Genomic DNA, 71,411 nt, shown 5'->3' on the forward strand with positions numbered 1-71,411 from the left:
TTAGACAGAATCACTCACAGAAAAAGCTAGAGTGGGTTTATTTTTTTTTTTATTTCAGTTACAGGCACCAGTCCTGTATATATATATATATATATATATATATATATATATATATACCGCACATATAGCTTAAAACTTAATTTGGTGTGTAATTGGGCCTAGCTCTTTGGAGCCCTGGGTTATGTGTTTTAGAGCAGCTGAGAAGCAGGGGCATGGCAGGGCAGGACGTGGTATGTTAATTGGTGGCCTCTGGGACCTGTGAGAGAATTGGATTTAAGTCCCTGGTTCGAATGAGCTTGGCAGTTTTATTGGAAGTCTCTCCCGGCACAGACTGGGGAGACCACCGGTTTGTGCCAGCTGGAGCCAGGAGTTGCTCTTGGGTCTGATGCCCATCGGAGCATCGCTGGCCGCACCACGGACAAAGGTGATGGAGGAGCCAGAGAGACAGTGTGGGGGCCCCCACCCACTCAGCCGGCCACCCCCTGCATACTGTTTGGTAGGAGTTGCAGGTTGCCTCGGCCTGTGGTCCCAAGGAGGGTTTTGCATTTTATTACCAAAGTCTCGATAAAAGGGACCTGGGTCAGAACAAACACTGGAGGAGGAAAAACAAAGGAAATTAAATGCAAAATCACTGCTGGCGGGGCAAACCACATGGAGGCCTTGGCTTTACCACCGCCAGAGCCGATGGGGGACGTGGCCCCCAGGAGTCGGAACCGAAGGCTGCTGGCCTGGTATTCCTGAAGCCTGGCTCCTCTGCTGTTTGAAAAGAAATTGCCGTTTAATTTGTTTCTGAGTTTTATTTCTCAAGTGAACCAGCATGGGGCCATGTAATGAGGTTGTGTTTCTGGGAGGTGTTGAAAGACGGGGGAAGGAGTGAAACCACAGTTGGCGGGGGGCTCCCCTTCTAGGGGCAGCCGGGGGCTCCCCGGGGTCCTTGCTGGGCAGGGGGGCAGGCTGGGGCCCCCGAGAGCTGCCTTTTCTGTGTGACGTCCGTGGGACAGCAGGTGCCCTTGGGTAGTGTTGTGGCAGTCCAGCTGAGGGAGAGAGGGATGTGTCCGAATTCCAGGTTTAAGATACCCAGCTGATGGAGAGAACTGGGACAACTGAAGGGCGCCAAGGTGGTGGGGGCGTGAGGGTGGGCAGGGATGGTTCCTTAGAATGAGAAGGGGTCTGAGCCATGGAGAAAAAGAAGGATATTTGGCAAGGAGAGTGGGTTTCCCACCCAGTGAAGGCAGTCAGCTCAGACCAAAATGGGATAGTGAATGAAAGTGTCTTAGGATGTCACTCATTTGAGGTTGGACAAGAGGTTTCTGGACCTGTCTGCCATCAGAAGAACCCCTCGAGACTGTCACCCAGTGGGGCTGTGACTTCCCCTGGAGCTGAGATGGCCCTCTGCCTGGGATGTGGGAGCCGATGCATGCCAGGGTCCTGCCCAGTGGCCTCCAACCCAACAGGAGTAAAGCTTGAAAAGCACAGGGCCTCCAGCTGCCTTGCCTGCCCCAGCCTGCGGGACAGAGAGGGGTGAGTAGGGCCCTCAGTGACCTTCCCACTCTGGGGAAAAAACGCCCCCACCTGTCACAAGGGCGATCTCTCCATCTCTGTAGAAAGCTGCCTGTGGGGTCCGTGTATGTGTCCCTGGGGTGCTATGAATGATGTGAAGGGAATAGTCTGTTCACTGAGCTCCTCTGTGTTCCCAGCACACACACACACACACACACACGCACCCGCACACACGCACACACACGCGCGTGCACGCACGCACGCACGCACGCACTGGCATCATCATTTCATTTGGTCAGGGTAAGGGGAGTGGTGGTGGCATAGTCTCTACTGTACAGAAAAGAAACTCAACTTTGGAAGAGTTCAGCAGCTTGTCAGAGGTGAGCAGTAATACCCACAGCTGCATTTGTTCAGCACACGTGCTGTGCCCGGCCCTGGGTGAGGGCTTTGAGCTCCTGGAGATGCGGCCACAGCTCGCCCATCCCAGCCGCCTCCCTCCTCCTGCCCGGGCAGCGCTCCTGAAGCTGGAAACAAGGGTCCCCAGCCGCCCCCTCGGGATGGGTTAGGGTTAGGGTTAGGGTTGACGTAAGTCAAAGGATCAGCCTCCCGTGTGGGATTCCGGTCTGCGGTCCTCCTAGGTGAGCTCCAGTTTATCTCTCAGGCGCATCAGAGCAGCTGTATGAAATTAGCGACTTAAAGCGTCATCAGGAAGAGCATTTTTGACAAAGCAGGAAAGGAGTCTCGTTGCTGCTGCTGTTGTAAACTTTATTGCACTTGACGACCAGGGCCAGCCCACGAGGCCTTATGCACGTCTCCATCTGAGAGTCTGGGGTGGTGCCCGTGGCCCTGGCTCCAGAATGCCGGCTCCTTCTCCTCCACAGGAAATGTCCCATTGCTGTCTCTACTCTGCCCCAAGATGATCAAGGAATTGTGTCACTTGTCTCTTCCCAGGAAGGCCCCAGTTCTCCAGCTGTGTCCTGTCATCACCCTCGAGCTGATTCAATTCAGATGCCCAGGCCCAGAGAGTGTGACCCAGTAGGTCTTGGCTCAGGTCCAGGAATTAGCATGTTGACTCTCATATGCTCTTGATATCAGAAGCTCTTGATATTAGGGATCCCTGAGCCGTGCTTTGACAAATACTGAGTCTTTAGGTGATCACCTTGCAATTGTGTACAAGAGCACCCACATGAATTAACTGAGCATGTGTGTATGTGTGTGTGTGTATAGTTCTAAGAGAATGGTCATTAAAAATCCATAGTGTCCCTGGGTGTAATGAGATTTAAGAGGTTTGAGATCTATTTCTCTGTGCTTTCCTATATTAAAAAAAAAAATTTTTTTTATAATGGGCATATAATTTTGCTCAACAGATAAAGTCATCAAGTCTTTCCCATGGGCAGGGAAGAGCAAACTGTTATAGAGGAAATACTCACAGTGTGGGAAGTAGACTTGGGGGAAATGTGGACCTACGGCAAGAAGGCCACAAGTGTGAATGAGTCTGTTTTAATTCCCAGAGCCTGCATCCCTCTTTCTGTGGCGTCCAACTCCTGAGCCTGCCATGAGAAGGAAGGAATGTCACACCTCCTGTTTTCAAATGGCCTGTTCTTGGCAAAGCCGGGGCAAAGTCATGTCCGGGAATTTGGGACGGTGGGCTTGAGAGAGAAGGCTGAGCCGCCCCTCCCGACCCTGTCTCTGGAGCCCCACCCTGCCCCTCCGCCCTGCTCTGTGCACGGGCACCCTGGCCGGCCAGGCAGAACCGAGATGGCGATTTTACAGCGCTGTTACGACTCTGTTGTTGTCCAGTAAACCCACACCGGGCCCCACAAACACTCCTCGAGAAGGCCAGACCCTTCTTGAGAAATGGTTTCCTACACCTTTACAACGTGATAGGTGCCGTGGAAAAAAGGGGCCGTTGGATTTATGGAAACTATATAAATTTTATAGAGTCTTGGCAAGCCAGAGGAGAAAAAGCCTATGGGATGGGGGTGGGTACTTGGAAATGGAGAAGGCCCTGAAAGGGTGTCAGACCTCTGTGTCCAGACACCAGACGAAATACCTCGAGGGCATGCGCTGGGGGGAGGGTGGCGGCCCTTCTGGAACAGCTCTTGGGGGCGCCCTGCAGGCAGACCCCATTTGGTCTTCACGTCCAGTGAGGGAGGCACGGTTGCCCCCATCCTGCAGAGGGGAAGCTGAGACAGAGGTGCTCGGAAAGTTCTGACCTTGCCCAAGGTCACGCAGCGAATGGTCTGAGGGCGTGTGGCTCTCAGGTGGGCCTTCTGGGGCAGGCTCAATGCTCGCACTCCGTCTCCTGTGTACCGAGTGGTGTGTCCTAGTTTCAGGTACAGAAAATATGGTCTCCGTACCGTTTCGGGTTGGGACCGTTCGCTATTTGTGGCTGAGTTTCTTGGTCTCCTGCTGTCTTCAGTCATCCCCGTGCTGTCCTGTGACTCCACTTTGCCCTGAAATTTGATTTGTGCCCGCATCACCCACGGGCCTTGCTGGAACTGGAGTGAAGCCACCCAGAGGTTGGCTGTGGATCGGGGTGAGGCTGAAATGCTGTCTTTGCTTTTGGGGATCCCCTCTGTATCCCACTTCTATGGGGGATCCTCTTAGGGCCCCCAGAGGAGTCCCCCATGGAGTCTGAAATTACCTCCTCCAAACCCGTCAGCCCGTGAAATTTCTAATTCATTTTTCCTTGCTTATGTGCCTTGCGGCATCCGTGTTTTCTCTCCTCCTTGGCTGTAATTCTTGGAGTGCAGATTCCATGAATGCTTAGTTCTTCATCTGTGATTTTGCCAACAGGGTTGGGCATGGTTCCCAGCAAGTAGTAATCACTGAATAAGTATCAGCTGGGAGGCTGGCTGGCTGGATGAATAGATGGATGAGTAGATGGATGGCTGGCTGGCCTGGTGGGTGGGTGGGTGGGTGGATGGAGGGATGGATGGACAGACCAACTGATGGGTGGATGGGTGAATGGATGGACAGATAGCTGGGTGGGCGGGCAGAATGATGAGCTGTATATATAGACTAAAAGACACCCACTTCCTCATTTGCACCCTTCCGCACAGTTAAACTAACAGCCTACGCCTGGTTCTCTTAGGCTTTCACTGAATGCACTTCTGTTTCAGGAGACAGACTTTGCTCTCTCTGAAGCCATATGGAGAAACCAGCCTGAGTGTTTGAATGTGTGTGTAAATACTTTACAGTCCCCATAAACTTGTTTAAAGACAGGTGGGGGTGAAGGTATAAACTGGGGCAGCCTTTTGGGAGGGCCATTTGGAAGTAGCTATTAAATTTTTAAATGTGCCTACTACTAAGACCCAGCAGTTCCACTTGGAGTCATCAAGCATAAGGAATATATTCACACGTTTGTGCACAGAGACTCACATAGCAGGGTGCTTGTGCCCGGTGCTGGCTACAGCTCTGTTCCACACAGTGAAAAACCGGAAACCACCCATTTTCATCCACAGCGAGACAGACGCAAACCATGGGAGACCCACACTGTGGGAAAACCTGCAGTGGCAGAAAGCTCTCCCGTATTCTGGAAAGTTCTGAGACTCTGTAACTCATGGCCCTTCCTGCCTCATTGCCATCAGCTCCTTTTCCTTTCTCCCTCCTCTCTCTACCCACAAAACACAGTTTGCTGGAAGGAGATCTTTCAACCTGATGCATGCCTGCTAGCCAGTGACCTTCCCTTACAGAAAAGAAGAGAGAGAAGCAGTTATGTGTATAATTACTGTCTGCTGGCTCTTCAATTAAAAAGATTGAAAGGCACAATATTAAAATTTGATTTACGGGCACCACTATCTACCTAATAATGAGGCTTGGAGGAAAAAAAGAACCACAGTCGTTAGAGAAAACCGTAGCCTTTTTTTTTCTCCGCCAGGAGATAAATTGCCTCTCTTTTTCTTATTGCTAAAGAAATGTGAAATGGTTTTAAGCATATGTGATATGTTCTTCCAATATGTTGAAATCCAGAACTTAGTAATTTAGGAGTCATCTGGCTCCGACGTTTCCAGGAAGCTTCCCGAGAGACGTAGCAGCTTCAGCAGCGGGGGCTGCTGACACGGTCCATGGGGCTCCCAGACCCAGACTGAGGCACAGGTACCACTGCTGGTCACGGAAACTTCCTCCAGGTCTCGGGGCATCAAGCTGGCTGATGCCACAGAACCCGGGAGAGAATGGGAAAAGCACCGACTCTAGTTTCAAGTCCCAATTTTGTGGCCTATTCATTCTCTGATCCTTGGTTTCTTCATCTGTAAAATGGGAGCAATACCCTTACTAATGCCTGATGCTGGGCAAGTGCCCCGGTTTTCCCACCTTGAAGGTATAATAGACCCTCCCTGAGAGGGTTGTAGGAAGGATTAAGTCAGTGAATCTGTGTAAAGTGCACAGTTGGGTACCTGCCATGTAGCAAGTGCTCAGTAAGTATTTTTTACAGTCATCATCATCACCACTGCAGATGCCTTTGTTGTAGTTTTTGGAAGGGTTGGAATTCAAACCCAGGTCTTCCACTTCTAGGGTGCTGACTGATGAGGGGTGGATAGACAAATGCTTGGCACTGTCTCTCTCCAACTGATGCCCAAGGCAAGTCAGGGTATTTCTCTGAGCCCCATGGTGTTTATCTCTAAGATACTGGTTGCTACTTTGCAAGGTGATGTTGTCAGATTTAAAGATTATTGGAAACAAAGTGTTCAGGACACAATTAGTTCTGGGCAGACAGATGGTAATAATCCTTGAATAGGAAAGATCTTTCCTTGAAACCTATATGGTGGGGGGGTTGCTGTCCCCCGGGAGGAGAGATCTCTGTCTAGTCTGTGCCCTCCCACCTCACTGGGGCTGTGCAGAACTCCCCTGCCCCAGGAGTGGAGAGGGGAGGGTGCAAAGTATTCCCTGGCTCTAAAAATAATAGCTGCAAAGAAAAAAGGAACAGCCACTGTGCCAAGAACTGTGTCGAGCTTCACCTGCAGGGTCACAGGTCAGTCTCAGGGCAGCCTGATGGTGAACTGGCCTTATCTTCAGGGGAAAGATCAGATATGGGGACAGGCGACTGGCCCGAGGACACAAAGCTGGAGGTGACCAGGCTGAGAGTCCAAGCCAGGACTGTCAAATTCTTTCCGCTACACCTTCCCCTAGCCCTCTCCAAGTTGCTAGTCCCTGACCTCCCCTCCTCTCCTCCATCCCAGCTCTTCTGACCCATTTCTGCCGCCTGGAAGGTGTGTGGCACCATCAGCCGGTACTTTAAATTTGTATCTTCCCACCAGCGCTTGTGCTGGAGAGTCAAACGCCCCAACGCTCATGTTAGCTTGTGCCGACCATTTTGTTCTGTGTGTCTGAATTTGTGGGTGTTTAACCTGTTTAAGGTGCTCGAGGTTGGGCTGGAGAAAATGGATTCTACGTGCTGCCAACGCCTTGCCAACCCCGTTCCGGGAAGGTTTCCATACCTGTGGGACTTCCGGGCTCTCCATCCTGCAGAGATTCTGTAGACTCTCCCCCTTGGGAAGAGGAGGGCAGGGTTTTGCGCGTATTTCTTTTCACCCAGCTAATGGCATCTCTTTATTTTCAGTTGAGAGGGAGAATGTGCAGAAGCGGACTTTTACTCGATGGATAAATCTCCATCTGGAGAAGGTAAGCAAGGCGCTTGGGCTGTTAAGTGATCGATGCTTCCATAACTGGGTCCACAGTTCAGTAGAGCAGTGAGGAGGGGAGGGGATGCTCTGTGTTCTCATTGTGTTGGTGTTTTTCATTCATTCATTTAAACGTTTGTTGAGTGCGTTCTCATTGCTGAGAATCAGGTTCAGTGCTGGGAACAATCCCTTGGACAGAGGAGCCTGGCAGAGCCTGGCAGGCTACAGTCCATAGGGTCACAAAGAGTTGGACATGACTGAAGCAACTTAGCACTCACACACGCATGCACAGTTGGAACACAAAGACACGTAAGACATGAGGTTCTGGCCTTGTGAGGTTATCAGCCTAGCTGGGGAAGGAGAGAGTCCATCTTTAAATGGGAATCGATGCGCAGAAGTTAGGAAACATTCATTGTTGAATAACCCAAACATGGGATTGAAGGGGGATCTTGACTTCTAGTCTGGAGAGGTTGGGGAGGCTCTCATTAAGACCCATGTATAGGTATTTGGGTTGATTTAAGCAAGAACTCCTGACACTTTTTCACCAAGCCAGATTGCCTGGTTCATCACATAAGGTTGAGCACGATTAACAGTGTCATCTGCTCGTTTTGGTGCATCGGGCACTCAACTCCTCTAATCCTCAAGATAGCCTTCCTCACCTCCCACCCCCATGCTGTTCCAGAAGCCTGGAGACATTGAATTGTGTCCCTGTAACCTGCCTCTTGAGAAATCTGTATGCAGGTCAGGAAGCAACAGTTACAACTGGACATGGAACAACAGAGTGGTTCCACATAGGAAAAGGAGTATGTCAAGGCTGTATATTGTCACCCTGCTTATTTAACTTATATGCAGAGTACATCATGAGAAACGCTGGACTGGAAGAAACACAAGCTGGAATCAAGATTGCCGGGAGAAATCTCAATAACCTCAGATATGCAGATGACACCATCCTTATGGCAGAAAGTGAAGAGGAACTAAAAAGCCTCTTGATGAAAGTAAAAGAGGAGAGCGAAAAAGTTGGCGTAAAGCTCAACATTCAGAAAACGAAGATCATGGCATCCGGTCCCATCACTCCATGGGAAATAGATGGAGAAACAGTGGAAACAGTGTCAGACTTTATTTTTGGGGGCTCCAAAATCACTGCAGATGGTGATTGCAGCCATGAAATTAAAAGACGCTTACTCCTTGGAAGGAAAGTTATGACCAACCTAGACAGCGTATTGAAAAGCAGAGATATTACTTTGCCGACTAAGGTCCGTCTAGTCAAGGCTATGGTTTTTCCAGTGGTCTTGTATGGATGTGAGAGTTGGACTGTGAAGAAGGCTGAGTGCCGAAGAATTGATGCTTTTGAACTGTGGTGTTGGAGAAGACTCTTGAAAGTCCCTTGGACTGCAAGGAGATCCAACCAGTCCATTCTGAAGGAGATCAGCCCTGGGATTTCTTTGGAAGGAATGATGCTAAGGCTGAAACTCCAATACTTTAGCCACCTCATGCGAAGAGTTGACTCATTGGAAAAGACTTTGATGCTGGGAGGGATTAGGGGCAGGAGAAGAAGGGGACGACAGAGGATGAGATGGCTGGATGGCATCACGGACTCGATGGACGTGAGTCTGAGTGAACTCCGGGAGATGGTGGTGGACAGGGAGGCCTGGCGTGCTGCGATTCGTGGGGTTCCAAAGAGTCGGACACGACTGAGTGACTGAACTGAACTCAACTGAACTGAATCCCACAACTCTTCCTTTGGCTTCCCTTGCATATTCACTTTGGTGACCCCTCTTCTCCCTGCCCCACCCCCCGCCCCCCTTTTTTTTTTGCTAACATTCTCTGGCCAAGCAACGTCCAACCAACCGCATTTTGTCTGCCAGCCTCTCAGGTACACAAACCCTAAAACAAAAGCATCTGAACCAGACAGAAAGATGAGCAGCGGAGGAGGGGCAGGATGTGAAAAGGATAAATGAACCATTCAGAGGCATAGAAATCCAAACCCTCCTCACCACCAGCTTAGCCTCCGGAGGGAGAACATTCTAAATTGCCCCAGGGCTGAGGAAGGAGGGATTCTTTTTCTTTTACAAGAAAGCTGATTTATGAGGATTCATTTTACTCACTTTGCATCTTAAATTCCACGATCTGGTTCTCCCGATAGATCCAAGCAGTAGTCTCGAGTGTTTCAAAGCTGGTGGTGGTACTCAAGGATTCCTCTTCAGTGACATTTCTTCTTTTTTCTCCTCTTAAAAGGAACAGGAGTAATATTGATTGCTCTTAAGAGTTTGCCCCAAAGAAAGGTTCATAGCGGAAAATCACTAAAATGATTAGAAAGCAGAGAAAATAGATGTGGCGTTTTAGGAAGTGGTGCTCTTGACCGACATCTAATTCACATAGTGTGAGCTTTAGGCCTATAATATTTCCCCAGTAGCTGCCTGACCACCCACACTTCTGCTCCCCACCTGTAGAATGGGCTCCACTCAGCTCAGGAGGTTCCTCAAATCTCCAGCGTGAAAACTCGCTACATCATGGATGAAGCATTATAAATCATTTGCCCGTTGTTTTGACTATTGGTGCATTTTCGGCAGCGCTCATAAAGTGAAGTGTTATTTTTGGAAAAAAAGGAAAACCGTTCCCAAAACTTGAGTTCCCCGAACTCCTAAATTAATGCCTGATGTGTGTCAGGGTAACTGGAAATTCCTCCTGGTGGACGGAGCTTAGCCAGGGCGTATTTCTTTCTTTCTTCCCTTTTATAAATTAAAAAATAAATACAGAAAAGCACGGAGGGTAATAGAGCAAATGCTCATGCCCCAACTCAGCCCCCAAACGAATCTCTGTTAGCCTTGATCACATCCAGAATTTTCTCTCTGGCCACGCTTCTGCCCCTGTTTCAAGGCAGGTGGGTAGCACCCACTCTGAAGATAAATCAGACAGCACTTGAAACTGATGCCTGACACACAGGGCAAAATTCACAGCCGTGTTTCCAACCTTGAGACTTTCAAGAACAACCTTTCATGTAAAGGAAACCGAGGAACTCCTCGGGGAAGTGGGCTTAGCTGCAATTTGAAGGCTGTCAGAAATATTTACGGACTCTCTGGCTTCTGGAAAAAATCCTTAATTTACCGAAGGAGTTAGATCATGAAGAAACCCCTGGGGGTGCTGTTTACTTGGCCATACCAATCTCATGAAGCCCACGGAACGTCTGGAGCCCCGAGGAGTGTTTTCACTGGAGTGGGTTCAATTTCTCCTCCTGCCATCACGCAGATGGCTGCCGGCCAAGGCCCCGCTCGCCGCTGCCGGGCTGGGGGCTCTTACAGTCAGTCAGTGGGAATGGCCCTCCTGGTTCAGCTCCAAGGCATGGCTCGGCCACAGTTGGGGCTGGTAACTGGAAATGCTCTGAGTCCATCTATCAGGGGCTGTTTCTATTTGGGTCTTGTGCCGTTTCTGCCCCGCGTTAGCAGGAATAAGGTTCCCCTATGAGTCTTGGTAACCTGATGCCCTCGTGCTCCGTGTGGAATGTTCCTGAGGAGCAGTGGGGAGTTTGCAAAGAAAATAATTTGCCTCTGGGTTCAAAGTCGCTCTTGCCCTTGAAGCAGAACCCTCTTCTGTGCGCCTGTGGGTGGAATTGCCCTGTTTTGACTACCTAGGGGTGTGGGTGGGGGGCTTGCATAAGAGGCCAGGAAGTGCCTCCTTCCTGAATAGAAAAAGAAAACACAGGCCCTCCGAGGCTTTCACAGGGTGGGAGTTCCCCGAGGAAAGGGTGCCTGGGCCACAGCTCCAAGAGTTCCCTGCCACCCCCTGCCCCCACCCCATTAATCCCATCTCCAGTGGGAACCCCCCTTTCCTTGTACCCAAAAGCAGAGAGAGTGAGTACCCAGCTGAAATGTTGTAATGCTTCCAAAGATTCCAATACCAAAAAGTAAATAGAATCCACACTGGTTATTGTTGTTGTTTAGTTGCTAAGTTGTGTCCAACACTCCATGACCCCGTGGACTGTAGCCCGCCAGACTCCTCTGTCCGTGGGATTTCCCAGGCAAGAATACTGGAGTGGGTTGCCATTTCCTCCTCCAGGGATCTTCCCAACCCGGGGATTGAACCTGCGTCTCTTGCATTGCAGGTGGATTCTTTACCACTAAGCCACCAGGGGAGCTCCATTCATGCTAGTGGGGCAGGAGGGAGATGGTAATTAAAAATGCAGGTTCCTGGCCCCTGGCCCCCAAGATTCAGTGAGTCCTAACCATCCTGCATTAAAATGTTTATCAAGTTTGTTTAGTCACAGAAGCCTTTCTGCAAGCATTGAGTTCTTACCTGGAACTCTAAATAAAGGCCAATAATAGCTGATGGCAGAGAAATGCAGGGCGTTAGTCTCCTTTTGGAACCGCCTCCCCCAGTAGGGGTCCCTGAAGCTGCTGTGCTGAAGCCTAGGGTGCGGGGAGCATGGTTTGCAAAGCCCTGTGCTGGGACAGCTGGCCAAGAGGCTCCTGCTGGCTCCACGGACTCCAGGCCACACCTAGACAAGCTCTGGGTGCACAGGACGCGGTGTCCCTCAGACCTCCCCAGGTCAGAGGGGAAAAGCAGTGGGCTTCTGGCTTTTTCCACCCGGAGCCTCCTCGGGGGCTCCCCAGCACAACCCCTGCCTATGCAGCGCCATCTCCAGGGAGAGAGGGTTACTACCTCCTCGGATGCCCGTAGGCAGCGCTGGATGTTGCAGGTTTTTTCTTCAGATCACTGATCTGCCACTTTCTTTCCCCCTCTTCCGCAGTGCAACCCACCTCTAGAAGTTAAAGATTTATTCATCGATATACAAGATGGCAAAATCCTAATGGCTTTGTTAGAAGTCCTGTCTGGGCGGAATCTGGTACGTATGTTCCAGAAGGGTTGGGAAGAGGTAAAAATTAAACGAAAACACTGCCCGTAGTTCTTTATGCAGTTCTCTGTGTCTGTACATATATCTGGCCATCCATAAGTTCCTATGATGGGAACCTTAGGAGGGTGACATTCCTTTCTCAGCGACTAAGGCTGATATAATCATGTATAACTAAGCAAATATACCTGAGCAAGTAAGGAAATACCCCATGTTTTCTGTGAATACAAAGCTGAAGATTTTAACTGGATCAGGAGTGTTTAGCTGGCCAGCCATTCAGTTAATTAGAATGAGAGCTAAGAGTCAGGAATATGGACGAGAAAGACATCTTATCAACCAGATTCTATAAATTCACCCACCCCGTGGCTAAAGCTATATACACAGAATTCTAGAACCTTCTTGTGACTATGGCTGAAACTGAATTGAACCAGCTGGTCTTGAGGTTCATTCCAATTTGGATCTTTGCCAAAGCGCTCCACGTTGCCTTGTCTGATTTGTGCAAGTCAGTCCTCTCGCCCCGATTCACTGTGCAGTGTTTTAACAGCTTCCGCACTGTTGGCATTTCGTTCTGCTTCATTTTTAATTTATTTATTTAGTGGATTGCACTGAGTCCTCGTTGCTACACGCAGGCTTTCTCTAGTTGCGGTACTCAGGCTTCTGATTGCAGTGGCTTCTTTTACTGTGGAGCACAGGCTCTAGGGCATATCGGCTTCAGGAGTTGCAGCTCAGGGGTTCTAGAGCATGGGCTCAGCGGTTGTGGTGCGTGGACTACATTGCTCCGAGGCGTGTGGAATCCTCCCGGACCAGGGAATGAACCCGTGTCCCCTGCATTGGCTGACCTGGTCATTGCTGGATGTGTGACAGCATCCTTAGTTTCTATCCACTGGATACCAGTAGCACCGCAGGTGTGACAACCAAAAATGTCCCCAGGCACTGCCAGATATTCCTTGGGGGAGGGGGGTCCAAAAATCTGGTTAGAGTACCAGAGGTGTCAATTTTGAGAAATGGCCTCTAGAGTCCAGTGTTTGATTGGCCCATGTAACCCAGTGTGGCTGATATGAAAGTGTTTCTGTAGGGCCCAAACCACATTTCAGCCCATGCAGACCTCTCTGGGTTTGCTCTTAACTCTGGGTTTAAAGTCAAGAGCTCCAGCTCCAGTTCTCAGCTCTAAGGCAGCTGGAGTCTTATACAACCCCTCACCTGTTTCTTGCCTTTCTTTTTCCAGTAGCCACCCCCAAGGGGGCTGTACCAAGTGACATGAATGAATTCTCATGAAGGGCAGACCCACTGTGGTAGAAAGAGTACTTGGTTTCTTGACACTGTGGGCTGGCAGCATAGTCCTCAAAAGGCTTCCTGAAAAAGCATATTCTAGTCCCTGGTTCTGTGTTGCCAGCAGCCCAGGCTCCCACTTTGTTGCCTGCGCGCTGATTGGGAGCTGCTATAGCCTCAGTGGGAAGGGAGGCTCTGTTGGGAGTGTTTGATCCGGGAGTCCAGCTGAGAACAGCCAAGACCTCACCTGTGAGCTCACCTGGCAGTTCACACCGTGTGCAAGGGATACCCACTGGCTTGCCTGTTAGTGTGAAGCACTCACCCAGAGGGGCAGGGGTGGGCTTCCGTTTCAGGGTGAGTTTCCTCTGCCGGTGCTCCTAGTGTGTGCAACGAGTGTTGTCAGAGTTCTTGCTTCTGCAAGCCCCTTTCTCTCTTCCTCTTTGGGTTTCTCTGTGTCTCTCTGTGTCTGTCTCTTTCCTGGTGTCTCTGTCTCTCTGTGTTTCTGTCTCTGTCCCCATCTCTCTCTCCCTCTGTCTCTCTGATGTGGGACACATGTCCACCAAGCCCTTGGCCAGAAAATAGAAACATCTGTGGCCGCCGGGGAGGGTTTGCTGGATGATTTAGCAGCTGCGGGTGACGCTCCCGGCTGGCGCTCTCTGCCTTGACAAACAGCATCAGCGCAGAGAGGAGAGCATGTCACCGATGGTCTCTGGGGGAGGAAGGCGTCTCAAAACCCAGGAGCTGGCTCAGAGAGGGAAATCTGGCAAATCTGCTCCCTGTTTAACCCCCGGGTTCCCCTCCCTCACCAACTCGAGTGAGTTTGGTCCCAGAAACCATAAATACGGCGACCCTTGGGGACCCCTGAGATGGTTGTATGTCCCAGGGCCCCGTGCATGGGTTTGGATGTGGTCCATGCAGGCTCTGCTGTGAGCCCCATCCTTCTCTTGAGATTCATGTGAAAAAGGTAAAGAAAAAGGCAAGCACGTCCAATGTTACCGCCGGGACCCGAGTGCCTGTCTGGGCTTAACTGCTTGTGTTGCCCTGTTCTGTGTTACAGCTGCACGAGTACAAATCCTCATCCCATCGTATTTTTCGGTTAAACAACATAGCGAAAGCACTTAAGTTTTTGGAAGATAGCAACGTAAGTATCTGAAACACATCTTGTTCACAGAGCCTTCCCTGAGACCAAAAAAAAGACATGATTTGAAGTCTAGTGCTGGTCACAAGAGACACGGGCAAAGGGGCCCCTGCTAAGACAGTCAGATGGAACAAGTTGAAATGTTAACGGAGCTCCGTCAGTCGAGATACAGCTAATCCATCAGGCGAGATGCAGTCCCTGATTCCTTGCCCACCCGCCCCTCCAGCTCCATCAGGATGAAAAGTCCGGTGGATGCCTGGGCGTGGGAAGGGTGGAAATGCTGAGTGGCTCTCAGGCGTTCAGAATTTAGTTGAGGTTTTCCTTTTCACTTTGGGGGCTAAGAGTACAGTGAAGAGCCAGTGCTCTGTGGCTCCTAGGGGGGTGGGATGCGGTGGGAGGTGGGGGCATGGCTCAAGAGGGAGGGAGCATATGTGTACCTATGGCAGATTCAGGTTGATGTATGGCAGAAACCATCCCGATGTGGTAAAGCAATTACCCTCTAATTTTAAAAAGAGTACAGTGAGCATGTCAGGGTGTAAAACTTGTTCTTAACACTCAGAATATGGCAGAAGCAAGGAAGGGAAGGGGGCTAACTGAGCCAGAGGAAAATAACGTAATTCTGTCCTCTTTGATAGAACTTTCCAGACTTAAATTAGCCTTTTTTGTGTGTTTTGAACTCTGCTTCGTGTCCTTCAAAAATGGGAGGGAATGGCCCCAGAGATACAGTTTCCAAAGTTTCCTTTGCATTAAGTGTCGTCAGTTACTCTGGGTGAAAAGCTCTCAGCTCACCTGACGCGTCGGCATGTACAGTAGAACGCCGTCACAAAGTGCCATTTGTTTGGCCTTCCTGGGTCATAAGGGGATCTAATCTGGGCTGATTTAAGCAGCAAAGGAATGTATTGAAGGGATGCCAAGAAGTCACAGGGTGACTTCAAAGCCTGGGGAATCAGGGATGGAGCCCAAGACTGCTAAACCCCAGGACCACTGCAGAGCCCCGCCCCCTCTGAACGCAAGGACCCATGTGGGCATGGCTGCCACTACCCTGTCCCTCTGCCCCCACTCCCACAGCCCCTGGAAGGAACTCTCGGCGTCACTCATTCAAGTTCAAAGGCCTGGGCTGATAAGCCTCCATCCTCGCCCATGTCCTGGCTGCCAAGTGCGGAGAAAAGCGGTTTTGGCTTTTGAAGAGGGAGGCGGGCTCTGCCTCCCATACTGTGGGGAAAGACCTGACCTAGGAGGCGGTTCAGATGGTGGTGACCAAAGGGCATGGCCCAGTTCACAGCACCATCATTCATAGTAGCCCAAAGGTGGGAGCAACACAGGGGCAACGGACAAAGGGATGAATAAAGCATGGTCTGCCCGTGCAATGGAATATTATTCCACCATGAGAAAGAATGGAGTGTTAATACAAGCCTCAGTGTGGATGAAACTTGAAAACATTATGAAAGATGCTGGACCAAAAGGACCACTTCTTCTAAAACATTCCTGTGGTACGTCTGGCACAGGGAAATCTCTCGAGTCAGAAGACAGATGAGTGTATGCTCAAGGTTGAGAGGAATTGGGAGATTAGACAGGTGACAGTTAAAAGGTACAAGATTTCTTTTTGAGGTGATGAAAGTGCACTAAAATTACGGTAACGCTAAAAAAACCATGGAATTGTGTGCTTTAAATGGGTGAATTGGTCCAGTTCAGTTTAGTCGCGCAGTTGTGTCCAGCTCTTTGCGACCCCACGGACTGCAGCATGCCAGGCTTCCCTGTCCATCACCAACTCCAACTTCCCTGTCAGAGCTGGACGATAAAGAAAGCTGAGCGCCAAAGAATTGATGCTTTTGAACTGTGGTGTTGGAGAAGACTCTTGAGAGTCCCTTGGACTGCAAGGAGATCCAACCAGTCAATCTCAAAGGAAATCAGTCCTGAATCTTCATTGGACGGACTGATGCTGAAGCTGAAGCTTCAATACTTGGGCCACCTGATGTGAAGAACTGACTCATTGGAAAAGATCCTGATGCTGGGCAAGATTGAAGGCAGGAGGAGAAGGGGATGACAGAGGATGAGATGGTTGGGTGGCATCACCGACTCGATGGACATGAGTTTGAGCAAGCTCCGGGAGTTGGTGATGGACAGGGAAGTTTGGCGTTCTGCAGTCCACGGGGTCGCAAAGAGTCAGACACGACTGAGTGACTGGACTGAACTGTCTTAGCCATCATGGCCGTGATTGTTGATGTCAGTACTCTGTGTTTGTCCAAAGACATGTTAAATCTGGAAGTTTGGTGGTGTTAGTGTAGCATGCAAACACACCCTGGGCATGGACCATCTGTTCTTGGAAAAAGATGTCTCTCTTACTAGCTGTGTGTCCTGGGCACTTTCCATTGATCTCTCTGGAATTTCTTCACCTGAAATACAGAGATAATAGAAGAATCTGTGTTGTGGGGTTGTTGTGAAAATAAACAGAGCTAATACTCCGAGAATAGTGTCTGACAATGGGAGGTAGTATATACTGCTTATTAGACACACTTATGTACACTTTTGCATGTTGGGGTCCCCGAGAGGTGTCCTGTGGCATCACCAGACAGCACAGGTGAGAAAGAGGAACAGACCCACAAGGGCATCAGGAAATAATGTGTTGCAACCTAATTGGACCCCATCTTTAAGCTCATACATTGCTTCTCTCCAGGTAAAGCTGGTTAGCATTGATGCAGCAGAAATAGCAGATGGCAACCCCTCTTTGGTTCTTGGGCTGATTTGGAACATAATCCTCTTCTTCCAGGTAAAATCACTTCTTTCCCATAACATAACATCAGTCATCTCCACCACTACAGGAATGGGGCCCGGATCGCGGGAGACAGTGAAGATTTCGTTTCTGACAGATTTTGCCTTTTCTCTTTCCTAGAAAAGAACCAGAGGAGTCTTGGTTGCTAAAGATTTTGAGTCCCTGTGATTCTAAAAGTCATGTGAGCTCTGTTCTTCTCTTGGGACTTGAAGAGTTAAATATTTACTTGGAAAAGTAGTTTTCTTCTAAAGGGTCCCAAGAGCCAGGGAAATACTTCCAGCCAAAAATTGAACTAGGTAGAGTTACTCTCCTAACATGACAAGTGTTCATAAGAGACGGTTAGAAAGCCTCTACAAAGACAGCTCTAGGAAGAGGCGTATGTAATAGGGGAGACCTTGCAGCCTTCACACCCTCAGCATCTGTCTGAAAATGCAGATTTTATAGAAGAAGGACGGGGTCTGGGGCTGGAGTGTGAAGGGGTTACTTCAAGTTGTGCTCAAGTTCTTTTCTCTGAATAGGAGGGAGTAAGCTGACAGTTTATCTTCTAAAATCCCCCTCTTTTGAAAGAGAAAATTATGGCTCACTATTTAATAGCTCTCCCAAGAGTAAAAATGATGTACACCGTGGAGCCAGGTCAGGAGGCCCTCATCAGCAGCTTCTGCCCAGAGCTAGACAGACTCCAGGAAGAGATGATTCTCCCTGCTAAGCATCCTTGCACGCACCACAAGCCACACAAAACAGCCTGGCCATCATGAGTACTGACACACAACCCTCAGGAAGGAGTAATCAGTTCTGCGTGAGCTGATCCCTCCAGCCGGGGTCGAAGAGAACCCATGCTGGGTCTGCCTCCTGGGTCTGAAATGTCATTTTCCTTCCAGATTAAAGAGCTCACGGGCAACCTCAGCAGAAACTCTCCATCCTCCAGCCTGTCACCTGGCTCAGGGGGCACAGACTCAGACTCCTCCTTCCCACCCACACCCACCGCAGAGAGGAGCGTGGCAATCTCAGTGAAGGACCAGAGGAAAGCCATCAGGACGCTGTTGGCCTGGGTGCAGAGGAAAACGAGGAAGTAAGCCCCACACCTTGCTCCCCAGCACCCCGTGCTGCTACCAGGCAGAGGGAGGAGGGCAAAGGAAGGGGGCATCACCGTGTATTCAGTTCTGTGTCCATTACATGCTGGCGCTTCATGTAGACTCTCAGAATGGGGAATTCTGTCCTTTCTGTGTCTGCACACAAAACTGTACTTGCTCAGTGTTTGGTTTGCAGAAATCTGGTGAGAGAATTTGGATAGAAATCCAAGGAGCCTTCACCACTTTAAATCCCTAAGTGGGGTTGGCCCTTGGATTCTAGTAACATGGACATGTTTATTATTATGGGTTTCCCAGGTGGTGCTAGTGATAAAGAACCCACCTTTCAATGCAGAAGACTATAAGAGATGCTGGTTTGATCCCTGGGTCAGGAAGATCCCTTGGAGGAGGGCATGGCAGCCCACTCCACTATTCATGCATAGAGAATCCCAAGGACAGAGGAGCCTGGCGGGCTACAGTTCATGGGGTCACAAAGAGTCCGACACGACTGAAGCAACTTAGCATGCTTATTATTAAGCTTCTGGGTATCTTTCAGGGTCTGTACCTACTTAAAAGCAAGTAGCAATCAAGGCTGCAACCTATTTGAGTCAGATCTGGCCCTCCCAACACTGAGACTGGTGAACTGGAACCAAATCCTTGGACTAGTGTTTAACCCCTGCCAGATTGGGAAGACATGGTGCGTCAGTTTCCTCTCTACGCTGCACCTATAAGATGGTGACTTACTACTCACCCCCTTATGGGATAGTTAGGGTTAAATGAAATAAACTCTGTGAAGGCAGAGTACCAGCACTTCATAAGCACTTAGCATCAGATCCCATCTTCCCAGTATATGGAAATAAAAGGTGGCAGGAAAAATAACAGATGGGAGGGAGGTTAGATCTTGGGGGTTTTGATTAAGGGGTTGAACATGATAGAGTTGATTAATGTGAACAACCATTAAATGTTGTTTTAAAATAAATCAAAAGTGAGCTTGTTGCTGGGAATTAGGGTGACTGTAACGGAGAGGAAGGGTATTTCAGGGGAGACTGTGTATGACCACTGTAGAGGTCACAGGAATGGGTGCTTGAGACAAAGTGCCCTGGTGCTTCTGCCATACCTGTGACAGTGAAACCGATGAAATCCTAGTACGTGGCTATAGCCCTGGCTCATCTGTGGCTCGTAGCCCTGGACCCACGTCGGTGTCTGATTCTGATGTGATGCGTACCAAGGGCTCTTTGTACTGCTTTTGCAACTTCTTATGAATCTCCATAAATATCTAAATAAAAAGATATTTGTGTCTTTTTAAGAGCGTTCAGTGTCCCCAAGGAGGGAAATTGGCAGCAGGAAGAGGGGCTCTCGAGGGATGGAGTCTAAAGGAAATTAATACAGGATGACCTCTCCTTGTCATTTTTAAAGTTATAATTTTATTTCTACTAATCATGACATTAGCTAGGGGCAGGTTCAACCTAGTACTTCCCCGTGACAGCTCTGTTTTATAGGTTTGAGGCTAAGAAGGTACGTGATCTGCCCAAGGCCACAGTGCTGGAAGCACAGAGGGGCAGCCGGGGTGTGCACATGAACTTTCTGGCTCCATTTTATGACACGACACACCCGTGTTTGCTGCATTTCAAAGATCACTGATAAAAGGAATCATGTGTTAGATGAAGGCTTTATGTATCTATCTGGGAGGGGGAACTCAAGTTCCTGTTATGTCTCATTGTGCTACATAACCTTCCTGTTCGGTTTGTCCGGAAATGGAAACACGGATGGGTCAGTGCAGCTGTCCTGATACTCAGGGCCCGGGGCATCTAGTCCTTGCCAGGTCAGCAGCTCCCGGCCCTACTCAGAGGCCAGCGAGGCATCCCTGAGTCTATTTACCCACCTGCCCTGCGGCTGCTGCTTCCCTTCAGGTATGGCGTGGCGGTGCAGGACTTTGCAGGCAGCTGGCGGAGCGGGCTGGCTTTCCTGGCTGTGATCAAGGCCATCGACCCCAGCCTGGTGGACATGAAGCAGGCGCTGGAAGACTCCATGCGGGAGAATCTGGAGAAGGCTTTCAGCATCGCTCATGATGCCCTTCACATCCCCAGGCTCCTGGAGCCAGAAGGTAGCTGTGGTCCTCTCTCTTCTCTTTCTTCATAGTTTATTTTTAACCTGTAACACCTTCTGTCCACATGGAAATTCTGGAGAATACAGAAACATCTAATGAAGTCATTTTTATGTCTCCTATGTTCCTGCCGCTGACATCATTTCCCCAGTGTTTTTCCTTATCTCTCAATACAATTTTTTAACATAATTGGGATCATTCAGGGTATGTATGACTTTGTCTCTTCCTTTTTTGTTTTTTTTTTAAGGCTTTTAGAACTTTTTTTTATTGTGAAATATAACCCGCCTGTAGAAAAATGCATGAAGCAAACATGCATTTTGGTGATTCTGTGATAATCACACGTGAACATTTGTGTAGCTACCAACCAAGTTCACAGCCTGCAGGCCCCTTCCCATTACTACCCATTTTGCTATTTAATTGTCAAGATGTCTCATATCATTTTGATTTTTTTATGTTCCACCTCTACTGCTTTCTTTTGTATTAAACAAGCATTTCTACTTTTTTTTTAAATTTTTTTTTAAAAAAACCTTTATTTTGTACTGGTTAGCAAATAATTAACAAATAATATTGTGATAGTTTCAGCTGCACACAGCAAAGGGACTCAGCCATACATATACATGTATCCATTCTCTCCCAAACTCCCCTCCCATCCAGGGTACCACATAACGTGTATTTTCCTTTTTTTAACCTAAACATTATAATTGTGGCATAAATATTTTGCATGCTGCTGGGATGTCTCCATTATGTTTTTATTGGCTGCATAATGGTCCATCTAGTGGGCATACCAAAGTGTACTTAACTCTTTACCACTGGTAGATGTTGAGGTTGTTTTGGAATAGTCTTGTGTATAATGCTGCAGTGAACATCTTATAAGATAAAGTTCCGTGTGCATCTCAGATCATTTCCTCCAGGACCATGTCCCATCTGTGGAATGATGCAGTTAGAAAGTCCACACCTTTTTAAGGCACTTGGTTATCTCTATCAAAAGGGGCTTCCCTGATGGCTCAGAGGGTAAAGTGTCTGCCTGCAATGCAGGAGACCTGGGTTTGATCCCTGGGTCAGGAAGATCCCCTGGAGAAGGGAATGGCAACCCATTCCAGTACTCTTGCCTGGAAAATCCCATGGACAGAGAAGCCTGGTAGACTACAGTCCATGGGATCGCAAAGAGTCAGACTCGACTTCACTTTCACTTTCACTTTCTATCTCTATCAAATCATATTCCACGTAGGTCAGGCTTATTTAGGATTCTCTCCGGCCGTGTGCAATGCAGGAGACCTGGGTTTGATCCCTGGGTCAGGAAGATCCCCTGAGAAGGAAATGGCAACCCACTCCAGTGTTCTTGCCTGGAGAATCCCAGGGACAGGGGAGCCTGGTGGGCTGCAGCCTATGGGGTCACACAGAGTCAGACACGATTGAAGCGACTTAGCTTAGCCGGCCGTGTGTAAGGGTCTCAGCTCAACAGACTCACCGATGGGATGGGCAGTGAACTGGCCGCTCACAGGGAGGGACTCGGACAGCAGGGAATAACAGAATCTTGGGTGCAAGGAGTCTTGGATTCTCCATTCCAGCTCCTCTGCTCATCAGCCAAGTGTGAGGCTTCACTGCTCAAATCATCCCCCTTCACTTAAAGGACTTAAATTTCCTGACGTGTGAAATAAAGAGAAAAAACCTCCCTGGTCTGTGAGATCCTTCACCATCAAGCATCCCAAGATCCCATGTGAAAGCTCTGTTCTTGTTGTGGGAATGTGAACTGGTTCAGCTCTTATGGAAAACTGCATGGAGAGCCCTCAAAAAATTAAAAAAGACAATCGTGTGATCCAGCAAACTCTGTTGTTGTTCAGTCACTCAGTCATGTCCAACTCTTTGCAACCCCATTGACTGCAGCACGCCAGGCTTCCCTGTCCCTCGCTGTCTCCCAGAGTTTGCCCAAGTTCATATCCATTGAGTCATGGACATGACGATCCAACCATCTCTTCCTCTGTCACCCCCTTCTCCTCCTCCCCTCAATCTTCCCCAGCATCAGGGCCTTTTCCAGTGAGTAGGCTGTTTGCATCAGGTGGCCAAAGTATTGGCAAACCTTCTATATTCAAAGGAAATTAAATTTAAAGGAAACAAGCTTGTGAATTCCCTGCTGGTCCAATGGTTAAGACTTGATGCTTCCCCTGCTGTGGACCAGAGTTCAATCCCTGGTCAGGGGACTAAAATCCCATAAGCTGCACAGTGCAGCCAAAAAAACCCCAGACAACCCTCAAAACAAACAAACAAAATCAAAGGAAAGGAAATTGCAGTCTTGAAGAAATGTCAGCACACTAGTGTTCATTGCAGCATTATTCACAGTAGCTAAAGCACAGTAATAACCTAAGTGTCCATCAGTGGATGAATAGAGAAAGAAAATGCCATGTATATACAATGAATATCATTCAGCCATGAAAAGAAGAAAATTCTGCCATTTGTAACAACACGAATGAACCTGGAGGACATTATGCTGAAATAGACCAGACACAGAAAAATAAATACTACATGATCTCACTTATATGTAGAACCTAAAAGAGTCAAACTTATAGAACCAGCGAGTATGATGGTGGTTACCAGGAGCTGGGGGTTGATAGTGGAGTGGAAAAAGCAGGGAAACGTACAAACTTTCATAAGTTCTGGCAAGTCTAACATACAGGATAGTGGCTATAGTTAATAACACTGTATTGTCTACTAGAAATATGCTAAAAGAGTAGATCTTAAGTTTTCTCAGCATGTCAAAATAAGGTAACTATGTGAGATGATGGATGTGTGAATTATATCAATTGTGAGAATCATTTTGCACTATGTATGTCACACAATCATGTTGTACACCTTAAATATATACAATTTTTATTTGTCAATTATACCTTGATAAAGCTGGAAAAAAAATTTTAATGTAAAAATAAATAAAATAAAACCTGTGTTTTGCATGTCCTTCTAACTCCTGTGTTTCTCTTAACAGACATCATGGTTGACACACCAGATGAGCAGTCCATCGTGACTTACGTGGCTCAGTTTCTAGAACATTTCCCGGAGTTGGAAGCCGTATGTCTGTTTTCCTTACCTATAATTCAGAAACTGTACAATTCCATCAGCTGACCATGAGATGAAGATGGTGTTTGAGCTGTGTGGCAGCTGTAATAATTGAATCTCGATCTCGTGTGCCTTGCCACATTTTCATTTCAAAATCATAGCCAACGTGTGAGCCATTAAAAAGCAGAATGGGAAGTCAGGCACATCTCTCATAAACCTCTCCCCATCCCAAACTTTCAGGATTAGAAGAGATGCCCACTTGTTATATGAATCAGCTACTTGATTTTCTAGATGTCAGATGGGATATTTAGCAGTCTACCAGATTTTATCAGAGTGTGAAAATGTTTTAAAGACAATGACCAAGCACACGTTTTAAATTTTTAGAATCTGAGCATACTTGGTGACTGATTTTTTGGAGCAGAATCAGACCTTTTAGAAGTTGTCAAGACTCTGTTGAACCTCCAGCCAACTGATGCATAAGCCTGGGATTATAATAATAATGATCACAACAGTAACAATAGTCCTTTATTGATTTTATTGGAAAATTACTTTATTGGAACACCCATGGCTGGCTCAGGGAAGCTTAACAGTAAATGAGATGGATGAGGTCCCCAACCTTGTGTAGATTTGTTGAGAAAACAGGTGACAAGTCAACAAACACATTATTATTTCAGGTAGTTAGAAATACTAGACTACCCCCACACCAAAAAAAACAAGATCGTACAGAACTAATACTCACAGGAGGGACAGGCTGCTCTTTTAGTCGGAGGCTTGTCAGGGCAGCATCCTGTGCGTCTCTGGGCTGACTGCCACCCCTGCAATCCCACTTGACTCTATATCATTATTTTCATTTTGCAGAAGAGAAAATGGATGCTCAAAGAGGATTAAAGACCTCTGCAAGGTTGCCCAGCTGCCAAGCGCAGAGCTGGGGTTTAATCTCAGTTCTCTGTCGTTCCAAAGCTCAGGCATTTAGATTCCTTACAACATATGGCTAAAACTGAGACCCATTTTGCACAACTCAGAAGAGCCAGGCTGGATCCTCTCCAGGCTTCCTATTGTGTGTGTTTCCCATCTGTTTCTGGACCACAGATCACTTTCCAGGGTGCTTTAGAAGCAGGCATTCCATGGGCTGGAATGTCAGTTCTGCCACTTGAAGCTTTGTGACCTTGAGCTGTTTACTTAATCTCTCTGATACCTGTCTGTATGAGATGCCATCTGTAAAATGGAAATATGACCCACATTTTCAGGGTTATGTGAAGAGTAAATAGATATTGTAAAGTCCTGTTGGCACAACAGCTGATGCTCAGAAAATGGTGATATTAATGTCATTCTTTAATTTAATCTTTATTATGAAATTCGGAAATACTAGGGACCGGGGCTTTTATTAGCTCTGAGCTCTTCAGCCTAGGCAGAGTTTGAAATCAACTAAAATTTACGATGTGTGTGTGAGTCAAGGTCATAGCTTGGATTTAGCTAATCTGACACTTGAATCTCCCCAGTGCTGGGGTCAGAGACTGGGGCTGGGGAAGGAGGGGTCAAGCAAGATAGAACACATGGGGAAAGTGTATTTTTTGCCCATTTACATGGGGAAAGCCCCCTGACCCACACAGCACGGGCATCACCTCAGGACAGTCTGTTTGCGTCCCTAGGGGATAGAGATGAGGCATCCCAGCTGATCTAGACTCCTGTTGAACCATTGTTTTTTAAGTTTAATAATTCAGCTGACTGTAGTACACTTTAATAAATATTCATTAAGCCCTGGTCATGTGCCAGACCCTGTGCCTGGCTTTATGCCCTGACATATGGTTTATTAGGGTAAATGTATCATATTCATTTGAAAAAATGGGTCTTGTACAGTGAAAGCATCAGGAGTCCAATTAGGTGGAGTTGGTTAATATGCTGTTCTAATACTCTAGAGAGGTGCCCTTTTTTTTTTCTTTTCCTATCAATGAGTGTGACTTTATCGTTCTCAGTTCTGTCAGATTTTGCTTTGTGTGTGGGGAAGCTATGCCATGAATGCATATAGATTAAGGACTGTTGTTTCTTTTTGAGGTCATCATTTTATTTTTGTTTTATTTCATCATGGAGTAAATTTGATAGGAATATAGAAACTGTCATAAGTTGGTATTTGTATGTTTTGTCATTTTCTATTAATATCTTTCTCCTTTCAGTGTACGTGTGCTTATATTTAAAGCATGTTTCTTGTAAAAATACTATAGTGTTGGCTCTTGTTTTTTATCCATTTCGACAAGAATTATTAGTGTGTCACTTTATTAGTGTATTTTCTGCCCATTTACACAGATGTAACCATCTTATTGTTTTCCGTTGGTCCTATCTGTTCTGTGCTGCTTTGTTCTTCCTTTCTCATTTTTCTTGGATTGTTCAGTTATTTTTCGGTTTCCATTTTATCTCCTCTGTTGGCTTTTTAGCCACATCTTTCTAGTAGTTTGCCTAGGGATTATAATACTCTTCTTGAACATACCTCAGTCTACCTTGGATTACCATTAGGTAACTTTTGTTTGTTAATTTGGCTGCATCTGGACCTTCCCTGCCTCATGGGGGATCCTTTGTTGCGGTGCACGGACTCTAGTGGTGATGTGCACGCTTGGTAGTTGTGGCACACGGGCTCCCTAGTTGTGGCACACGGGCTCCAGAGCACACCGGCTCAGTAGTTCTGGCTTGCACGCTTAGTTGCCCCTCAGCCTGTGGGATCTTAGTTGCCTGACCAGGGATTGAACTCATATCCCCTGCATTGCAAGGCAGATTCTTAACCTCTGGATCCCCAGAGAAGTCCCTCATTGTACAATTTTAAATAGGTACGTATTTTATATATTTTTGTATATGCAGCTGTTTGATCCCACTCACTTTTCTTCTCCCTTCCTGTTGCTGTTATTGTCATTTGCTTTGCTTCTGTATACTTTAATTCCCCATGGTTTGTTATTATTTTTGCTTTAAGCAGGAGACTTTTTAAGAAAACTTTTAAGATCGTCTTTTATATCAGTCATACATGTACCATTTTAAGTACTTCTCATTCCCCCATTCCAGATCCAGGCTTTCATCTGTGATTGTTTCCTTTTAGCCTGAAGAATGACCTTTGTGTTTCTTGTAGTGTAGGTTAAACATTTGTTTTACAGTCTTTATGCTACTTCTAACCCTGGGTTATCTTTGGATCTGCTTCTAATGACTAATGTTTCTCTTGATTATAGAGCTCTTTGTTTGCTTCTTTGTATCTTAAAAATTTTAATTTTATGCCATATCTGATGTGTGATGAGGTACATGATATTTCCCCCACCCCCACCCCCAGAGAATGTAACCCTTTCCCAAACAGCATAGGTCATGGACCTATGACCAGGAGCTGACCATTCTGACCTTTTCAGAACTTGATAAGGGCTCTGTTGCAGTTTTATTTAATTTCAACCCTCTGGTTTCAGCTAGCTTTAGAATGAGGTCAATCCACTCTCCCCACAAGTACATTGGGAGCCAAGCACTGCAAAACCACCAAGCTTGCTCTCTACTTTCAGCCTTGTTCTCATCTGCATCTTTTTTTTTTTTAATTGAAATATAGCTGCTTTACAATGATGTGTTAGTTTCTGCTATACAGCAAAGTGATTCAGTTATATATGTATATGGATCTCTGTACATATATATTCTTTTTTATATTCTTTGCCATTATGGTTTATTACAAGATACTGGCAACCCACTCCAGTACTCTTGCCTAGAAAAATCCCATGGATGGAGGAGCCTGGTAGGCTGCAGTCCATGGGGTCGCTGAGGGTCGGACACAACTGAGCGACTTCACTTTCGCTTTTCACTTTCATGCATTGGAGAAGGAAATGGCAACCCACTCCAGTGTTCTTGCCTGGAGAATCCCAGGGATGGAGGAGCCTGGTGGGCTGCCGTCTATGGGGTCGCACAAAGTCGGACACAACTGAAGCAACTTAGCCGCAGCAGCAGCATAGGTCCCTATATTAAATGTTATAAAGTAGATCCTGTTGCTTGTCTATTTTATATATAGTAGTTTGTATCTGCTAATCCTAAATTCCTCATTTATCCCTCCCCCACTTTCCTCTTTGGAAACCATGAGTTTGTTTTCTGTGGCTGTGGGTCTGTTTCTGTTCTGTAAATAAGTCCATTTGTGTAACATTTGAGATTACACATATAAGTGATATCATATGGTATTTGTCCTTCTGTGCCTTTGCTTAGACAGCTCCTCCGTCTAGGTCCCTTCATGTGGCTGCAAATAGCATTATGTCATTCGTTTTTATCTTCTTTATCCATTCATCTGTCTATGGACACTTAGGTTGCTTCTGTGTCTTGGCTTCTGTAAATAGTTCAGCAGCACCGTGCTTAACAAGAGTCCCAGTGTGGGAAAACTAGTATATGAAGAGAAGTGGTTTTTCATGTTTGAGGCCCTTCCAGATTCAATCTCTCACACCAGCCCAACAATCAGTAAAGATTTAGCTGCTCTTTCCTTATCTTAGGTGGGTTCACTTCTCTGTACCCAGACCAGGCAGTGGCCCACAGGTATGAGGTCACCGACAACCTCCTCGCTTAGAAAGGGCCCATCCTTCTCCAGAGTTCAGTACATTGAGATGTCTTTGCAGCCATAGCTTCGAAAATGACCCTCTCTTAACCTTATCTGATGGTTTCACATTTCAGCAGGAACGATAGTCATTTGCCCATCTACAATGGTATCAGAACACTTCCATTTATTCTGAAGTGGTCTTGCTGGTTTGTTTTTGTGTTTTGAGAGGGGACTCTACGTGGCACTTAACCACTGCTAATTTCATGGTGCCCTGTGTTTCTTGGCCAGGAGGATTTTGTGGATTCCGACAAAGAAGCCCCTATCGAATCCACCTTCGTTCGCATCAAAGAAACCCCTTCGGAACAGGAGAGCGCCATCTTCCTTCTGACCGAGGACGGGGAGCGAGCCTACACCATCAACCACGAGGCCAGCCAGCCACCTCCCTCCAAAGTCTTTGTCTGTGACAAGCCTGAGGACGCGAAGGAGCCCTGCCTGGGTGGCGTTTCCAGCCAGGAGCTGGTGGACAGCTCCTCCGAGTTCATGAACCAGATCATTGAGCAGGTTCTCCAAGGGACCCCTGGGAAGCCCAACAGCACCAGTGAACCGGATCCAGAATCTCCCATCCTGTCATCCCGAAAGGACAGCCGGAGGTCCACCTCTCTGCCAATCAAGAAGACGGTGCACTTTGAGGCCGACACCTACAAGGATGCCTCCTGCAGTCAGGACCCTTTCTACAGTGCAGACCTGCGCTTCAAAGGGAGCCCCGGAGAGACCAAGGACTTGTCCAAGCAGGATGAACAGGTCTTGGCGGCTGACATTGCTGAAGAAACGCTGAAATGGGAGGCGCCAGAGATCTTGCAAGCAGCCTCTGACGAGGTCCCTCGCGACGTGTCCTCAGTGGATGGTGAGATCAGTCATCCTCCGACTTCCTGGACCTCTCCACCATGGAATGGGGCCTCAGAGAGGGCATCCAGCCCTGGAGATGAAGGCCATCTCCCCTCACCCCTGGGAGAGAACACCGTTATGGCTGATGCCTTGGAGATCAAGGTGAAGCTGCTGACGGTAGAAGCGATGGATAAAGAAGACTATTTTGAAGCCATACCATTAAAAGCCTCAAAGTTTAACAGCGACCTCATTGATTTTGCCTCCACCAGCCAGGCTTTCAACAAGGTTCCTTCGCCTCATGAGAAAAAACCTGCAGAGGAGGAGCTGTCAGAGGATCACCCTGAGAGGCTGGGCAAACGGAGAGGGAAATCCACCCACAAGAAGACAGATTCGGATGAGGCCCCAGTGAAGCTCGACCAACCTGACCCTCACAAGGACCCTGGAGACCAAGACCAAGGCTATTCTTTGGCTCCCGAGGAGGCCCCGGTGGATAAAAAGCCAGAGGTGTATGAGAAGGCCAAGCGCAAGTCCTTCCGACGCCGCCGTCCGGGAGAGGAGGAAGGGGAAGCCGAGTGCCTCCGGGGGCTCGGGGGAGAATTACCTTCCAACCCGCCGAGCAGCAGCGTCAGCTTGGAGACCCTTCGCAGCCCCAGCGAGGAGGGCCTGGACTTCAAGCCGTCTCCCCCGCTCTCCAAGATTTCCGTCATCCCCCATGACCTTTTCTACTACCCGCATTACGAGGTGCCCCTGGCAGCAGTTTTGGAGGCTTACGCGGAAGGCTCGGAGGATTTGAAAAACGAAGAGATGGACCTGGAAGAACCGGAGGGCTATCTGCTGGACCCGGGGGCCAGGGAGGACGAGGCCGATGAGGCCGAGGCCTCCCAAAGCAGCTTCAGCTTCTCTGGGCTGGGTGAGGACCTCCCCCAGGCCAGCATCGTGGAAGATGCCAGTCCCACCTCGGAACCCTCTCCCCCGCCCTCGCCTGAGGACCACCAGCAAAGGGAGGCCAAAGACAGCGTCCCCGTGCAGGGCCATCAGGTATGTGACTATGGAGTTGGGAACCCTGCATGGGGAATTCTGTGCTTCTTCCAAAATCCCCTTGTGCGTGCGTGCTAAGTCGCTTCAATCGGGTCCGACCCTGTGTGACCCCATGGACTGTAGCCCGCCAGGCTCCTCTGTCCATGGGATTCTCCAGGGAAGAATACTGGAGTGGGTTGCCATTTCCTTCTCCTAAACTTCCCTTCTTCCTCCATAAAACAGAGAAATACAGCTTCCCGCACAGGCATCCCAGGTCCAGAATTAAGGGAGAAATTCACTCCAGGCTCAGGCAAAGGGCCAGGTGAACGCCTGAGAGGGACACAGGTCCAGTTTGGCACCCTGGGCACCTTGCTGGCCTCCCCATAGTCCTGGCCCTGCCCACAGGCTGCCCGGGAGATCAGCCGAGGTCGTGCTTGGTGGCGGTGGGGGAGTTCCAGCGTAGTGATAGCAGAAATCATTTTCATTAGTGATCACAGCTCTGCCTCTCCTGCACCGAGTCAACTGCAGGCCCTCTTTCTCCAGCAGCCGGGAAAACCAAGCCAGACCTCACACTGGACCCCAGCCTTGATGTTTCAAGGCCTGTTATCTGTTTGGCACCATAGTTTGGCTCCTGCTGTTAGAAGTGAGTTGTATAAACAGGGCCGGGGGGGACACGCTGTCTGCCACCTCGAGTCTGCCTTCACCTGGCCCAGCAGCTCTAGAGGGGCCCCCAGAGTGAGCAGTGAGAGGGTGCAGGGGACCCTTCCCCTGCCTCTTCCCCGCCTCCCAGAGCTCCTTTGCCTCCAGGCTTTGCTGGAGTTGCTCCCCTATCTGGAGGCCTTTGCCTACCACCTGTGTGTGTGTGTGTGTGTGTGTGTGTTTGCATGCTCAGTTGCTCAGTCATGTCGGACTCTTTTCAAGTCTCATGGGTCATGATTTTCTCTCCCAGTAAAGAGGGGGCATTTGTGTATTCATCTCTGGGTTCCAGAGGCCAGCCCGACAGGGCCTGCAAAGCCACAGTCAATGTACACTGAATGGCAGTTTGGGGTGTCCTGTGAGGACAGGTAAATTAAACCCTGAGGTGATGGAGAGTCAAGACAGGATCCAGTGAGGGCCCAGAGGTGCTGGGAGGAACAAGAAAGCCTTGCCCTTCTAGGGAGGCTGCGGAAGGGGAATCTGAGTAACCTTAGAACGCGTTTAGGAGGTTTCCCTGTTGGCTCAGCAGTAAAGAACCTGCCTGCGATGCAGGAGACCTGGGTTTGATCCCTGGGTCAGGAAGATCTCCTGGAGAAGGACACACAACTCACGCCAGTATTCTTTCCTGGAGAATCCCATGGACAGAGAAGAGCCTGGTGGGCTACCGTCCATAGGGTCGCACAGAGTCGAACACCACTGAAGTGACTGCGCACGCGCGCGTGCAAAAGACATTTAGGGGACTCTCCTGGTGGTCCAGTGGCTGGAACTCCGAGCTCCCAGTGCAAGGGGCCCAGTTTCCATCCCTGGTCAGGGAACTAGATCCCACATGCCACAACTAAAAGGTCATACGGTGCAACTAAAGATCTCGTGTTCCACAACTAAGGCCCAGAGCAGCCAAATCGATGCATTAATTAATTTTTAAAAACCAGACATTTAGGGTTTAGATGGGCCAGAAGTGATAGCATCAACTGTGGCTTTGCCAACTCCAGACAGTGGAGAGCCCCTGCCTGAGCGCTGGGGGTGGAGCAGGGTTCTCTGGCCCTGACAGCGTAGAAGCCAAGCACGGCCCGACCGGTTCTTTGGGGCCGAGCACCCATTCTCTGGCTTTGGCTGGAGAAGAGAGCTGGGTGGCTCATAGGTGCCAGCGACCTGCCTGCCACTGTTCTGCCTTAGGGAGAGGAGCCCAGTCCTGCCTTCCTGCCCCTCCCCAGCCGCCTGCTGTCTGTCAGAGCAGGCTTGTCCTGTGGGAGACCCCAAAAGTCCTGCGGGGTAGGAAATGCCCCTCAGTAGGTCTCAGGGTCCCCAGGTTTGGGATGACAACAGCAACTGGGATGATTCTCTGAACTGTTAGAGGCTGAAAATTTCTTTTAGGGCAAAAGAAAGGGGACCAAGTGGGTGGTGAGGAGAGGGCCTGAGTTGCCTCTCTGCCCCTCTGTGTGACTTAAAATGGCTAATGAGGGGACATCCCTGGTGGTCCAGTGGTTAAGAATCTGAGCTTCCAGTGCAAGGGATGTGTGTTCAGTCCCTGGTCAGGGAAGATCCCACAGCCTTGCTGCACAGCCAAGAAAATTAAAAAAAAAAAAAAAAAAAAAGGCTGGAAAATGACTAATGAGCGCATCAGTCTCCCCCAGTGACTGAGTGTGGACGCGCAGATGAGACACTCCACTATCTTCTGCTTCCAAAGGCAGGCTTTGCGCCTGTGTGTGTGACCAGCATGTGGACAGATGGTTTGGGACAAGGTTGGAAGAGCCCTGGACTGGGAAGGGCTTCGGGAGATCTAGGTTTGCATCTGTTTTTTTGCTGAGCTGCAGGAGAGCTTGGGGAGAGCTTGCGTTTCTGGATCCTGGGGTGGGCGCCCGCCCCGCGTCGCTCATCGCTGGGCTGCTTCCTCCAATGCTCACCCGTCCGACCAGCAGGTGCCGACTCTTCCCAAACACACCTTGTAATTGGCTCCCAAGAGTATGCAGCCCAGGCCTTGATCCCAGTGAGTGAGCAGGGTTGGGGGAGGGGAAGTGGTGAGGCCCAGGATGACAGGTGTGGTCTGGGAGTCTTGTTTCCCGACAAAGAGGATGACATGGATGGAGAATTTCTCCAATACCCGGCCTTCCTTTAAAAAGAAAAGAAGAAAACTATCTTCTAAACTGACTGGAAAATGGCAAGTCCTGGCTTCTAGTCTTTAAGAAAATCAGTCCTCTCCTCATCTCACCTTTCAGAAAGGAAGCATTTGCTCACTGATGATGGAGGAAGAACGGGCATTTCAGCTTGCTGAGAGCGGGTTTAATTTCTGCAGCAAGCTTTGTTCTTCTGGGCCGCACAGGTCTGGCCACTCTGATCCTCTTATTAGAATACCTGTTGAGCAAGTTTTTCCAGCCCCTGTCAGAATTCTTGAGAGGTATCGCCAACAATTCCCACGCTTCTTAATTTCATGTGAGAGCATTCCTCAGGGGTTTCAGAGAGCTTGGTGAGGTCAGCGGTTAAAGAATCTTCCTTATTATGTAAATGCAACGGAGGTTGCACTGCCATCCACCTTTGGCTAAAAGCACAGTGAAGACTCATCTCCTCAAACACAGGGGCCACCTTTCCAGCCCTCGGCTCACGTGGCCTCCAGTAGCCGTTCTTCTGTTTAAGTGGATGACAGTTGTGTGAAGAGTCTAACCATTGCCCACTGTGGGAGACATCCTTTATAGGAACCACAGTAGTATAAGCACTTTATCAGAGGCTGATAATTATTATACCCATTTGACAGACAGAGAAACTGAGGATCAAAGGGATTAAGTCAGTTACTCAAGGTCAGATAACTGACTTAGCCAAGATTTGAAATCAGGTCTTAACTGACTGGAAAACCCATGCTGTTTTGATCCATCAGTCTGGAGCATTTGGAACGCTGCACAGGGAGCAGGAATTCTGGCGGGCTTCTCCTCCACATTGGGCTGTGCTGGAAGGACCCCACGGGAGCGGCAGGATTGGAGGGGGCACCTTAGCTGGGCCTTGGAGTGAAGGTGGAGCGAGTTGCTGCTGGGTGGTGTCACGCACTCTACGTCGCAACATAAAATGCTGACTTGTATTTGGTTGTCTTGTCGTTCAGTCCCAGGAATCCCCAAACTCGGAAAACTTAGCCAGCCCCTTAGAGGAAAAGGTAATGGAAGAATCGATCAGCAGCAAAAAAAAGGAGAAAAGGAAACATGTGGACCACGTAGAAAGCTCAGTATTTGTAGCACCTGGAACTTTTTGCTCCTCAGATGACCTGGAAGAAGACACCAGTGACCACAAAGTCCTTTCCAGGTATTTTATTAACATCTTCTCACCCCAGAGCCCCTGCCTGGGGAGCTACTCTCTAATCTCATCCCATTTCCGGTTTCTGATTGGATGGGGATGCGGAGGCAGGGCTGGACAGCAAGGGAAACAGATTCAGACAAAGTGCTCCTTCCCCACACCTGGGCTCCCCCAAGGACCTCCCCACAAAACCAGGAGGACCTGCACCTCACCTTCTGTTCTCACCCCCAGCAGCTCTGGTGGAAATGGGCAGCAAGCAGAGAGATGGCTGAATTGTAGGTAGGGGTGGGGATGAGAGGTAATAGACTTGACCCTGCCACCCTTAGTCCATGATAACTACCAGTCAGTGTAGGTAGACACCAAACTTAGCCGTTTAGGAGCATCTTACAGAATCGGAAGGGATGTACTGCATATGCGTGGAAGGAACCATTTATCACTGTTGCGTGGAAGCTGGACTTTAATATGACAGCTTCACCCATGAGTTTGGGTCCAGGGCAGTAAGGATGGTCAGTTCACCTGAGGGGAGGAGGAGGCAGGGAGGATAATGAACTTAAACTGCTAGGAAGCCTGTAGCACACATCTGCTCTGTCACTCCGAGGCTGCTGGATGGTCCGGATTATTTCCAGGGAAAATATTTAACTACTGAATGTCAGAAGAGCCTGGTCTCTCCCCATCATCACTCATCATCACATTTACCATCACCTTGTACCAGCCCTTGTGTATTCAGGCATTTCTGTTACATTGGTTCATCAATTCTTGTGGGCACCTCGATAGGCAGGCAGGTGTGATTGTGCATCACTGGGAAGCTTGGGGGGTACCTCCCATCTTAGGAGATGCCAGAGCTGGGGGTCTCGGACTCAGACCTGTCAGAAGTCCTCACTCCTTCTGTGACCCCACGTTGCCTGTGCTGGGTGAGCCATGCTGGCCACAGGGGGAAATGATTGAGATAATCAGTGGGGGAGTGAGGGGGTCTTGAAGCCCGTACAGGGAGAGCCAGGGGGTGGGGCTGTCCAATGCCCTGCTTCCCACCTCCCCTCCACCTGGCTCCCATGTTGGGTTTTGGGGGACAAAGAGCAGATGGGAGCCCAGGGGACGAGACACAAGGCACAATGGAAGGCAGCTGCCAGCTTAGCCTGTGACTCTAAGTCCTTCTCCCTGCCCTTGGCCGTGACTGGCCAGCAGACGTCTATGTCTCCTGTGTGGCTGGATCTGACCCTGCTCTTAATGCAGATGAGCACTCCCGGGCAGGTGGTCCAGGGCTGTCCTCTACTCCACCCCAGCGCGGGAGGGGCCACTGGTCAGATGCCAGACTGCCCCCCTTCTCCCTAAGCAGGTCAGGCCTTAGCAGTCTTTGAGCCGTCGTGTATGTGTGATGGAGCCCGCTAGACTTGGGGACTCTGGAAGAGGCTGGCCACAGCTCTGCCCTCCAGGAGCCCCCAGCTGGAAGGAGACAGGGAGTGCTCCATCTATCCTGCTGGGACTGGGTGGGCACCTTGGGTGTGAGAGGCAAGTAGGGATTTATGATGAGACCTCGGAGGGGCCAGAGAGGGTCAGGGCAGCCTAGGTGCTGAGAGATCATTGGAATTCAGCATCAAGGGATGAGCAGGACTTGCATTTGGGAGAGGGAGAGCGATGTTCCAGGTGGGACAGACAGCCTGAGCAACAACTGGCACATAGTAGGCATCTCAGCAAGTATTCATCGAATGGGAGGGGGCAGGGGGAGAAACAAGTAAGCATGGTGGTGGGGAAGAAGCAAGCACCTTGGGTCCCTCTTCATCAGAAGGACCAGCAAAACCCACCCCATGGAGATGGGACTGGGGGAGGGATAGAGAAAAGTAAACCGATGTTTCAGTGTCTGTGAGCATGAGGCCGCGCTGACCTTTTCGTGCAAAGGTTTCACTCTGATCTCTCAGCTCCTCCATCCCATCTCACTTAAGCAAAGCTGTAACCGTGTTGCAGCATTTTAGCCAAGGTGGAAGCTAAATACCTAATGTCATCAGATAACGTGGAGGGGTGCTCATGCGCATGAATGTACTTGGACCCCGACGCCCGTCCTGTGCTCAGGGCCATCTCACCTGCCCCCCCACCCCCCCGAGCCTGACTCTAGAGCACTGATCTGGGAGGTCATTGCCTGGCTGAGGCTTAGTAAAGGGACAGAGCCCGGGGCATCTATCTCTCTGCGCAGGGAACGGCACAGGGTGTTTTCCTGGCTGTCGGTCACCCCTGTGGCTCCTCGTTGGTCTAGGCAGAAAGGCTGCTCGCCCAGAGCCTACAGGACCCCTCATTGCCTCATCTCTGTCCCCACTTGGTCACCCTTTTCCCCATCCCCAGCGCACCAAGCAGCCTGGCCTTAGTTGAGGTCCTGGAATGCCCCCAGCCAATCTCCTTCACCTTTCAGAATCTTCTGTCCCCTGCCTGTCTCCTGTCTGGCTCCGCTGAGTCTCAGCTCCACTACCACTTCCTCCAGGCAGCCCTCTTGGATTCCTCCAGGCTATTTTTGATACCCCTTTATATGTTCTCTTAGCTTCTATTCTTTCTTCACAGCATTGATCAAAGCAGTCATTTCTATAATAAAACGTGGAAGGACATATTTATCATCTACTCTTCCCCCTACATTGTCAGCCAGCTCCAGCCAGCTAGGACCAGTATGGTCCTAGCGTTTAGTGCAGCACCTGGCTTGTGTTCGGCATTCAAGGAATAAAAGTTCTTTGTGGGGGGCAGGAGGTAGGGAATGATACGGAGTGGGCGTGCTCTCTCAGTCCAATGTGGGCTCCTGGAGGAGCGGGTTCTTTGTTGTTGTTGTTGTTGTTTTCTGTTGGTGCGTTTTGTTTCATTTCTGTGCTGTGATACCAGCCAGGAAAAACTAACACAGACTTTGGATTGAGGATGAAGACTGAAGTTTTGCTAGGCCTAGCCCTGCACCTGGGACATAGAAGGTGCTCAAAACCTGTTAGTTGGAAACGTGCCACCCGCAGAAAGGGAAGAGCTTGGTGATTTTTAGGGGACAGCTGTGAGCGGTAATAGCAAGGCTGAGAATAATGGGAATAAACTCTTCCCTGGACCCCACAATGCCATATATTAGGTCTGCCTTGAGGAAACTGATGTGATGGTCTCTATATCAGGCCAGTCCACATCCAGCACCTCATTCTTCTGTTGAGCAGAGACAGGACCACTTGGACCTACAGAATGCTAGTATCCCTGACAGCTCCAAGAAGCAGATGAAGTAGGAATGATGATCCATTTCACAGATGAGGAAAACTGATCAGAGGTTTGACTATTTGACTACGGTTAATCAACTGTTTGACTATGGTCAGTCAGCCAGGATGAGAACCGAGACCTCTGGCTGGGTGTCTTTTTTGCCTTAGCCCTGAGCGAACCATAAGGGTGGTGTCATCTGCATGTCTGAGGTTATTGATATTTCTCCCGGCAGTCTTGATTCCAGCTTGTGCTTCCTCCAGCCCAGCGTTTCTCATGATGTACTCTGCATAGAAGTTAAATAAGCAGGGTGACAATATACAGCCTTGACGTCCTCCTTTCCCTAATTGGAACCAGTCTGTTGTTCCATGTCCAGTTCTAACTGTTGTGGAGCAGCTTCATTAGAAGATCAGGGATCCTTCCCACATCAGCCTCACAAATATAGCTAGAAAAATCCGCCACCTCCTGTATGAAAGGAAACGAGGTGGTCCAGACCCGGGAATCCTCAGCATCATGCACAGAGCACTGCAGAGGGAGTCCAGGTCCCAGGACCCAGTCCGGGTCTGACTTTAGCTTGCAGACGACGTCTGGTGAGTCCCACGACTGGGGGATATTTGGGAAAATAAATCTTCCTCCTGCTCTGAAATCCTATGATTTTTAAGAATATGTGGTCTGCTTTCTATTTGAAATTGTCTCTCACTTTTTTTTTTTTTTGTCAGTGAGGGCTCAGTGTGTCTCTTTCATATCATCCTGCTGTTTTTAAGCATGCATACTGGATAACGGGTCTCGTTTCCGTCACTAGGTCTGAAGTCAGAGCTTGCCTAAATCCACGTGTGGCAGCCTTGGGAAGGGGGAAATGAGGAGTTCTTGGTGGCATCAATTCAAAACATGTGTTTATTTTTCAGGACGAGTCACAGTGACTCCAGCATTTACATTCGACGACATACTAATAGGTCTTTGGAATCGGTTAGTATGTGAATTTCTTCTCGCATCCGGCCCCTGCTAATCAATTCCTTTCCCTCCTTCCTTCCCCCCAGCCCAGAGCTTTGAAATTACTGACGTGCAACAGCTATGCTTTTGGATAGAAGACAAGCAAATTGAAACCTTGTCATTAAGCACAGTCCAATCAGATGTCCAATTTGGGCATTAGGGGATATAAATAAAGTGATGATTTTAAAGCCCAAAGGCCTCTTTGTCATAACAATCGTATCCAAGACCTCCCACCCCACCCCTGTACACACATCCAGAAAGATCATGTTTAAAGACAGAGATGCAGCCTAAGCAGAGGGTTCCCTTTGTCTTCACAACTGCTTAGCTCTGCATGTGTTGGGCCCCAAAAAGCCCGGGGATCCATAGCTTGCCCCAGTTGTGGGGGACGGGGCCTCTTCCGTCCACCCATGGGAATAATGTGTAGATCATTACATAGTAGTTTTATTTTGGAACTAGATGTTTGCAAGATTGAGAAAAGCATGGCATGCTGGACTTTGTATATTTAAAATCATCTTATTTTCTGTTTCAGAGATTTCATCTTTACTAATTGGGTTGCGGGTGTTTTGTTTATAAATTTCACTGTAGGACCATTTTAGCTATGTTCAGTTGAGGAACGCAGCGGATGTGGATGACAGAAGAAACCGAATGTTAACCAGGTGGGTGGCTGGGCTCCAGGCTCAGTAGGGTTTAAGGGATCTTTTTTTCTTTAATCACACTGTCTACCTTCTGGGGTGGCTATTCTCCAACTAGGGCTTTGTTGGATAATAATATTAATCATCTAGAAACATGCAAGAAAATACCTGTTCCAGAGAAAGTGAATGGAAATTGAATGTGAGTTGGGAGGGCAACGTAGATATGTATCCAGGTTGACAAGCAAGGCACGGTTCAGAAAAATGACTTGGTTTAAAGACACTGGGTCATGAGACCTAGGTCATGAGACCTGGGTGTGAATCTTCATTGAGATAATGGAGTGGCATCAGCTGGCCCTCTGAACAGAGCCAGGCAGAGGAGGTAGGGATGGGATTACTGTGTGTGCTTTTTAAAATGCTGTAGCCCCTGACAACCGTGTTCCTTCTGTGTCGCCACTGCAGGTACACTACTCAGAAGCTCACTGAGCTGATTTTACAGTTTTATGGCATCAGAGCAGACATGAAGAGGGAGTACAAACATGCCAGGATGTCTATGAAAGTATTTCTTACTGTCGGAGAACTAGATGACCCAGACCGGGTGTTGAATGGTTGTAACACCGCCTGTTAAGAACATAGGCAGGCCGACAAATCTGAAACTCTGACAATCCTGAGGTGTCCCTATCCCTGTTAAAGTTATTGAATCACTTAATTTTATTTATATATTGTATTTGCCGTGGATTTGAACTGGCTTGGAAGGACTTGAAAGGTGTTAGTCACTCAGTGTGTCCAACTTTTTGTGACCCCATGGACTGTAGCCTGCCAGGCTCCTCTGCTCATGGGGTTCTCCAGGCAAGAATACTGGAGTGGGATGCCATTCCCTTCTCCGGGGGCTCTTCCCGACCCAGAGATCAAACCCAGGTCTCCTGCATCACAGGCAGATCCTTTGCCTTCTGAGCCACCAGGGAAGCCTGAAAGGACTTAGATTATTCAAATGGAAAGACTCTGAAAAGTTCCCAACAGCCAGGAGTGTGATCTTCAGACATCTACCTCTCCGGTTCTTAAAAATAGAGAGGCAAGATTTGTTTCCCTCTCCTGCCATAAAATGGAAATATTAATTCACATTTTCCACTGGGCTTGACATCCTCATAGGAAAATAGTACTTTTAGCTTTTATGAGATAGAGTCTTTGAAAATTGAACCCGCAAGGTTGAGAAATGCCGTCGCATTTTCCATGCTTTTGAGCATTTATTACCTATGCAATTTTAAAAAAGTAGTTTAAAATTTCTCTAAAAACAGTTTTAAGAAGGAGAAAGAAATTCTTCCCCTTATCTGCATGGGAATCACTCAGTTTCCAGACCAGGGCAAAAGTTTAATCCCCTCTTGGCCTGGCTTCTTGCTGTATCAGGAGATGATTCAGGGAAGAGGTGATTTTTGCTTCTTATAATCTGTTACGTGCCCCAGATTGACCCCGAGGAGCTTACACACAGGTTCTGTAAACGCAGCTGCAAGCAGAGACCCCCAGCCTCGACTGCAATCAGATACTGTCTTCTGAGCCTTTTCTGTCACCACCACACAGCCCCCTTCTGGACTCTCCCCACCAGGCAACAGTAAAGCGTCATTTTAGTGCTGCCTGAGGGCTTCCCTGGTGGCTCAGCTGGTAAAGAATCCACCTGCAATGTGGGAAACCTGGGTTCGATCCCTGGGTTGGGAAGATCCCCTGGAGAAGGGAAAGGCTCCCCACTCCAGTATTCTGGCCTGGAGAATTCCATACAGTCCATGGGGTCGCAAAGAGTCGAACACGACTGAGTGACTTTCACTTTCACTTTCTGTTAAAATAAGATAAAAATAAGAGAAGAGGGACTTGCCTGGAGAGTGAGTGGCTAAGACTCGATGCTTCCAACACAGAGAGTCCCGGGTTGGATCCCTGGTCAAGGAACTAGATCCTGCATGCCACAACAGAGATTCCGCATGCTGCAACTAAGACCTGGTGCAGCCAGATAAATAAAAATAGATATTTTATATATATATATATACTCTCTTAACAGTATATATCTACTCTCTTCTCTTAAAAAAAAATAAGATACCTCTCACCAATATGTAACCTGGTAATCATTTTCAAGGTTAGATTCTGAAGCCAAGAACAAAAGCTAGATGGTAGAGAGGTGTGTTTTTGTTGCTAATGGCTATTTTTAAATGATTGGTCAGCAGGGAACGCCTCATTTCTCTCCTTAGATTCCTTAGGAAGCCCCTCTGTTCCTGGGAGCATAAAAAAGAGCTGTCAGCCTCGAACTCTGCGTTCAGGGCACTGCCCTATAACGGGACACGTCCTGGAGGAGGGTGCGGAGCTGGCCCGGGTCTCGGCTTTGTCACAAAAGTCATTGTGTGGGCTGGAGAAAGCCCCTCCACCCACCCCACGAGATTCAGCAGGCCCATCTGCAGAATGGGGCTAACAGCCCTTCTGTCTTGGTGTCGTGGAGATGAAGCGAGAGCGTCCTGGGACCCCGCCCTCCACCTGGGTCTGCCCCTCGCTGGGAAGCCGTTGGCTCTCCAGTTGGGCAGTGAGGCTGGAGTTCAGGGAGGGAGTGGGGTTCCCCTGGGTGGAGGAACCCCGCTTGTGACTGCTTTGGTGTGTCTCCCTCCTGCAGGAAGGCCAACCACTCGGGCAAAGCCAGGCTGCGGGAGATCCACAGCTCCCAGAGCGACTCGCTGACACAGCTGGTCCAGCAGCCGGACGTGATGTACTTTATCCTCTTCCTCTGGCTCCTGGTTTACTGCCTGCTGCTCTTCCCCCAGCTGGACGTCAACAGACTCTGATGCGTGCGTCTGCGTAATAAAAGAGACAGGACCCTGGCCGTGGGGTGGGCATTCTCCTTCTTCCACTTCTTGCCTATTCTGGATGGGGCACTTCTGCAGATAGTGGAAGACCTCCAAGGAAACTTAGACCCCCACACCCACCCTTCCTCACTATTTTTTTTTCATGTTTCCTTTCGTTTTCTTTTCTTGTAAGTGCTAAGCATGCTTTCCTCTTAGGCTGTGAACATAACACTCAGGTGTGTGGCCGGATCCTTGGGTGGGGTTTGTTTGTGTGCCTTGTTCTGTCAGGTATTACTGTTAAGCTTCATGGCTGAGACTTATGGGGCTTCCCAGGTGGCTCAGTGGTAAAAACTCTGCCTGCTAGTGCCAGAGACACAAGAGATGCAGGTTCGATCCCTGAGTCGGGAAGATCCCCTGGAGAAGGAAATGGCAACCCACTCCAGTATTCTTGCCTGGGCAATCCCATGGACAGAGGAGCCTGGCGGGCTACAGTCCATGGGGTCGCAAAGAGTCGGACACGACTCACCGGCTGAGCACAAGCACTGATTCTTAGCTCGCTCAGCTTTTAAGGTCCCAGATGGACTTGAGTTTGTCACCTCCTAATGACAAAGGGGATGAATACCCCCGGGAGAGCCCCTATGGGAAGAAAACTGCCCCACTTTCCTCCACGAGGGGCATCTGGGTAAAGGCGCTGGGGGCTCCGTGGTGGTCTGGTGGTTGGTCGTGGTCTTTGCAGGGCGGGAGAGGGGATTATCTAAAAAACAGCACAGAACTGCTGGCCCTAGGAAAGTGCGTCCACAATCAGCAAAATTCACAGAAAGTAAAGGCTGGGTCATGAGCTGCAGTGCACATTTGTTCACACTAGGGTGTTTTTCTAGGGAGGGGATGTATTTTCATTTTGCTTTTGCACTGACTGAATTGAGATAAAGCTGTGATTTTTCAAACCTTTTCCACCCATGGAATCCTCCGTTCAAGAGGATTCTTGGGGTGGTCTAGTCGAAACATGAAAAGCAGAGCTTTGGCTGACTCGGGGCAAGGCCTGGGATTACTCTTGCTTTGTCTAGGCAGGCCCGCACCCATACCCCCCACCTCCGGCTTCCATCTGTGGCTCCTGAGGCTGGTACCCAAGGCCCCACAGAGCACTGTAAACACCAAGAGCCTCCCAAAGCCCCAGGAGGAGGGCGGGGTGACCTGGCTGAGAATGAGCTCTGATTGGTGTTAGAGCATGTAGTAGCCCAGCAGGTTCCTGTTCCGAGAACACCTGTGTACACACTGCCACACAGTGTGAGTCTCAGCACCGCCTTCCTTTGTGGTCCATTATAATGGGTTTCTTGAATAGGAGAAAGGTTTCTGGAAGGCATCTTGAGAAGTAGCCAGAACTGGCAGGTGATAGAGGAAGGTCATCCAGCCACCCTTTGGTCTTCCGTCTTCCTTCTACCCTGGGCTCCCTTCTTCCTTTCAAGACACAGGCCCTACCTCCCTGGGTATCGCTTCCTTCTCCCCTTGTCCTCCCATGCTCAGAAAGCATATCGAGTGAGACTTATAAACCCTCAGACTATGAGATCAAGAGGGGCGTTCAGACAGCATCTTTGCTGCTGAACCCAGAGAGGCAGAGCCGTTTGACCAAGATCACACAGCCAACCAGGAGCAGGCTTGCAAGTGTACTCAGGCCACCCGATGTCCCCCCCGGAGCTGTCCCCTCTCTTAGGGAACTTCTCTTGGGCCCAGGGATGGTCTGAAAAAAATAAAATAATAAAATGAATAGATAAAAATGTCCTCATTTAAAACAAAACCAAAATTTTTAGGTCAACAGCCAACCTTTGTTTTTTTCTCATATTTTTCCCACGAAGTTTTGTTCATTTCCAGGCTTGTCCACCCGTTCCTTCTGGAATATCCTTCACGGCTCTAACAGTCTGTCAGCTGACACGCCAGTGTTGTTCTTACTCTAAGAATCATGCTTCTCTCTCTGCAAGCCAAGGGCTTGCTTATTTTGAGCAGTGGGTCTCCAGTTTACAGAATTCCAGCATAGCCAAAAGAATTTACCTAGCACATTTGAGTTGATGACAGCCAAAACCTGACTTCTATCCCACTCTGGTTATAGCCTGCCTTCTCTCCATGAACGAATCTAAGCCTTCCAAGCTGAAAGCTGCTGGGAGCTTGGAGCAATTCCATCTAGAGGGCCAAGTGTCCCATGGAAAATGAGCTAATTAATGAGCTCCCTAGCATCATTGAACGCTCAAAGGTACAGATACTAAAGATTATGTGTGTGATATTTTATAACTCTGGACACCAAGCAGTCCTCACCTAAATTAGATGCTTGAAGAGCCAAGGAAGAGCTGACCCAAACGTTAATCATTTCATTTTACGGATCTAGACCTTGTTCAGAAAAGTCTGCAGGTTTTCTCTCTCACCCATTACAAAGTGTAATATTGTTTAAAACCATCTACTGGCAAGATGCCTGAAAGTCATTTAGTTCAAGTTGGCAGCAAACTGATTTTTTTTTTTTTTTTAAGAAAAAAAGATTCTCAATTGAGGATAGGCTTATGTGAATGAAGTCAGTTATAGAAGGTGAGTAAGAAGCCAGCAGGACAAACCACCCCATGGTTTGTTTTTTTTAAGAATTTATTTTTAATTCTTATCCAAGTAATACATATTCATAGTTTAAAAAGAAACAAATACAAGAAAGCTTTTAATGGAAACTGGCAATCTCCTGTGTCTTGCTTCCTGCAAGTAACCCTTTCAACTCTTCCTATTTCTTCTAATATTTACCTTTGCATTTCTATATAACATGCTTATATTTCTTTTTATGTTTAGAATTTAGAATAGCAACATATCTACTGGCTTGCAGAGAAGGATCTTGCTCTTATCCTAACCCCACTTTGTTTTTCCAGCAGAGTTAGATTTTGTTGTTTGGTACGTCTCTCTTCATCGTGAGCCTATGAGGTCTGTTTACTTCTGAACCAAGTGGTGGACTATAGTTGCTTGTCTTTTCTCGTCAAATTTTTTCTCCTTGATGATGATGATGATGGTGGTGATTTTGGTGTGCCACCTTCCTTAGTAACTTCCTGAGAAAAGAACATGGGAAGCAAATATTTTGAGATTTTGCATAACTTAAAACGTCCTTATTCTGCCCTTACCCCGGGGTAGCTGGATATAGAATTGTGGGTGGAAAATAATACTCTCCCACCACTCCCACCTCCAACATGGTTGTTGAGATTCTTAATGTCATTCTGATTTCCAGGCCTTTAGCTTTGACCTGGGTTTCTCCACCTTCCCAGGAAACACTTCAGATCCCTTCCTTCTTAGTGTTCTGAACAGTCCCAGTGACGGTGTACCCTTGATGGCGTACCTCGTTCTGGGCTCTCATGGGAAATTTCTTAAGTTTTCTTGTAACTGTTCACATTTTTTCTTTCTGGACCACCTGTTGTTCCAATGTTGGACCTCCCAGGCTAATCCTCTAATATTGTTTTTTCTATTTCTCATCTCTTAATTTTTTATCTGCTTGCAAAGACAGTTAACTTTATCTTCTCAGTGTTCCTGGTGAATGGTTTTTAATTTCCGAAACATTTTGTGGCGGTTCTCTTGTTTCTGTTTTATAGTGTCCTGTTCTTGTTTTGTGGCTGCAGAACTTACCTCTCTGGATGTTCATGATAGTGGGGTTTTGAGGAACTTCTTTTCTGCTGTTTTGCTTTTATTTCCTCTAAGTTCCCTTTCTTTTGGTTAGTCTCAACCTCTGCCTTTCATGTTACATGTTTTCTTGAGATATCTAGTGATCCTGCAGATCTGCTCTTGTGTAAGAGTGATATTTCAAAAAATGGACCAGAAACTCTATGTGTCAACTTGTGGATTTTCCTGTAGGGTCACCAGGTGGACACCTGAACTCTTCAGGGGAGGACCACACATATCAATAGTTGCAGGTCGTTTCTCATTGTGTTTCTTTAGAGATATTTCCACTTCTCTCTGAGCATACACAGGGCTGCTACTAGCCTATGCAGAGCCCTCATGCAGTTTCAAAAGGGCATTCCCTCTGAGTGGATGACTTCAAGATAGGTGCCCCTCTGGGGCAGAAGCCCGCCGTGGGCATGTGGACAAACTGGCAGGCGCATCGTTTACCTCTTTCTCCAGGGAAAGGCTTGAGGAGCAGAGCAAGGACTAGGGTTAACTCCCAGTTGCCCCTTAGCCTTGCCCCTTTGTGCAGTGCACAGACTGGAGGGCCATACCCAGAGATGCCGGCGCACACCTGAGCACTCGCATCCTGACGTCTGAGCAGGCGTCTCATTACCATCAGTATGTAGACACAATGAGTCGGTCCTGCCGCGCTGTGCCTGGTGTCCCTGGGTTGGAACTCCTCTGCTTCCCCCGAGGAGTGGCTGCAGCTCGGTACCACACCTCTCCTCTGCACATACGAGGCATTGGGATTCCTTGGCCCTGCCCGTCTGCCTCCACTCTGCCCGTGCCATAAATGGGTTGGCGTCTCTCACCTGCTGTCCCCTCCTCTCCATCGCTCTGTCTTCATGATGCCATCACTTCCATTCCTTTGCTCTTGTTTCTCTGGGCTCTTGCCAGGGAAGACATGAGCCCATGTGCTCAGGTCACCATCTTGAACATGTGGGCCCTCTCTATGCAGTCCCCTGCGTGCTCTCTCCCTGCTGGTTAGGCAAGCTTGCTGCTGTGTGGACACACTTGTGAACTTGCCCTGAGTCCTGCTGAGCTGGTGGTCTTCGAGCGTCTTCAGTTCACACTGGGCCAAGTGGGGGGGGGTTGGGGAGGGAACACAGTGCTCCCCTCAATGCCACAGTGCAGATAAGGGTTCTCCTTCCTGCCTCTTTCACCTCCTGCCCCCACACAACCATCTTACAGCTGCTGCTGCCCCCAAGCTCCATGGAGTCATGCACTTTTTAGGTTTTCCTTGCCTTGCTTCATTGGGAAACCAGTAGCCCACACTGGTGTCGGCCAGTGAACAATACGGCTGCTCCCTCTGTTGGGTGACTGTTTGGAACTGTGAGCAGTTTATCCCAGTCAAGCTGGGACTCTGTGGGGAGATGGGTTCCCACCAGGACTGAAAACGGAGTACCATCTTCTTTGCCCCTTAGACAGCCACTCCAAATACAGGCTGCTTCTCTCTTTCTGGGATTCAGCAGAATTCTCCCCAACTCTCTTCTCATCCCTGTGCAGTGCTAACCTGCTCTGTGTGAGGGTTGATCTCATAGAAGGCAGAAGATTTGGAGGCTGCCTCCCTGTATAGCCGATCTCCATAGATTGTAGATTGTTCACTAGCCTTAGGGATCACGTAGGGATCACAGTGCCTCATTTAAGAAATGAGAAAGGCGAGGATCAGGAAGGAGAAATGACTAGTCCCAGTGTTGCTTAGTGCCCTCAGGAGGGACATCTTGACACCCAAGTGAGTTTTCTGCAAGCCTCCGGTCCCAGAAGCTCTCTTGCACCTCCTTTCCCATCGAGGATTCAGAGCATCCAGGAGCTGATCTCAGACACAAGCCCGAGGAAACAAGGAAAGACTGTATCTTCCTGAATACCAGAATTCATGGTGGCTTCCTTGTTAAGAATTCTCCTGTCTCCATGGCCGTGTCATTGAAGGGCAGTCCTGTGACGCACTCTCTTTCATGCGACCTTGGCTTGTCTTAACTCTCCGGAATGCCACTCAGCTTGCAGCTGTGGCCTCTCTCTCCTTTCTGCTTGGAGACCTCCCCAGCCATCTCCACTGACGTCCTAAAGTCCCCGAGGTGGGCTCTGTGCAAGTTTCAAGCCAGCATGGCTCTTCAGAACCTTCTTGGTGATGCTCTGGCCAGGAAACGAGCCCATGATGCCCTTCGGGTCCAGAGGTGTTATTTCTCTCACCCCAACATTGCATCATCTCTGCTGAAACCACCTTTGGGGGCAGATTTAGTGCCTGGGGCCACAGCTGCCATCCGGAACCCCCACTGAACGGCTGGCTGGGTCTTCATCCAGTCTGTCCAGCTGCTGAGCGGGGCTGCGCTCAGGACGAGGGCCAGGACCTGGCTGAGCAGCTGAAGGCTGAGAGCCAGCATGAGTGATAACATGCTCATTTGCTGGAAATGGCTGCAGAGTTTGCCTTAACGGTTAGCCAGCGTCAGGGAGCCAAGAAATGAGATATGGCTTCTTCGCTGGACATGAAATCCCACAGATCTTTTTTTGTGCTGTCTCTTGTCAGGCACCTCGTTGAGGAAAAACAGTCAGCGAAGGGAAGTGAACCTGATGCAGACAGAGCCAGGACTCAGTTTGTTTTGCATCCAGAATTTTCCATTTCCATGGTGAGCATGCAGATGCTATGGCCTCAGGCTCCAGGTGAGCCCTGGCCCTCCGTTCTCTGGTGCATGACAGCTCTACAGTGGCCCGCAGGTCTTCACCATCCTTCACTCTCTTGGGCACTGCCAGCTTGGGAAGGGGCAAAGGCCTGGAGACTCTGAGCCCCTACTTCCCAGGGGTCAGCAGATATCATCAGAATTCCGGAACCACTCTGATATTTTCTGGAATTGCCAAGTCCTCCTGCACAGGGAAGATCAACTTCAGTTCAGTTCAGTTCAGTCGCTCAGTCGTGTCCGACTCTTTGCAACCCCATGAATCGCAGCACGCCAGGCCTCCCTGTCCATCACCAACTCCCGGAGTTCACTCAGACTCACATCCATTGAGTCAGTGATGCCATCCAGCCATCTCATCCTCTGTCATCCCCTTCTCCTCCTGCCCCTAATCCCGCCCAGCATCAGAGTCTTTTCCAAAGAGTCAACTCTTTGCATGAGGTGGCCAAAGTACTGGAGTTTCAGCTTTAGCATCATTCCTTCCAAAGAAATCCCAGGGCTGATCTCCTTCAGAATGGATTGGTTGGATCTTCTTGCAGTCCAAGGGACTCTCAAGAGTCTTCTCCAACACCACAGTTCAAAAGCATCAATTCTTTGGCGCTGTGTTTTCACAGTCCAACTCTCACATCCGTACATGACCACAGGAAAAACCATAGCCTTGACTAGACAGACCTTAGTCGGCAAAGTAATGTATAATTTGTTCTGAGAACCTTGATGAAAACCCATCCGACAAGCAGTCACCTCTAGCCCAGGGGTATAACACCAACAAGCCAAAAAGCATCCTCGTCTGTGGGAAGAAGACAGCCAGTGTTTCATGCTGTTTGACCACATGGTGTTAAATACACAAGAGTCTGGCCCTGATCCCACTGGTAACTTTAAAATCCCTGACACTTAGATGTCAAGGCCAGCTTTCATCTGGCAGAAACTTCTCTAACTAAAGCCACCCGCCCACTCATTTTATAGTCACTTCCTTCCCCAGGAGGTTTTATGGATTGGAGAGGAGGGCAGGTTTGGGAATCAGCCGGATTTAGGTTCTAGTTCCAGCTCTGTCTCTAGATACCTGGATGACCTTGGGCAAATAACCTCTCTGACCATCTTCTGTGCAGAGTAGATACTCAGTACATGTTTGTTGAGTGAATCATAGTTTCCTTGTGGACTTGCCCAGTGGTCTAGTGGTTAAGACTCCATGCTTCCACTGCAGGGGACACAGGTTCGAGTCTTGATTGGGAAAGTACCACGTGTGGCCAAAAATATTAATAGCTTCCTTGTGAGCTTGTTACAACATTGTATGCTGCTCAGCAGCTCCTTGTCTGCCTATCCCTCCTCGCCAAGCTTTGACTAGACCTCCTTTCATTATATTCAGTTACCATAGCTTTTCCCAGCTTCTTTCCAACCCACCTCCCTCTTGCCAGCTGCTCTGTCTCAAACCTGACTCATACCTTTTATAAGAGGAAGTCTACCCATGAACTCACTGGACCCTTAACAATCACAGGAGGTGGTTCTTTCACCACAGGAGGTGGTGCTTTTAGCTTTAGAGGAAGCTAAAACACAAGAAGGAAAAATAACAAGATCATAGAGCTGGCAGGTGGCAGAACCACAAATATAGGACTTCCTTCCAAACGTTGATTTCCACCCTAGACTTCACTGCTTAGGAACTAAGCTTTGATTCTGATTCTTACTGACTTCAGTCTAGTTGGCAAGAGTGGATGAGGACCTCAGAGCTGGGCAGGTGGTGAACTTTATCCGTCACTTGCAACCCCCCACCTTGCGTTCTTTCCCTTTCTAGGTTTCTACACACTTTGACCCTTCCCTGGTGACTCAGTGATAAAGAATCCACCTGCAATGCGGGAGACCCAGGTTCTATCCCTGGGTCAGGAAGATCCCCTGGAGGAAGGCATGGCAACCCACTCCAGTATTCTTGCCTGGAGAGTCCCATGGACAGAGGAGCCTGGTGGGCTACAGTCCATGGGGTCGCAAAGAGTTGGACACAACTGAGTGACTAACACTTTCACTTTCCACAAGAACACTGATTAAATATTTCCTTCATCCTCAGTTTGTAAAAGTGACTGAGTAATATTGTACATCAATTATACTTCAATTAAAAATAAGTTTAAAAAAATTTTAATAACTGAGGACACCCCAAATTCAAGTTTTAGCCTAAGGTTGCAAATTTATAACCAAAATGACTGCTTTTAAAGGGCCTTTAGCAGCATAAACTCAGTGTCTAACATTCAAAAGTGGGTGACTTTAATTAACTGCCCCCAGCTCTTCATTCAGTCCTCCTAAAACGCTTTTCAGAGCGGAAGAGGGGCCCCCTCCTTTGAAGCAAATTTCATTGTCCTGGGAAGAACACAATTAAAATAAGGATGAGAACATGAATTCCTGGGAGGAAGACAACTGGTTGGTCTGTGAGATAGGAATCACCATTTTTTTCCTTTGTTCTGCCTTTAAAAAGTTGTGGGTTTTGCATTGTTGTAAAAACAAATAGAAAAGTGTCTTTTGATAGTTTTTTTTTTTTTTTCCATTTGCAATAGTTCCCACTTCTCTTAGCCCCACCAGAAGTCAGTAGACTTTGCTGTGAGGATAACCACAACATGCCTGTATTCCTAAGGGTTCAAACACTTTTTAAAAGGAAACTCATAAGAGTGTCTGTAACCTAGAGAGTTGACAGTGTTCCAGAGTAGGACAGCGCTCGCCTGGCTGTTAGGAACGCATGTCCTAGCTCGGGCCCACCTGCTGCGACACCTTGAATAATTTACCTTTCTGGGTTGGAAGTTGGAAGACCTCTTTTTAGAAGTTCATTCTAGATTTAAAAATCCAAAGGTTAGCAAGTTTTGTTTTTTTTTTTTTAAACATCTCAGTAAGTGGCCTATTTGCTTAGAATAAATGTGCCTCTGCATTTGTAAGTGAATTCCAAAGCTTAGAGCACAGCTTCCGGCTTTAGTATTTAGAAAGGTGCCTTTGGAAAGGGTTTGGTGGAATAAAAGGTAGTCTGTCTGTGGAAGGTGTGGGGGTGGAAGCTTGTAGAACGTGCCAGATCTGCTTCCTGGGCTCCCAGAACTAAACTGGTCTCCTTAAATTAAATCAGCATCTGACGCAGCAGTTTTCTCAGATTCGTTGAAATTCACAAGTTCAGCTGCAGAGCTGAACAAAGAGCAAATCAGAGGTGATACAGCAAATGTAAACACCTGGACCTTTCTATTCTCCTCTTTTCGCCCCCTGGTCCCTCTGAGCATCGACACGCATAGTGTTAGCCACTCGGTTGTGTCCGACTCTCTGCAACCCCGTGGACGGTGGCCCACCAGGCTCCTCTGTCCAGGCACAGAAATTCCAGTTGAATCAGAAGCTGCTTGCATTGGATCCTTGAAGCCAAAGATTGGCACGTGTGTGTAGAATGTCCCTGGGGTGGGTGTGGCACTTGGGGAACGGGTACCATGAAACAGAGGCCCTTTGCCCTTGAATTGCACCCTAAATTAGCTGCCAGCGTCACTTACATTGATGCTGGTAACGTCAGCCAAAGACAAAGAGTAAATACAGAAGGATGTTTGGGCCCTGCCATGGAGCAGGTGCATGGTCGGGACCAATTAATAAGCCTGACACAGGAGTTGTTGAAAGTGTATAGTATTGAGTGATGATAGGTTTATTTTTTCAAGGTCTGTGGTATGTTTAACAGATTCTCTGCTACCGTTTCTTTTAATATCATGGCAGGACTTAATTGATAATGTCTGAATATTTTTACTGAGAGGACTAAGAGAACTATTGGAAAAAAGTGAAATGTTATTTTGTAGTACAAGAATTATTTTGTCTATTTAGTATATACATAGCTGTAGCTTTGTTTAAAAAAAGGTATCTTTGTAAAAAAAGTTGTATGAACGTGCACTCTTATTTATTAATTATTGTAAATGAAGATATAAATGATTATTTGCATAATTTATACCTGTGGGAAATTAACTGGAGTGTTTGTTATTTGACTGTTTCCTATTAAGGAGTATTAGGCTTGGTGCTATGATGAATGGTCTTGTAAAATTACATGTATTCTTAAGAAAAATTTTGAGTATAAATCTCATGAATCAACCAGCTCATTGATCATTCTCATTTCCATGTGTATCTGTGCCTTTCCCAACCAGAAATTACACTGTCTTTCCTTCATCCGGACAAAGAGAACTGTTGCCTGGGTAAAAGTGAAGCTAACTGACTATAGAACCGTAGAGATTGTAAGAAATCCGTCTTTTTTTTAAAAGCATTAACTTGCCTTGCGCCTTTGCCGGTGCAGCTCTAAGAAGGAACAATAATGGTAGTGGTGATGGCACTTCCTGTGGGATTGGGAGTGGCCCTGTGATTCTGGAGTCAGGCTGGTTGCCTAGGTTTGAATCCTGGGTCTGTCTCTTACCAACCGTGTGATCTGTAACAAGTTACTGTAGTTATTACTGGTTATTACTAGCCTAAGTCCCTCAGAAAACAGAGCCTGAGTTAAACCTCGTGTGCTTGTGTATCACTGGTCAGTGGTGCGATCCGAGGACAGCAAGAGTGAAGCAAGGAAGGAGGAAGAGCAAATCAGAGGTGATACAGCAGCTATCTGTCACACACCTACCTAGCATCAGGCACCATTGTGGTCGCTCAGAATAGAGTAATAAATGAAACCAAATCGTTGTACTCCGAGCTTACATTCTAGCAGGGGAGACAGACATAAACGAAATAGGTAAAGTATATATATAGCATGTCAGATACCTGTCAAGACGTGATGCAAGAAAGACCAGGTCAGGAGCATCACGTGATGCAAGAAAGATCAGGTCAGGAGCATCGGTTTGGAGGTAGATGGGGAGGTGATACAATGTTAATAGGGAGGCCTCATTGAGAGGGAGACATTAGACTAAAGACTTGCAGAAGATGCAAGGACAACTCGCTTGAATAACTAGGAAAGAGCTTTTCAAGCGAAGGGGAAAGCAGGTGCAAAGGCATTGTGGTGGGTCATGCCTGGTGTTTTTAGGGGACACCCAAGAGCCTGGCGTGGCTAAAGCACAGATGATGGAGGCGGGAGAGAAGCAGGAGAGGACTTCACTGGGGTGGGGCGGGTAGGGCTGTGCTGGGTGTTTTAAGGACTTTGGCCTTCACCCTGAGTGACCTGGACTTCCTGGAGGATTTTGAGAACCTGGTGAGCCAGGCTTACCTTGGCCGCCGTGATGGCAATAGACTTGGGAACAAGGGCAGAACCTGGAGGCCAGCTAGGAGGCCATTGCGCCAATGCAGGAAAGAGGACGATGGTGCAGACCAAGATGGGGCCCCTGGGAGTGATGAGCGGTGGTGAGCTTTGTATTATCAGAGCAGACGCTCTGGGTTTGCTTATGGATTGGGTGTAGGGTGTGAGAGAAAGAGGATCTAGAAAAGCTCTAAGGGGACTTCCCTGGTGGTTCAGTGGCTAAGACTCTGTGCTCCCAGTGCAGGGGGCCTGGGTTCCATCCCTGGTTGGGGAACTAGATCCCATATGCCACAGCTAAGACCCTGCACAGCCAAATAATTTATATATTTTTTCTTTTTGGTAAAAAAAGAAAGGCTCTAAGTTTTGATCGGAGCAGTGGGAAGGGTGGAGGCGCTCTGGGCTGAGTTGGGGGAGTCATGCGGGGAGGAGGTTTGGAGTGCGAATGAGCACACTAAGCTGAGATGCTGGGTGCATTTCTCCTTGCCCTCTCCTTGCCCAAGTGTGCCAACCCTGGGATAGCCCAGCCCCGATAGCCCTTAGCTGCTCTGCTGCTGTGTCACGTTGGAGGCTTGGGAATCTCTGATGGGTTTTGGGAGCCCAGGTCCCCAGTGCATCAGGAGGCTGCTCCCTCAAGCTGGTTCTTCTGTCCTTCCCTTCCCTTCCCTCCTCTCCCCCTGTTTCTTCATGTGTGTAATCTTTTCAACACAGATGAAACCTTCCTTGACATGTGTGGAGGCTGCTCCTGCTTGAATGGAGGAACAGGGTGGAAACACATCAAACCATCTGAACCACATTAAAAGTGGGGCGGGAGGGTAACAGGATAGCAAGGGAGACCACGCGCTTAGACCACCAAAGCCTGAAACCAGCTGTGCGCAATCACGTTCGAACCTGGGGGCTTGAGTTTTCATTCGGACAAGGTGGTGATACCACTAAGCGTGCAAAGAAAGAGGGGGGTGACATTTTTCTTTCCAGGACTGCCTTAACATTTAGCTTGGGTTTCAGCTGCCTCTGACAGAAAACCTACAAAAAACAATGGCTTAAACATGATGGAGGGTTTTAGTCTTGTCTCTGTTGAGAGAGGCCATCGATCCGGGTTGGTTGGGCAGCTTCAGCCGTTCTTGCTGCCCCAAGTGTTCTTTTAGCTGCATGGTACCCAGACCACTGAACTCGTCTGCATGGTCCACGATGACATCTGTCCATCCAGAGCACGCATCCGTGTCCTCTGCGGCAGAAAGGAAGGAGAGGAGAACTGGGCTGCCCCCTCCTATAAGACTTCCCAGAAGAACCATGCGGCACATCAGCTTTCATCCCATTGTTCGTGCTGAGTCACTGAGCTCAGGTGCCAGGGAGGCAGGAAGCGGGTCCTTTGGCTGAATGCTCTGCTCAGTTAATTGCCAACAGGAAGAGACTGTAAGTCGGAATGGGCAATTAGCAGCGTTGGTGACACTTGGCCCACTCCTGGTGGTCAGATTGGGCCAGATGTGGGCAGTTTCTTCATTAAACAGTCTTGTACAGAGGGCCTGCTGGGTTTCATGAGGGCTCAGCATCACTGATAAAGACAGGAATGAGATCAAATCCATCCTCGGTAACGGCTCATGGAGGAGCTGGAGAGGCGAGCAATGCTTATGGAGTCCAGCTACCATTTCTTGAGCGGTCGCCCAGGTGCTGGACTAGGGCCTCACTGAATGATTATAAAACATCCCATGGGGAGGTAGCCACGTTCCGCCCATGAGAAGAGGTAGGAAAAAATGAAGGTGGGGAAAATGAGTTCCTTTACGTGCTGCCCAGCAGAGTTAGAATAAGAACCTGGGGCCACCAGCCTTTCCCCATCATATCAGCCTGCCTTTTGTGGCCCTGAAAGTGACCCCTGAGAGAAAGTGACCCTCCCAAGAGAATGTGGACTGGGGCACAGGGTCCACGGCTGCTCCAGACAGAGCTCACAGAGGCCCAGGGGGAGAGAGCAATCACCCATTCCTATCTGAGACTCACGTCCTGCAGTGGGGAGGAAGACAATAGGGGAGATTCCCTGGGCACTCTGAATCAGGGGTCATCTCTCCCAGGGACCCTAAGCAAGTCTCAACTCTCCCAGGCCTCAGTTCCTTCAAATGTGAAATAGAAATGATAACAACCCCAATGTGAGGCCTGAGATGACCTACTGTCTGTGAAAATACCCAAGAAATAACCCTAAATAAATGTTCACAGTTTTATCAGGAGAGCATCCTCCTTCCTTTCTCTTTTTAAACAACAGAATCCTAAAGGTTCAATTACTGATTTCTTTTAGAACTCGGCCCACTCCTACCCAATATTTATCATCAGCAGACTCTTCGCCACTGCCATAATCCTCGCGATGTAACGACAGCCTCGAATGTTCTAGATAGAGCAGTATTGCTATACTACAGCTCTCTCTGGCCCTGGGCAGCAGTGTCCCAACCACTGAGATCTGGCACGAAGGGGCAGAATTAATTATCATGAGAGCTGCACCCCTGCCGACAGAATCCTTGTATTGGGTCAGTCCTACTGGGTTATAGCGGCCCATCTGTAGTAACCACACACACACACACACCTAAAGTCTGAGTGTAGTATTTAATCTCATTCCTGTCGATTGATTGTCTCTTCGGGGGTAGCGGGTAGGCCTTCCGTACAAGACTGTTCAATGAAGAAACTGCCCATATCTGGCCCAATCTGACAACCAAGACTGGGCCAAGTGTCACCAAAAGATCACGTTGCTGTGTAGTCACTAAGTTGTGTCCGACTCTGCGATGCTGTGCACTGTAGCACACCAGGCTCCTCTGTCCTTCACCATCTCCCAGAGTTTGCTCAAACTCATGTCCACTGAGTGGGTGATGCTATCTAACCGTCTCATCCTCTGTTGTCCGCTTCTCCTCCTGCCTTTATTCTTTCCCGGCATCAGGGTCTTTTCCAGTGAGTCAGCTCTTTGCATCAGGTGGCCAGAGTATTGGAGCTTCAGCTTCAGCATCAGTCCTTCCAATGAACATTCAGGGTTGACTTTAGGATTGACTGGTTTGATCACATAGGCGCTGTTTTATAGGAAATTACTCACTACGAAGTATTAGCTCAGTCTCTGGAGACTCTGGGAGGGTCCCAGACGACACCCCTTGCAGGAATGTGTACTTGCAGATGGAGATTGGGTAGGAGTGTGGACAGGAGCCCTGCCCATCTGAGCAGCGTTCCCTAAATCAGAATCTATGGGGAGAAACTAGGCTTTCCCAAGCTATCTGGATGAAGGACCTTTTAAAAAGTATTTATTTCTAGTTTCTCATCGACCAAGTTTTGTAAAATACATTGCACATTAAGTACCTCAGAAATGATATTAAAAATGATGTGAATAATACAAGTCATAAATTTTTTTTTTTTTTTTTTTTGCCGCACCATTTGACTTTTAGGGTCTTAGTTCCCCACCAGGGATTGAACCTGGGCTCTTGGCAGTGAAAGCCCAGAGTCTTAACCACTGGACCACCAGGGGATTTCCCCTAATTTTTTATTATCAAATGTAATAGACATAAAATTGTCCTGTAACATCCCTCAAAGATGAATTTACTTCTTTGAGGCTCAGGGACCTACGGGGAGCCAGAGGCGAACCCCTGAGTAGCATAGCACCTCCAGCCTTCTAAAAGGAAATGATCATCTTTGTTTTGAGGCAACCACAGTAATTTTCCATTAATAGGCACTGCTTATCTAAACTTCTGGGTCACAGCTGACTGGTTTATTTTCTAATAATTTTCCATTTCTTTGCAAGGAGTATAAGGTCCTCACAGATATGTGGTCTAAATTTTGTTTTGAGGGTAGCTCACCAAGTTTCATAAAGGCATGTGGTATTTCTTATTTGACTGATACAGCTGGACTGAGAAAGGTCATCTGAGTTGATGAGGAGGTAGGAGGAGAGGCAGCCCCACTGGATCACACACTTGAAGTGGCCATCAGAACCAGCCCAGCTCCACCAGGGCTGCCCAGAGCTGCCCATCCACTGCCGGAAATGGATGATGAAAGACTCACGGCAGTTTCATCCCAACAAGCCTTACTGGGTTTGGTTCTGAGCCTCCACTGAATTCAGGTCTGGCAAGCAGGCTTGTCCACCACTAGAAGAATTATGGCTGCCAGGGCAAGGCACTGTCTAGGGCCTGTGGTTATCAGAGATGTGGGAGATTTTGTCCCAACTGTCACCCTTGGGACCCAGGAGAATGCCTGGCTTCAGTAAGCCTGCATCCTCCAGCATCGTCAAAGCACCAGACACGACCAAATCAGGTTTCTCCCCTCCTCTTAAACACTCAGGGATTCCCTGGACACCAGTTGGGAAGGGGGTCAAGTTCCAAAATGTCCTGTGTACAGCAGGTGAAACGGTAGCTGGCATTGTACTCCACGGACCAGTGAAGCCTGTAACCAGAAACAGACCATTGCATAGGTGCTATGGGAAAATATTTAGTTTTTCTAAATCTATCCAAAAATGGTGTCTTTCACTTTTACCGTCTATGTGATAAGCAGGATAAAACTCTAGGCTGCCCTCCCCTAGCACATTCTATAACTCGTTTCAAGGTCATTAGTAGTAGTAGTGTTAGTTGCTCGGGCATGTCCGACTCTTTGTGACCCCATGGACTGTAGCCTGCCGGGTTCCTCTGTCCATGGGATTCTCCAGGCAAGAATACTGGAGTGGGTTGCCATTCCCTTCTCCAGGGGATTGAACCTGGGTCTCCTGCATCACAGGCAGATTCTTTACCATTTGAGTTACAGGGAAGCTCTTCTTCAAGATGACTGCAAGGAGCTGATTCATCGGGTCCACGGCCGGATAGGTGTGGTCTTCACATCAGTTAGGGATTACATTCAGCTGCATGTTACAGAACTCTGACTTCGATGCTTTCACCACACAGGGTCCGTTTTTCACACCGGACATTGAAGCAGGTGGTCCCAAGGTGTAGTGGCTCCACGATGCCACCAAAGGCTCAGATTGCTCCCGTCTTCCGTTCTGCCGTCTTAGCATGGTCTCTTCTGGTGATGAGATGGCCTCTGCAGTCCCAGCCTCACATTCCTGTGCTAGGAAGGCAGAAGGAAACCACACAGAGTATAAAATAGTTCCCATAGACGTTCACCTAAGAACCATTGACCAACACTGTGAAACAGGAAGCCCTGTGCTGCAAGGGAGGTTGGGAAATGTAGTTCTGTAGCTAAGAATTTTGCGGCCCCATGAGAAAGAAAAATCTGTTAAAATAGAAAGAACTAATCCTGGGGAGGCAGCCAGTCCTGTCTGCTCCAGCCTCCTCTTCGCCATCTTGGGAAGTGGATTTAGCTTGTTATTTTCCCAATGGAACAGCTGATAAAAATGACCATTAGTTAAATATCTATTATGTGTATATATATCTTTCAGAAAAAAAAGACACTTTTGTCTGTTCATGTCTGATTTTTCTTTAGAATTTTTGGTCTTCTGCTCAATTAAAAAAATTTTTTTTGACCTCATCCCACAGTATTGTGGTACCCTAGTTCCCCAAGTAGGGATTGAACCCACGTCCCCTGCATTGGAAGGCAGAGTCTTAACTACTGGCTCACCAAGAAAGTCCCTAACTATCTATTATAAACCAGAAAGTTTGTCAGACCCTTTATGTTCATTTCCTCCTTCAACCTTCACAATAATAACCTGGGAGGTAACTTATTATCATTTCCATTTTATAGACAAAGAAACAAATGGAGGCTGAGAAATATCAAGTACCTCATCCAAGGTGTCACACAGGAAACTGATGACAAAATCTAAATTTTAATCCTGATGTCTCTGTCCCTAAAATCTAACTTTCCACTATAGCTCAGCATACATTAATGGTTGTCTCAGAGGAAGGGCTGGGGCTGAGAGATTTTCTTGCTGAAGCTTATTCTAAATTCAGCATCTTTTGTATCCTGGCTATTTTCCTCTGCTGCCTACCTCATAGGTTAACCTCACTGACATTAATAATAAATAACCTGGTACCCAGCCTCAGATGGACACCTGTATTATTTTGGTTTCCACAGACATTTTTGTAGCAGAACTCCCGTAAATACAAGGGCTCAAAAGTTCACCTGTCTCTTGGAGTCCAGTGAAACCTGAGTCTTAAGTAAATTGATCAGTCAAGAGTCTTAGTTCCAAGCAAGAGAGATTTATTCTGGATGATTAAGGAGAAATAAGTTAATTAAGATGATAGGGACAGAGTAGTTAATAATGCTGGGGAAGGGGCAGAAACAGTGTTTGTTTATTCCATTTGTATAATTAGCTATAAACTATTCCAAAGTAAACTAAATAAGTAAATAAAAGGACATGGACTTGTTCATAGAATTGTTCATAGAACCAGATTTGGGAGGCTAAAGCTTGGCAAACAATACCCAAATCCGATGAGAAAATCCTGCCGGGGTCCTGTCCCCCCAAGTCCTGGGGAAAGGTGCAAGGACCCACCTTGTCCCTCTTCTCTCCTCTCCTTTCTCTCTCCTCTCCTTTCTCTCCCATCTCCTCATCTCCCTCACTGCCTGTTCAACACCAAGAGCTCAGCTTTGCAACCCCCACCATGGCTGCCTCTCTCAAAGCCAGATATCCCCATCACCATCAAGCCAGAAACACAAGAGCCTGTTTTCTCACTTTGCCCACTTCCAAATCAGTTTTACATGGATGTGCCCATGTACTAACTTCAATCTGAGTTCTCAGTCTTATAGTGGGAGGCAGGACTCTAAAGGCAGGAATTTCCCTAGGTGTAGAAAGACCATTCAAAAGATGATGGATCAGTAACATAAGGGATCCTTGCAGTGATTGAAATTTTCTGTATCTTAACATGTCAATGCTAATATCCTGGTTGTGATCCTGATGTTACCACTGGGAGAAACTGAGTTAAGTGTACAGAGGACCTCTCTGTATGACATCTTACAACTGCATGTGAACCTACAGTTATCTCAAAATAAAAGTTTAACTGTAAAAGACATTAAGAAAATGAAAAGACAAGCCATAGACTGGGGGGGGGGTGTTTGAAAAACATATCTGATAAAGGATTTGTATGCAAAATATACAAAGGACTCCTCATATTTAGTAAGAAAAAACTGAAACTAAAAAAAAAAAAGATCAGAATGGACACCACAAATGAAGATGTATGGATGGTAAATAAGCACATGAAAAGATGCCCAACATCATGTGTTATAGTGAATTGCAAATTAGAACAACATGAGATACCATATATACCTTTTAGAGTGGTTGAGATCCAGAACACTGACATCACCAAATGCTGGCATGATGTGGAGCAACAGGAATGCTCATTTGTTCTGGTGGGAATGCAAAATAGTGCAGCCACTTTGAAAGACAGCGTGGCAGTCTCTTACAAAATTAAACATAGTCTTACCATAAGATCCCCAAATCATGCTTCTTGGTACTTACCTGAGTGAGCTGAAAACTCATGTTCACCAAGGGAAAAAAAAAAAAAAGCACCTGTTCATGAATGCTTATAGCAGCTTTATTTATAATTGCCAAAACTTGGAAGCAACCAAGATGTCCTTCAAGAGGTGAATGGATGAAGGAACTGTGGCACATCTAGCCAATGAAATACTATTCAGCAATATATAGACATGGGTGGGAATTCCCTGGTGGCCCAGTAATTAGGACTCTGCACTTTCACTGCTGAGAGCCTGAGTTCAATCACCAGTTGAGGAACTAAGATTCCAAGATCCCACAAAACAAGAGGCGTGACCAAATAGGAAAGAAATGAGCTATTAAGTCATGAAAACATAGGGAGGATTCTTAAATGCATATTGCTAAGTGAAAGATGCCAGAGTAAATAGCATACTGTGTGATTCCAACTACTATTTGACATTCTGAAAAAAGCAAAACTATGGAGACAGTAAAAATATCAGTGGTTGCCAGGGTTCACGGGGAAGGGTGGGAGGGACAGATAGAGGGAATATGGGATTTTTAGGGCAGTGAAATTATTCTGCACAATAGTGGTGAATATCTGACAATATACATTTATCAAGACCCATTGAATTATACAACACAAAGAGCGAACCTAATATAAACTATGGCTCCTGGACTGTAACAAATGAAAGCAAGATGTCAATAACGGGAAACTGTGGAAGAAAGTAGGGTATATGGGAACTCTTTGTACTTGTCCCTCAGTATTTCCTTAACCCAAGACCTGCACTACAAAATAAAGTTTACTAATTTTAAAAAAAGTTTAATTACAAAAAAGATGAGGGACGGCCATGATTATAACAGGGAGTTATTACAGAATTACCTAGAGAGGTTAGAGGGGTTCAGCATTAAAGGCTTAGACAATCTAAGCAATCAAGGCACACAAGAGAAAGCATGAATTGCAAATAAATACCCGGGTGGAAATGGCAACCAAAGAAATGTAAGTTACAAGTATTTAATACTACTTTAAGCACAGTAAATGAACAGAATGTAAATAAAGGTACTATTTCACACTTGCTAAACTAGCATACAACTTCAAATATGCCCTGGTGCTCACCAAGCTCTAAGGAATGTGACAGGATAATACCTAACCAGTGGCAGTTAGGTAGGTACTGGAGAAACACTTCTGCTTGTCAGTAGTGAGCAAAGGCCATACAGATAGATGCTCATGCCCTTTAACCAGAAAATTCTAGAAGTTTATTTTAAAGAATGATTCCTGAGGACCTATTTCAACAGAAGTTAAAAATCTATTGTGGTATATTACTACTCAGGAAAAATGACCTAGTCTCTTTAAAAAATTGATGGTATTTTAAAAAGCAGGTATTGGAGAGATGTTACAGAATAAAGGAGACAAGATTAGATATAACATCCAAATGCAGTGTATGGCGTTTGGACTCCATTTGAATGAACAACTATAAAAAACCTATGGGCATTTTTGGGATATTGTTGCTATTATTGTTATTTAGTTTCTCAATTGTGTCTGGCTCTTTGCAACCCCATGGACTGTAGTCTGCCAGACTACAGGGTCCTATAGTAGGACCTGTCCATGGGATTTTGTGGGGAAAATTACTGGAGTGGGTTGCCATTTCCTCCTCCAGGAGATCTTCCCGACCCAGGGATAAAACCCACCTCTCCGTGTCTTCTGCACTTCAGGTGGATTCTTTACCACTGAGCCACAGGGGAAATTTCAGTATGGACTGGAAATTAGGTGATATTAACAAACTATTAGTATTGTTCTGTATAAAAATGGCAGACAATTAGATTTTTAAAAGTCAGCATCAGGGAGCATTGTGAAGTATTTATGGATAAGATGTCATGCTAAAAATAACCCAGCTTTTACGTATGTACACAGTTGGCCTTCTGTACCTGCAGACAACCAAATGTAGGCTGAATTCCATCTGGGGTTGGTTGAATCTATAAGTGCAGAATCCATGGATACAAAGGATCACTGCACTCCACCATTTATACAAGGGATTTGAGCATCTGTGAATTTTAGTATCCATGGGCGTCCTAAAACCAATAATCCCTGGCAGATACCACAGACTGTTTACCACAATTTTTTTTTTTAAAACCAGGGGCAGGGGGTTGGTGGGAAGTGCAGGCTGTGGGGAAGTGAGCAGTATGAAGCAAGGATGGCTAATGTTGATAATGGCTGAAGATGTACGATGGGTACATTGAAATTCATTATACAATTTTATACGCTTGAAAATTTCCATAATATAAAGTTTTAAAGCATCATATAGTGGCAGGATACTAGCAACACCTTAGCATCTGTTGCAGATATTTAGCTCAGCACGCCGTCTCCTAGCAAAGGTGATTTCCCAGCCTTCCTGGCAACTACATGCATCCTTTGCTGTTATCAACATCCTTCTTTACCAGTGATGCCTTTGTTACAGCTGATGAACCTACGCTGACATGTTATGACTACCCAAGTCCATAGCTTAGGAATTAAGGTTTATCTCCGGCGTTTAATAATGTCTATTACTTGTTCCGATTACTTTTAATCGTAGTACGGTTTTCAGGGAAACTCTTGAATAACATTTTAAACCAGTTTTTCGGTAGCAAGGATAAAGAGGGCAAAGTGAATCCCATGGCTGTTAATTTACTTAATCAAAAAGAACTGACAGGTGCTGAAATATTAATAATTTCACATGATATACGACATACAGAGTAGATCACAGTGGAAATATATAGCTCCATCTCTTGTAAATACTTTGAACTGGATATCCCTGAGTTTTGTACTTGATGGATCTTCGGTTGCTTTCATGATGAACTTAGGAGTTTTGTAAGTGATGTCATATGCAGAGCATTTTGCAGGACTCTGAGTGATACAATGAACAGGAGGATGCAGCCCTCAGGAACACTGACCAGTGGAACAGCTTTCAGGCAGCCTCCAGCCCCAGCTGACATTTGGTGACCTACTGAGCCTGTGTTACCCAAGAAGGGCTGAGGTTTGAGCATATAAAAGGAGCCAAACTGCTTTCCCTCAAGCCACAGTCATGGGGATGGGATGAAACAAAATGACCCTTGAGAGGGGAAAAGATTTTTGGAAAGTGTTGGAGAGATGGGAGGGAAATGTCAGTCCAGGGGTGAGGGTAAGGTAAGGTCATGATATTCTCACTTACCCCTGGCTGATCAGCATTTCAGGGTAACAAAATGACATGGTCAGAGGTGATTGTTGCCCGTGGGGTCAGGTCACTCATTCACAGCAATTATGCCCAGCATGGACCAGACAGCACATTCTGAACTGAGAGAACACCCAAGCAGCCACTGTCTAGTAGAGTGAAAAGATATTCCTTGTAACCTGTAATAAGCGCTGCTGCTGCTGCTAAGTCACTTCAGTCGTGTCCGACTCTGTGTGACCCCATAGACGGCAGCCCACCAGGCTCCGCCGTCCCTGGGATTCTCCAGGCAAGAACACTGGAGTGGGTTGCCATTTTCTTCTCCAATGCATGAAAGTGAAAAGTGAAAGTGAAGTTGCTCAGTCGCTAGGATAAAAGTATATTTGATGTGCCTTGAAAGGAGGGAGAAGGAAGACCTTCATTCTGTTTCAGGGATAGGGGTTGAGCAGAGTTGGCTTCAGGCCTTAGAATGGGGTGACCTCACAAAGAAGGAGACAGTTGAGACAGACACTGAAGAGCAGGAGGCTTTCAAAGGGCACAGGAAGAGAGGAAGGGCATTTCGGGCAAGAGGAACAGCACGAACTACTGCACAAAGGTGTGAAATTTCATCGTGCATTGAAGCAGGGAACAGGGCAGGCTTCTTGGCTGAAACTTAGTGGGGCAAGAAGGACTGAGAACTTAAGTAGGGACCAGCTTCTCCAGGACCTTGAACTCCAGGCTGAAAAGTGTGCAAACACTGGGGAGCATTGAGAGCGTCGAACAGGGCAGAGATGAGGAAACAGCCATCTGGATGCAAAGCAGAGGGTAGATTGTAGCCAGTTAAGACTAGAGGTCAGAGATGCTGGTTAGGAAGCTCCTGGAATGAGTTCAGAAGAGAAACAGAGGATCAGAACCAGGGTGGGGTCATTTAAGGACAAAACAGAATCTCAGAGGGAGTTCAAATTCACTGGGCCACTGACTGGACTTGAGCGACAGCTTAAACAGGACAGGACATTCAGCGGAGTGGCCAGGCATCTGATTAAGATCCCCCTGTTGGCACAGTAAATGACACATAAAAAGTGTTCTATGCATGAAATCTGTTATTATTGCCACTATCATTACTATTCTTATTTATCTCAAATACTACGTCATCTCTTGTTGATTTTTTTCAGATACAGATTTTCATAGCTATCCTGTAGGAAAGTTACATAATTGGGTTTCCTCATATAGAACAAAATACGATCCATAGAATCACAGAGCTCATTGGTTTTATTGTGTGTAAGGTCATTAAACCTTCAAGCAGAGTTTTCGTATCTTAGTCTATTCAGTGTTGTCCCATAAAGCAACTGCAAAGCATTAGGGAATTTAATTTAGTCTACCTTCATCTCCTGCCCTCACACTGGATGGAGAACTTCCCAAGGTGAGACCCTAGCACTTATTTGCCATTGTGTCCCCAGTCTTTTGGAGAACATTAGAAAAGGTCCAAGACCTTTGTTGAAGAGGGAATAAATAAATGGATGGATGGATGAATGGAACAATTAAAAAAATTAAATCTTAAAAAAAAAAACCCTTCTTTTGGATTAAGGGTAATGTGTATCATCTTTGAAATTGGTCAAATGACCAGCCAAAGGGAGGAGTAGAATGAATCCTTGACAGATGCTTAGACACGGTGGACTCCACAGTGAACAAAGGCCAGTCAGCTGGCCACCCAGAAGTAGCTCAAGTAAAGCCACCCACATACCCCATCTCCATCGTGAGATTCATCCAAGAGGGCAGGTTTCAGCCCAAATAATTTGGATTCATTGCCCAACATTGCTCAGATTTTCTGCAGACTTCACAGATTTTTTTGTACTGGGATAGTGATTCTTCTACCAGAACAAAACCCAAAATGTCAGTGATTCAAACAGTACACAAGGTTATGTTTAGGCTCTTAATGCTGGCTCCAGTATACTGTATATTGAGATTCCAGGTTTTTTCCATCTTGAAGCTCTGTCACCGTCAACGTGCAGCTTCTATCATCTCACTGAAAAACGACACATCTGGTCCCCCCCTACCACTGTAGGCCCCACCTGATTCTAGTCCCAAAAAGGGAGAAAAGAGGAGGTATGTATAAGGCTCACGCCTTAAGGTCTGAACCTTAAGGCAGTGGTCCCTGACCTTTTTGGCACCCTGGACCGGTTTCATGGAAAACAGTTCTTCCACAGCCTGGGGCAGGGGGATGGCCTTGGGCCTATTCAAGCACATTCCATCTATTGTGCAGTTTTTTTCTATTATCATTACATCAGTTCCATCTCAGATCACCAGGCATTAGATCCCAGAGACTGGGGACCCCTGCCTTAAGGCATAACCAAGAAGTTGCACACGTTATTTCCTGTTCACATCTCATGAATCAAAACCTGATCACTTGGCCACAAGTGGCTTCCAGCAATGCTGGAAAGTGAAGAATTTAGCCTCCCTAAAATTTCTATCATTCTAGAGGAGGAGTCCTTAACCTTTCCCACGCCATTGACACCCTTGTCCATCTGATGCAACTGCTTCACAGAATTCTCAAGCAAAAGTTTTAATTAAAAAAAGTTTAAAATAATTAAAAATAATTATGGGAGCTTCCCTGGTGGTTCAGTGGTTAAGATCCACCTGCCATTGCAGGGGACATGGGTTTGGTACCTGCTCCAGGAAGATGCCGTGGAACAACTACGCCTAAGCATCGCAACTGCAGAGGCCCACGTGCCTAGAACCTGTGCTCTACAACAAGAGTAGCCCCTGCTCTCTGCAACTGGAGGAAGTCCGCATGCAGCAAAGAAGACCCAGCAGAGCCAAAAATAAAATAAAGAAATAAATCTTAAATAAATACTTGTAAGAATAGTTGCAACCATGATTATTATTGCAAGAATAACAAATATGGCAGCTGGTCTAATCACTACTATAACTACTATAACTCCAAAGTTAAGATGAGCATAAGCAAAATTTCAAGGTCTCTGCCATCATAATGTGATATAAAAATATCTGTAATTCCTTCTAGTAACAAAGTTACATACAGTATTCATCCTACTATGACCATCACTTACATTCACAATTGAAGGAAATGCTGAATTTCAATTAGAGGGCGGTCAAAACAAAGAGGTAATTTTTTTTTTCCTCAACCTGATGCATGGACCCCCTGAATTCTATTCAAAGGCTTTTGGGGTCTATGAGCCTAGTTTAAACACCGCCCCCCACCCCACCGCATTGAAGAAGAGAATGGAGACTGAATTGCAGTAACAGTGCTGGTTACACGCTCCATTGCAGCAGATGCTAAGGCTTTGTGATCGGTGCTCTGTGTTAATCATGGTGCAATGAAGAAACAGACTTTTTGCCACCCCATGGACTGTAGCCCGCCAGTCCGTAGGATTCCCCAGGCAAGAATACTGGAGTGGGTTGCCATGCCCTCCTCCTGGGGACCTTCTCAACCCAAGGATAGAACCCAGGTCTCCTCCATTGCAGGCAGATTCTTTACTGTCTGAGTCACCAGGGAAGCCCAAAGAAATGGAAAGTACAGAGAAATTTGAAAGGGAAACTTTCATATAAAAATTATTAAATGAAGCAGGCTTTGGTGTCATGAGGGATTGATGAGTAACAAGAGATGCTAAAGAACACAGGAACTGCAGATTAAAAAGGAAAAAAATGGCTGAGAGTTGATATCTGGAAATTGTCAGAGGGCAGAGCAGGCTTCCTGAATGGCAGAGCAGTTGCTGTGGTGTCACGCTGGGGGAACTTGCTGGAAATTCATCTGCTAGATGCTTGGGAAAGCTGTTCTTGGAGTGGTTCCTCCTGGAGGCACTATAAAACCCCCAGTGGAAGGTGGTGGGTGCAGGATGCCAGGTACTGCTGACCACTGGGTCCTTAAGAAGCCAGGCTCTGGGGAAGATACGTACACTGAGAAGGAAACCAGAATGTGTCCCCCCTAAATAGGCCACTTTGGCAAATTGATTATTTTGAATTAAAGGCATGTGAGAAACAGCAAATACTAGGACACTCTGACCCTCTTCTGGCTTCCTAAAAGGAGATGAATCTCCAGTGTGAAAGGTACCCTTCCCGGATGAGGAGGAAAGAAGACCTTCTTATCAGCACAGAGATAGCATCAGAGGAATCTGCAAATGAACCTCAGTCCCTTTCTTTCCTCCGACATATTTACTTTCCCACCTTCCAAGTTTTCCTTCCTTGCGAGCCTGAAGCTGCTCTCTTTTGTCCCGTCTTTTCTCTACAAATTATTTTTTATTGAAGTTGTCGAATCTCTAGAATTCTAAATCACAGTCTGAGTTACTTTTGGTTTAATCGTCTCCCACATGACCTGTGTTGCACGTTTTAACTGTTTTTCTCTTGCTAATGTGCGTTTTAGTACAGGGGTGTCAGCCAAGAACTCAGAAAGTAAAAAGAACATTATTCTTCCTTCCCTACAGCTGCAAGGCGGGGCCCTGGGGGGCTGGGAACTGGATGCTAGGAGAGCTGCCTGCCCTGAGGTAACTGGAGATGCTCTAAGCTGGATGGCTTGTCAACAGTCCTTGCTGGATCACTAATTTGAAAATTTCCTCCAGATTCCAGCCGTGTTTGCCCCCAGTCTATGGTTCTGGGCCTCTGCCCAAGTTCTTGGTTTGTCTCCTGGTTCTCTAAGCAAAGGTTCAAAAACAGCCCTGAATCCTGCCGACTGGGCTAGAACTTGAATACTTTGCTCAGCCTTTTCTATCTCATTTCCTGGAGCCCCAAACTATTATCCAAATATCCTCATTTATCAGTTGGATCCTAATCACAATCTAGAAAATTATGTGAGGTTGTAATGCTGTCTGAGAACCTCATCAGATACTGGGCCCCATCCTGTAACTGATTAAGTCCTCTTGGACCAAGCCCAGCCCTGTCAACGTCTTTTGGATCCTGGGAATCTCTCTGACTCCAGTTTACAGGTGCCCTGTGTGCATGCCAAGTCACTTCAGTCATGTCTGACTGTTTGTGACCCTATGGACTGTAGCCTGCCAGGCAGCTCTGTCCATGGGATTCTCCAGGCAAGAATACTGGAGAGGGTTGCCATACACTCCTCCAGGGGGATCTTCCCGACCAAGGGATTGAATTGGTGTGCTACCTTGCATGTGGATTCTTTACCACTGAGCCACTAGAGGAGGCTTCCCAGGCTTCCTTTTATAAAGGCACTAATATTGTTCATGAGGACTCTGCCCTCATGACCTAATAATCCCCAAAGGTCCACCTCCTAAATACCAGTAACTTGGATTTCAATGTACAAATTTTGGGGGATACAAATGTTTAGATCACAGCAGGGAGCTACCCTGGTAGCATTTTTATTCTGATTTGCTTTGCTCATGTCACATGGGGAAGATGTCAGAGAACTGCACGGAAGAAAATCTGTGAAAATGAGAACTAAGGGGAAAAACCATAGTAAATTTAATTTGTCTAAGAAAATGGTTTGGTAAGTGGTAGTGAAAAGAGGATGAATGATAAAGTTACTAAAAATCAATTTTAAAATCTGTAGTTCTGTTTAACCACATTAAAAATAAATCTGGGCAAACTTGGTTTTGTAATTCTAAGGTCCTTTAGAAAATCATTTATCAGAAGTACTAACACTGCATGAATGTGGTTTACTAAGTAATAATTCAACATAAATTAAGATTACATGTTTCCAAACGAAAAAGAGCGGAAGCTGAGATATAGGAAAACTTTTATTCCAGTTGGTGGGAAAAGTCAATCCAATATTGTGACACTGATATGAGTACCACATGCTGTAATCTTTCTGTTGTTTTATTTTTCCCTGTAGGATTGAAAAGATACTGAAACTCTGTAGGAGAATTATTCTGGGTACTGGGAAAAGCAGAAAGTGGTTTTAGATAACTTCTGGTAAAAGATTGCATACTCTGAAGGTCAAGGTTCTTTAGCTGTAAATTAAAACAGTCCTCAGGGATTCAATACTGATGTGAAGGCAAAAGACATCACTGAAATAAATGCCATCCCCCCCCCCAGAAAGATGACAAGAAATATTTAGTTAATTTCACTGAAGTCAAAAGAGAGGCATGGTTTAACTATAATCTGGGACAATGAAAAAGGTATTGAAGGTGCCCAACTGGTATATTTTTTCTATTTTATTCTAGCTGAAGATGCTGTTTGAGTAGGTTAAGATTTGTGTTTTGCTGTTTTGAGTATTTTGTTAAAAATAAAGCAAAATAACAACAATAAAAGTTTAACCCTGTGACAAAGACTGTTAATCACAGTTAACAAAGCTCTCTGGTGAGGCGGAAAAGCTCTATTGCCTGGCCGTGTTTTATCCTAACTACACCTTTAACTTTCTAGAAAATAGAGTCTTGGTTACTTTGAAACCACAACTATAAAATGGAGAATAAAACGCTCACATTTTACCTTCCAAATATCTCTAATTCAGCTACACCTCACTGCCACGAAGCCTAACCTCATCAAAGCCACCACATACTTTACACTGTTGTGAACAAACACTTCAGTTGTACTCTTCTCCATTTCCTACACTCGGGGAAATTAACTTTTAAAATGTGTATCTGGGGTGGCGGGAGGGAAGCTCAAGAGGGAGGGGACACATGTATAGTTATGGCTGATTCATGTTGCTGTATGGCAGAAACCAACACAACATTGTAGAACAATTATCCTTCAATTAAAATAAAAAAAAATCTGATCATATCACCTTTGATTTAAAAACTTTTCTACAGTTTCTATAAAGCAGTAAATCCTTAAATAATACACACACACTTTTGCGTTCTGGTGCCATTTTTCTCTCTCTCATCTCTGGGTCTCTGTTTGGGTCAGTATTGGACTTTCAGATCCTTGAATGGGCTGTACCTCTTTGCCTCTATGTTTCGAGTATGCTGTTCCTTCTACCTGGACTGCTCCCTATCCTTTACCTGGCTACCAGTATTCCAGTTTCCTGGTGTCTTTTGGTGGTCAATTCCCTCCTCCTCATCTTTTGCCCCCATCCACCACAGATTTCCTTTCTTTCCCTCTGTTTTGCCTTTTCCAGAATGTCACATAAGCAGAATTCTACAGGATGTAACCTTGGTCTGGCTTCTTTCACGTGGCATAGTTTTTTTGAGATTCAACAGTGTTGTTGCGTGTATCAGTAGTTCTTTCCCTTTTTATTGTTGCATACTATTTCATTCTCTGGATGAACCACAATCTGTTTCCTTATTCACCAACTGAGAGACATGTGGGTCCTTTCCAGTTTTTGGCTACTGTGAAAAAGGTTGCTATAAACATTCACATAGAAGTCTTTATGTGGACATTAGTTTTTCATTTCTTTTAGGTAAACAGCTAGGAATGAGATTCCCAAGTTATGTGCAAAGAGTATATTTAACCTTATAAGAAACTGCCATGCTGTCTTCCAAAGTGGTTATTTGCATTCCCCTCAGTAATGTATGAGAGTTCCATTAATAATTGTCCTGTATTCTCATAGACACAGGAGATGTGGGTTCAAGCTGTAGGTCGGGAAGAGCCCCTGAAGGAGGAAATGGCAACCTACTCTAGTGCTTTTGCCTGGAAAATTCTATGACCAGAGGAGTCTGGCAGGCTGCAGTCCACGCGTTCAGCCAGCAGTCAGATACTACGCATTAGTCAGTTTTTTAGCCACAAGGCTATTTTTTTTTTTTTTTTTAGCCATTCTAGTAGGTATGCGGTGTACTTTTAACCTGCATTTCTCTAAGGACTAATGATGTTGAGAACCTTTTTATGTTTTTGCTATCTGTATATTTCCACAGGTAACGCTTCTGTTCAAACATTTTGCTCATTTTTTTTAGTTGCGTTGTAGTCATTATTGAGTTGAAAGAATTCCTTATATATACTGCATGCAAATAATTTATCAGATATATATTTAGGAAACATCTTTCCCAGTATGTGCTTGTCTTTCATTTTCTTACCAATATCTTCTAAAGAGCAGAAATTTAAATGATCAATTTTTAAATTAGTCTAATTT

At 47.0% G+C, this 71,411-nt stretch overlaps 1 protein-coding gene across 1 annotated transcript; it reads left to right on the forward strand.

Moving 5' to 3' along the window:
• The first annotated feature begins 6,836 nt into the window (after nucleotides 1–6,836).
• CLMN (calmin) lies at nucleotides 6,837–51,803 on the forward strand. The gene is made up of 13 exons (XM_040257095.1): nucleotides 6,837–7,125; nucleotides 11,869–11,964; nucleotides 14,297–14,380; nucleotides 17,052–17,144; nucleotides 18,026–18,216; nucleotides 20,125–20,318; nucleotides 23,296–23,378; nucleotides 28,180–29,814; nucleotides 33,575–33,771; nucleotides 37,863–37,923; nucleotides 38,533–38,603; nucleotides 39,039–39,135; nucleotides 41,225–51,803. Exons 2-13 carry the CDS (start codon nucleotides 11,929–11,931, stop codon nucleotides 41,387–41,389), a joined length of 2,907 nt encoding a protein of 968 aa, XP_040113029.1. The 5' UTR covers nucleotides 6,837–7,125; nucleotides 11,869–11,928; the 3' UTR covers nucleotides 41,390–51,803.
• Nucleotides 51,804–71,411: the final 19,608 nt, after the last annotated feature.

Source organism: Oryx dammah, unplaced genomic scaffold, assembly GCF_014754425.2.
Source record: "Oryx dammah isolate SB20612 unplaced genomic scaffold, SCBI_Odam_1.1 HiC_scaffold_16, whole genome shotgun sequence".
In the NCBI taxonomy this organism is placed as follows: Eukaryota; Metazoa; Chordata; class Mammalia; order Artiodactyla; family Bovidae; genus Oryx; species Oryx dammah.

Excerpts from the sequence above, each read along its gene's own strand:
- CLMN (XM_040257095.1), top strand. The coding sequence starts at position 11,929 with ATGGCTTTGTTAGAAGTCCTGTCTGGGCGGAATCTG. Across the intron at positions 17,145-18,025 it reads ACATAATCCTCTTCTTCCAG|ATTAAAGAGCTCACGGGCAA; the intron begins GTAAAATCACTT and ends TTTTCCTTCCAG. Across the intron at positions 20,319-23,295 it reads CAGGCTCCTGGAGCCAGAAG|ACATCATGGTTGACACACCA; the intron begins GTAGCTGTGGTC and ends TTCTCTTAACAG.